Raw genomic sequence first — 72,089 nt, 5'->3', positions numbered from 1 at the left:
GTGACATGAAGTAGGGGCACTACAGTACTTCTTTTCCTTGTTAGAGGTCCACAGTGCTGCACACATTAGTAATTAGCAAGCTCAGTGGTGTCAAAAAGAAACATTAAACATAAAATAGGTTGCTCCCACAGATGTAGATATGCTAAAGATACATGTGCTGAATCTTTTGTAAGGTGCTTTCATGCACAATAACCCAGTTGAAATGCCTGATTTGTGACTTCCCTTTCTCCAGGATGAATAAACTCCCTACCCTTGATCTTTTTTGACATGCACATTTTGTTCATTTGTTAGGAAATGTAATTTCTTTGAGAGGAAAAAAAAAATAATTACCAGAGACATTGCAAATTCTAGAAACCGTTTCTTGTCTCTCAACTCATCACAGAAGAAATATTGCACATTTATACGGAATAACATTCTTCCATCTTACTTTATCATGTTTTCGCATCCCACGTCTCTTTTTTCCTTCCTTCTGCTCTTCAGTCTCAAAAACTGATAATTTTTTCACATCTTTGTCATTGTCTTTCCCATCTCCACGTTTTTCAATTTTGGGTGTCTTTTCCAATTGAGAAATAAATAATTCCTCTTTAGCACTTTTTTTCTAACTCAGTATTTACAAAATTGTTTAACTCTTCTCCTAAAAATATTTACTTTCTAGAGTGTCACTTAATTGGCATACGTATTTAGATTATTAATTTTTTACAAAGCCATCTACTTTAGTTCTTTTTCTTCTCTGACTTTAATGACACCTCTTCCTCACATGCTTGACATCTATTTTCTAATAATTCATGCTTTGAATTTAGTCCTTTTTTGTGAATGTTATTTTTCCAGGCAAACAGAGGGCACATACCCTGCCTCTTCAAAAATGTTACTATTAATTCTGTATTGATATGTCTATTAACATGTCCATTTGTTGCAAATAAACTTCTTACTACATGCAGCATTTAAGTTATCAGATGTACTAGACTTAAATAGTTTTATATTGTCTTACAGAAAAGTTCTCATATTTCTCTCACAAGGAAGAAAAACAGCTAAAATATGCAATATTTCCCCTGCTTTTATCAAACATTAATATAAAAAAGCCCTCTTACTCAAAAAACATATTAAGTCAACACAAGGTCAGGGTTTAGGAGTTTGACAATCTGAGGTTTTGACAGTGCAGTGCCTATTTAACTGTTCACCAATTTCTTTAATGGCTATGTCTTTATTTTAATTAATTAATTAATTCATTGCTTATTTATTTATTTTTGCACATCCACTGTACTAGCTCAAGGGCTCCTCCTTCATGCATGCAGCTTTCTAATTTGTTTCTCTTTTGGGATAAGGACTATATTTCACAGATGTATGTCAATACATCAAAAATTCAAAATGCAACTGGTCGACCATAATTGGTCAAACAGCTGCATATCAAAACCATCTGCTAATTATATCTACCAACTTTGTGATTGCCCTATAGTGGGAAAAGGACAGCTTCCCCAGTCCCACCTATACCATGACCTCAAATGAAAAAAAAAGTGGTACTTTTATCACCTGATTTTCGATCAGCAACTCCTGATTTTTTTCCCATTTGACAAGTTCTCTTTCAGCAAGTTGTATGTAATCCATTTCACCAAACATGGTGAGATCTGTACAGCCAGTTTGTTCCCTAATTAGAGGACCGTAAACACTCCCATTTGTTCTCCTTAGAGGGAAGATTCAGGTGTTAGGCAATGGGCCTGTCAGGTGATCTGCAAGCTGTTATAACTCCCTCCCATTCTAGAGGCTTGTACATGCTATAACTGCTGTGTTCCAGGAGACACATGGATGCTACCACACATGATGATGCTCCTACCCAGTTAGCACACTGATGAACAAGACAGACAAGTTAAGCATATGATTTGAAAGTGATGCACTTAAATCCTGTGGGTATTATCAGTGTAATAAGCTGAGCCACATCTCTCTTCCAGGATTGATGAGCCAATGTCAGCTGATCACACATGTCAAATCTTGCCAATTGCCTCTAGTGGCCATACTACTAACTGAACACAGATTAGCTGGATCATAGGTTCATAGGTTCATACTAGGCTATCTGCCCTAGGGAATTTATAAGCCTAGCCAGAGTGTGTTTGGCTTTCGCCATCCATTTTAAATTAATTTTGCTATGCCTTTTTTTGAGGTTAGTATACTGTGCCTCTGTCTAACAGTGACACAGAAGTGATAGCCGGGGTAAACCTACGATCTCCCATCCACTCATCAAGATTCCTCTTGAAGAGAGTCAATGTGGGACTCTGCCTAACCTGGACTGGGATTTTATTCCAGAGTGAAGGGAGCCTCTGGGTTATGAATCTGTCCCTCCAGCATGTCCTATTTATTTCAGTGCTGAGGTTCAAGTCTCTCGAGCGTGTAGCTCGATGGGATTTGGATTTTCTGAGGTGCAGCATGTCCATTAATTTCGGGTTGGACATGGCTTTATACGTCAGGCACAGATCGCCTCTGAGCAGGCGGTATGCCACTGAGTAGAGCTGGAGTTTCTTTAACCGGGCAGCATATGGCATCTGTTTGAGCCCTTTGATCCTCTTGGTGAGGTACTTTTGGGGTCTTTCCAGTTGCTGCAGGTGTTTGGTAAGGTACATCCCAAAAGGGGCATTGTACTCAATTATGGGCCTGATGAGGGATGAGTAAAGAGGTACGATGACCTCCCCTGATCTAGATGTGAATCCCTTCATGATTAGGTGGCTATATAAAATGTTTTTCTAAAAACTTTGGCCACGTGGTTGTCAAATGAGAGGTTGCTGTCAACTTGGGTCCCCAGGTCCCTAATGACTTCTTCTGTACTTAATGGATTACCACCTATGTGGTAATTTGTGGGCACTTAGTTTTTGCCAAAGGGGATGACTATACACTTTTTGGCGTTTAGCTTGAGGGCATGGCTCTGGCACCAGTTGTCTGTTTCTATGAGGCCCTTTTGGAGGATGCTTGTGTCGGCTGGAGAGTCGATTATGGCACCCAGTTTACAGTCATCTGCGAACTTGGTCAGCCACAGTCCTTCCGTGTTGGCCTGTACCGCCGAGAAATATATACCGAACAAGAGAGGTCCCAGGACTGAGCCTTGTGGGACTCCACTTATAACTGGTTTGGAGTCTGACATGGCTCCAGCAATTCTAACCATGTGGGTTCTGTCCTTGAGCCAGTTTGCAACCCATCTAGTGACATAGGGGTTTATATTTAAGCTGGTGAGCTTATCTATAATGCCCAAGTGGGGTATTGTATCGAAGGCTTTTGCGAGGTCCAGGTAGGTTGTGTGGACCACCTTCCCCTCGTCAATGGCCTTGGTGACTGATCCAAAGAAATCGACCAGGTTTAAGAGGCAGGATCTGCCCTTAACAAAGCCAAACTGGGTAGGATCCAGTGTCTGTAGGTCCCCAATATCTTTATTTATGAGGTCCATGATGATCCTTTTCATAGCTTTGCAGACCAAGCTAGTCAGGCTTATGGGGCGATAGTTTCCAGGATCCGTTGAGGCACCACCTTTGTGGAGAGGGACCACTGTTGCTGTACGCCACTCTTTGGGTACATATCCTGTAGTAAGGCTAAAATTGAACAGTAGTTTTATGTTTGGGTTTAGCTCTTCTTGGAGTTCATGTAGGACGCAGCCGGGACACCATCTGGTCCCATTGATGCTATGTTTTTGCTTTGGAGAGGGCGGCTCTTACCTGAGCATCTGAGATGTCAGGGGGGGCAGCACTCTGTTGGGATAGATATTTGCCCTTTTGGTGGGGAGAGGGGGGAGATGTTTGCACTGAACCTGTCAGCTAGGATGTTGGCAATGTCTGTGGGCTCGGTGTATTTTTTGTCATTTTGGACTAATTCTGAGCATATCTGGGAATTCCCACCCAGGTTCCTAACATAACTAAAGAAAGCCTTGTGATTATCCTTAGTGTCCTGTGCAATTTTTCTCTCGAAGCTGGCCTTAGACGATTTTATGAGTGCCCGTAGTTTTTTGCTAATACTGATCAGAGATGCCTTCCCTTTTTGGGATTTTGCTCTATCGTGTAGTAGCTTCCTCCTTCTATTGTAAAGTTTGTTTATGGCTGGGATCCACCAGACAGGACATCTGCCTTTGGAGGATTGGGCCTTGGTTTTATTTGGGATTGCATGATCCATGCATTCCTGAAGGTGTTCATAGAATCCGTTTATAAAGGATTCTGCGGTCTGGGCCGTATTTTCCACAGGCCCGGGGGCTTTGAATGTTTTCGCCTCGGTTTTGAGGCATGTGAAATTTGCTTTAGAGAAGTTTTTCACTGTGGTTTTCTGGGCAGGGGGTGGGGTCGGGATGTGAATATCCAGTGAGATTAGTTTATGGTCTGATCTTACCAGTGAGGGATACACTTCTGGTTAGGAGCATAGTGTCCCCATGTTGGTGATGATCAGGTCCAGTATGTTTTCCCCTCTTGTGGGAGTGGTAACAAGTTGTTCCATAGCATTTGAGTTTATAAATTCTAGGAACCTTTGGGCTAGGGTGTTGGAGCTAGAGTAATGCTCCCAGTCTATGTTTGGGTAGTTGAAGTCGCCCAATATAATGGTGTTTGGAGAGACCTTCATATTTTCCAGTATTCTCAGGAAGGCCAAGTGGGGTTCCTGTGTTTGGGAGGGTGGTCTGTATCAGGCTATAAATTGGAAGGCAGTTTTACCCACAGTTAGTTGCACATGGATAGTCTCTGATGCTTCGTGCTGTGCCACCAACCTGGAGGTGTGGGTATCTTTGACGAATATTGATACTCCCCCTCCTTTTGTAGTTCGGTCCAAGTTTTTGGGCCGAAAAGCATGGTATGAGGTATAACCTGGTAGTGCTGGGGTGCTCTCGGGAGCCTTGAACCAGGTTTCTGTTACTGCACAGATATCGATGTTCTCCATGCTAAGGAGAGTTTCGAGTGCGTGCATCTTGAGGTTTAGACTTCTGGCATTGAGTAGCATTACTCTTAGTTTCTTATCCCTTGTGATACCTATGGAGGTGGGTTTGTCTTTTGAGCCTTGCCTAAAAAAGGCACTATGGGGGTAGCAAGAGCCTTTGCCAATATCCGAAAGCCCAGCAGTGACAGGTGCAAGCCGTCCCTAGTGAAGCATTGTGGCTTGTCGAGCATGTCATCCCAGGCTGACAGGCATTGGATCCCCTTTGAATGACACCAACACTTAAGCCAATTGTTGAAATTGATCATCTTGTCTTCATATTGTGGCATCATTCTTGGTGAGGGTAAGATGCTACTCAAGGTCAGGGTCATACCGGCCTGGGCTACATGCTCAGAGAGCTCCTCTATGTCTCTTTTCATGTAGTCCAGGGAGGTACGTCTCAGGTCATTCACACCAGCATGGACAATGACTGAGTCATATTTGTACCTGCCTTGGAGTGACCTGAGTGCTTGTGTTATGTGGCGGATCCTAGCGCCTGACAGGCAGCTCACCGTGACCTTCTCCTTGTTCAGCCTGGTGAGCGGGATGTCAGTGTGCCTGATGATAGAGTCACCTATTACAAGTGTATCAGGTGTGTTGTTTAGCCTTAAGGGCTGTGACTGTTCGGCACACTGGTTTTGTGAGCTATGGGTTGCACGTGTTTTGTTTTGGGGTAGCGGTTGCTTGGGTGTCTGCTTTGGAGGTCTCTGCTGCTTAGGCAGATTTTTATTTAGAGCCTCCGAGTATGTTTTTGTGTGTTTATGTGTTTGGTTTGTTGTCATGGTAGGTCTATGTGAGACTGGAATTGTAGTGAGTGTGGTTTCCTTCTCCTCCTGATTGGTTACGCCAGTACTGAGTTGAAAGAGCTTAGCCTCCAGTTTGGCTATTTGGTTGCATCTCTCACATGTGTTGGAATTTGTTGGGAGGAGGAGAGGGTTGTCTGTGTACATGAGGCAGTTGTAACATTGCCTCAAGATTCCCAGATTCACCAGCTGGACCAGAGAGGAGATTGACAACTGACCTTTGGACATGCTAGAATAGTATTGGGAATTCCTTTATAATTGAAAAAAGGGCCAATGGGGAACAAGGTACTCAAGGGAGTTTGTGTGGGTGTAGTGCTTTTAATTTTTAGAGCTGACTTATATAATTGCTTTAGTGAGCAAGTGCCAGGTAACTTAAATGCAATGTGTTACAGGTAACTTAAATGCAAAACGACAAACAGTAACTTTCTTTCAAGTGAAACAAGGAAATAAGTACAGTAAGCAATGCAGATATCACTAGGGATCCACAGAAGTGCTAAAAGGCCGCATTTTAGGTGGAATTAGCGTTTCAGGGAAATAAACAAACAACAAGCATACAAATAAAGCTAGATTCAGCAGGCCTGGATCTAGTCTATGCTACAGCAAACAAGGTGTACCAATTTCAGTAAGAAACAGTTAGAATATGCAGGCACTATAAGCCTCTAACCAGAAATTCCCTGCTCTGAAGGGCAGAGTCCAGCCTCTCCTCCCACAAGAGTGCAGACCGCAATCCTTCTTAACGTAAAATAACTGGCCTGAAGCCAAGTGCTTAAACCAGAACTAATACACTTTTAGAATAACAGACACTGAGCTCTCAATCAGCAGTTCCCAACTTAGAAGGATGTAAGCTACCTGTCCTGCCACCACAGTGCAGGCCACAAACCATCCTAATGTAAAACAACTGGTCTGAAGCCCAAGTGCTTAATCCAAAAGACTTAGAAATGATAGCTACACTTTAATCAAGTTACTACCAGCAGTAATAAATACAACTGAATACTTTAAAGAATGCTTGGATTAGTGCTCAAATTATACAAACAAAGCTAGATTCAGCAGGCCTGGATCTAGTCTATGCTAGAGCAAACGAGGTGTACCAATTTCAGTAAGAAGCAGTTCAAATATGCAGGCACTATAGATCACCTTCTAGGCATTATCTATCTATGCCAAAAGTCTAGCTAGCCATGCCTATAGTCTTCAGCAGAATCTCTACATATTTTTGCACAAAATTTCATAAAAATCATACCAAAGATTACATAATGATTTTCTCTCCTATCTAATCCAGCACTATTCGTGTAAATGGAAGAAATGAAATGTGGCTACAAAGGATTATCTATGGCAATAACTAGAAAAGATGTATGCATTGTGGAGTCTTCACAATTACTTTTTTTTTCAAATTTAACATCTGCTAAATATTTTTTAAACTGAAGCCTGATGGCATTCACATAAGTTGTTGAACATAATGGCTTGATCATAGCACCCACTGCATTCACATCTGTGCACCCTTAGCATCAGCGCAGCAGCCCTATCATCATCACTGACCTCTGACGTATAGTGCTCTCTAAAACCTTCAGATATACCTCCCAGTTATGTTCAGACCTCTGACATATAATGCTCCCTAAAACCTTCAGCTATACCTCCCAGTTATGTTCAGACCTCTGACATATAGTGCTCCCTAAAACCTTCAGCTATACCTCGCAGTTAAGTTCAGACCTCTGACATATAGTGCTCCCTACAACATTCAGCTATACCTCCCAGTTATGTTCATACCTCTGACATATAGTGCTCCCTAAAACCTTAGCTATACCTCCCAGATATGTTCAGACCTCTGACATATAATGCTCCCTAAAACCTTCAGCTATACCTCCCAGTTATGTTTGGACCTCTGACATATAGTGCTCCCTACAACATTCAGCTATACCTCCCATTATGTTCAGACCTCTAACGTATAGTGCTCCCTATAACATTCAGCTATACCTCCCAGTTATGTTCAGACCTCTGACATATAATGCTCCCTAAAACCTTCAGCTATACCTCCCAGTTATGTTCAGACCTCTGACATATAGTGCTCCATATAACATTCAGCTATACCTCCCAGTTATGTTCAGACCTCTGCCATATAATGCTCCCTAAAACCTTCAGCTATACCTCCCAGTTATGTTCAGACCTCTGACATATAATGTTCCCTAAAACCTTCAGCTATACCTTCCAGTTATGTTCAGACCTCTGACATATAGTGCTCCCTATAACATTCAGCTATACCTCCCAGTTATGTTCAGACCTCTGACATATAATGCTCCCTAAAACCTTCAGCTATACCTCCCAGTTATGTTCAGACCTCTGACATATAGTGCTCCCTTCAACATTCAGCTATACCTCCCAGTTATGTTCAGACCTCTGACACATAGTGCTCCCTAAAACATTCAGCTATACCTCCCAGTTATGTTCAGACTTCTGCCATATAGTGCTCCCTACAACATTCAGCTATACCTCCCTTTATGTTCAGACCTCTGACATATAGTGCTCCCAATAACATTCAGCTATAACTCCCAGTTATGTTCAGACCTCTGACATATAATGCTCACTAAAACCTTCATCTATACCTCCCAATTAGGTTCAGACCTCTGACATATTGTGCTCCCTAAAACCTTCAGCTATACCTCCCAGTTATGTTCAGACCTCTGACATATAGTGCTCCCTATAACATTCAGCTATACCTCCCAGTTATGTTCAGACCTCTGACATATAATGCTCCCTAAAACCTTCAGCTATACCTCCCAGTTATGTTCAGACCTCTGACATATAGTGCTCCCTAAATCCTTCAGCTATACCTCCCAGTTATGTTCAGACCTCTGACATATAATGCTCCCTAAAACCTTCAGCTATACATCCCAGTTATGTTTAGACCTCTGACATATAGTGCTCCCTACAACATTCAGCTATACCTCCCATTTATGTTCAGACCTCTGAAGTATAGTGCTCCCTTCAACATTCAGCTATACCTCCCAGTTATGTTCAGACCTCTGACATATAGTGCTCCCTATAACATTCAGCTATACCTCCCAGTTATGTTCAGACCTCTGACATATAATGCTCCCTATAACCTTCAGCTATACCTCCCAGTTATGTTCAGACCTCTGACTTATAATGCTCCCTATAACATTCAGCTATGCCTCCCAGTTATGTTCAGACCTCTGACATATAGTGCTCCCTAAAACCTTCAGCTATACCTCCCAGTTATGTTCAGACCTCTGACATATAATGCTCCCTATAACATTCAGCTATACCTCCCAGTTATGTTCAGCTTTTCTCACCTTCTTCTCACCAGCAAGTCCAGATCCTTCCTTTTGTCTGTCTTCAGACTTGACCAGCTGTCTTGTAAAAGAGAAACTTCAGCTGATTGGCCATCTCACTGTGCTTTTAAGTCTTTATTTCCATACAAGATCATGGATGAAACACTTGGAGAACCATCAGTGATGACCATTATATGGTTGCTTGCATAACTTCTATAGCTTTGAAATTTATCTTTGAAAGCATCTCTTTCTATCGGCTGTGATAGTTTCCTTCTGCCATCAACTTTCATCAACAGCACACAGACACAGTTCTGTTCTCTGCATCTTTAACAACCCACATAGATAGAGCTGTATCCTGGATGCCTTGGCTGGATCTATCCTATCCTTTACAAATACCACCTTGAGTCTACTTGGATAATGTGTCAGATCGATAGATAGATAGTTAGATAGATAGACAGATAGACAGATAAATTCTGCCTTTCAGGGTTTCACAAATCAGCTCAGTACATATCTTTACCTGTTTCAAGAAGATAGCTATAATTACATGATGAGTCTGATACCTTGTACATAACAAATGGCTTCTGTTAGCCTGCATTTCCAGACAAAAACATTCCACTGATTTCTTGCAGGTTATAGCACTTTCATCAGTCTGATAAGGAAAGAATTTCTGAAGCTTTTACAATGACTGCATTATGAGTTTAGAAAAGATTCACGGCATAAACCTGGCAAAGGCATCTGAGAGGAAGAATCTTACAAGGTCATTGGCATTGCATGCCTCCATAGCTGGACAAGCTACTAATGATAGGTACAACTTGCCCGATTTTGTATGTTGTCTGGTAAATGTATCCTCACAGCTGACTCACAGATTAGGACCAGCTGTTTGACCGTTCATCTTTAGTTCTGACAAGACTGTGCAATTACGGAATTCCCTGTTCACTCTTGGCTAATCTTGACTAATGAATAAACAACAGGAGCTTGCTGTGAACATTTTTACAGTCTTTAAGCCTTATTTTGACTTTGTCAGAAACTGGTAGGGGTTCACAAAAGTTTTCCTAATTATGGGCTTTTTTTTTTCAAGTGAATGCCGCTGTATGTGAACTTAAATGAATGAATGAATGGAGCTAACACCAGGATCTCAGTATGTGTACCTACCAAGTGTAAGAATTTTCTATGATATATAAACAACACAGTGAGTGTATTTTGTAATGATGCCCCTCTTGCTATATTGCCTGCTGGTGTCCAGTCAATGTGACTTATGATGGGAATGAATAGTATCTAAGCATATTTAAACCTGGGTTCACTATAAGAAAGGAACGCTGAACAAACAGCTGCAAGTCAGGTTCCAAAAACTTGTGTGAGCTGTTAAGAGCGCACATGGAGTTTTACTGAGCAAGACAACTGAAATTCACATAACAGGATTTTAGAGAAGTTGTGCACTGAAAATATAAATGTAAACCAAATGCAAACTGTTTTATTTATGGCAATGTTCTTCTTTTATATATATATATATATATATATATATATATATATATATATATATATATATATATATATTTATTTATTTATAGATATATATTTGTATGGAGCTATGTCATTTAAATGAAAGTACGTTTAAATGAATCTGACTTACCCAAGATGATCGAATGCACGGACTGCTGACTTCCTTACCCTGTGAAAGGAACTACTTGGCCACCATGGTAATGAAAGGAAACAGAGCAAAAGTAAGCTCACAAAAGTGGGGAGCTATGCCCCCAGGCCCTCCATGTGGGAGGCTTCCCTCCCACCCCCTAATTAAATATACCATCTCCGAAATCTCACTAAATACAAGAGAGGGCACAATTTACCATGGTGGCCAAATGGTTCCTTTCAAGGGGAAAGGAGTTTGTCAGTCCATGCATTTGTTGTAATGTCGTTTCAGTGAAATCAGCTTGGGTAAGTTAAACATACTTTCGTTTAAACGAAGTAGATACATGTGTGTGTGAGTGTGTGTGTGTGTGTGTGTGTGTGCGTGTGTGTGTGTATATATATATATATATATATATATATATATATATATATATCTCTACTTTAGTAGATTGAATTAACACATGACTGAAATTTAAATAACTAAGACAACAACATCGAAAGTTGGAAATAACAAAAAGTTTAAAAAACGAAACCTATAACACTGAAAAATCAGTTCCATATATCATGCACCGACACTGTACATACATTTGTTAAAATAAACAGAAAAACTTCTTCCTTATATTCATCAAAGTAAATTAACAGCTGAAAACTGTTAAATTAATTGTGCAGAAATCACCATAAACCAAAACGTAATTTAAAGGGACGAATCTCTATTTTTAATACACTATCCATTTAACATCTTCAAAATTCTTGATACAGCTTAAATTAACTAAATTCAAGCATAATTAGTTTAAACATTAAATAGAAATTCTAATTTATTATTATATATCCCATTAATGATCTACCTTTAGGTTTACTTCTCTGTTTAACTTACATCCCAAATATTTATATGTTCTAAAACTTCTTTTAAATAATATATGCACCCTTCTGACACAAGTATTTTTTGCCCTTTTTCAAAATTATTAAAACTGCAAAGAGCTCTGAGAGTGCTGGGTGCATGATATGTAATATCTGGCATAATATTTTTCCTGGATTGTCGTGTAGAAGGGCAACAGAAAGTAACAAAAAGTAGAGGCAGTATTACACAGCATTCAACCTTACAAATTTTAATTTGTTAAAAAAAAAAGTTGTATCAACAATGAAAAATTAAGTTTTTGCAGGGGGCAAGTCCCCCACAACCCCTGCAACTTATATTGTATATACTAACTTCGAGATTGCACTACAGTTGGGAAAAGGGTGTTTCTCTATCCTTACTGTACCACAATCTCTGTTCAATTGGTCCTGGTTTCACAAAGCAAGTACCGCATAACATCCACCACTGTTTTTTTCAAAGTTATGCACTTTGATTTTGTTAATGTTCACACTTTTCTGCTTTCATTGTTTTCACCCCATACTTTTAAATTTCGGTCTTGTGTTCTTTCGATAATGTGATAGGGATCCATATATATTATGTATATATATATATATATATATATATATATATATATATATATATATATATTTATATATATATATATATATATATATATATATATATATATATATATACATATATATCGATATAGATAGTTGTAGCCTGGTATTGCAGGGATGCTCTCGGGAGCCTTGAACCAGGTCTCAGTTACTGTACAGATATCGATGTTCTCCATTTTTAGGAGTGCCTCGACAGAGTGCATTTTGAGGTTTAGACTTCTAGCATTGAGTAGCATTACCTTCAGATTTTGCATGCTTGTATCTGTTACGGTGGTGGTTTTGTCCTTTGAGCCTTGCCAAAAAAAGGCACTATAGGGGTGGCAAGAGCCTTAGCCAGTAACCTGAATCCCAGGGGACCAGGGAAGTAAATATTCTGGGAAGAAATAGCCAGGGAATTGTTATGGCTAGGATTGTATAGGCCCTAGGGCCGATAGCCTAGTACCAACCTATGAACCTATATAAAGATATATATATATATAAATATATGTGTGTGTGTGTGTCTGTGTGTGTGTGTGTGTGTGTGTGTGTGTATATCTATATATATATATATATATACATATATATATATATGGATATATAGATATGGATATATAGATATATAGATATGGATATATATATAAATTCATACATTGTTATTAGGCCAATGACCCAAGGGGGCCTTTCTAAGCCTAGCCAAGTTTTCCCGAAAGAATAATGATGTCCTGCATCCAAATAGGACATTGTGGGCCAGGCATTTATAAGCTACCTCTGACTATAATGGGCATGGTGCCAGGCATAATGTAAATTTCTTATCCCCATCCACTGGTCCAGGTTGCACTTTAACTGGGTAATAGATGCACTCAGCTTCACACGGGAAACCTGTTTCATAGGAAGAGCAGTCTCTGGTGCACAAAGCTATCTCTCTAGCATGTTTTGTTTAAGTGACAGACAACATTTGGTCCCTAGACCTTGTATATTTGGTACGGTTTGCAGATGCCTTGTAAGCCAGGCATAGATCACCTCTCAGCAATCTACGGAAGACTGAGCTGAGGGAAAGGGCTTTAAGGTGCTGTGCATAAGGTAAGTTTGTCACACCTTGTATTCTTTTTATAAGGGATCTCTGAGGTTGCGCTAGTTGGTGCACATGCCTGGTCAGGTACATACCAAAGGGAACACTGCACTCTATGATTGGTCAGATAAGGGCAGAGTACAGTGGGATAATGACCTTTTTGACCTAGATGCCATGCCCTTACTTATAAGTTATACAACATAAAAGGATGCCCTCACCACTGTGGCCACATGGTGGTCGAAGGGACCACTGGATCGACTCTTAAGGGTGTATTATTAACATTGCAATTAGCCAGGGTGGTTGACTTCCCAAAGGGTACAATTATGTATTTTTTAACACTGAGTTTAAATCATGACTTTGGCATCTTTTGCTTTCTCTCTCTCTCTCTCTTTATATATAAATATATATATATATATATATATATATATATATATATATATATATATATATATATATATATATATAAACACAGAAGAGCTGCAGTTAATAGAGGCTGAACATTTGCAAAGTAGATTAGATTCAAAGCAGGAATCTGCAACAAAGCATGTTACCTATTGCACAGGAATAGGGTTTATTTACTTGCTCTTTGATATCTGTGATAATCCCACTGTTCCGGTAACTTCTTTTCAGGGAATACCCAAGGTTGTATTCATACTGATTAGTGGAAATTTGGTCGAGGCACCCAAGAACTTCCCTTATTCTTTGTTCGGTAAGTGTCATAGGATCTTATACAGCCATCTAAACTACCAACAATGCAAGCAGATAGGACCTCAGTTTAATGTCCCATCTGCAGGATGACAGACTCAGGAGTGCAGCACCAACCTTATACTGCACTTCAGTGTCAGTGTTGGAAATCTAATCTAACCATCTGGTGTGGGAAGAGAACCCACAGCCTTCTGAGTTTTCAGTACTAAAGGTAAGTGTGCAACATGTTGAGCCACTGATACTATTACCACAAACTAAAGCAGTTAGAAGCATTTATCAGTGTTAAAAGACTTTAGACTGCTGTAGTAATTGGTATGTGTATGCTCTATCAGCAAAAGTTGGACATATGAGACAGAGAAGTTTGCAAGAACAAAATAAGGACTCTTGCATTCTGACTCATTCCTATGTGGTGGAATGCATGCATGTTTGGATGTAAAACATATTACTAGTCATTGTTAATTATAACATGTTTCATGAATGAACAGTTGGGAAGAACTAACTAGAATTTTTGAAAACATGATGAAACAGTGATGGGCTTGGATTTCATTTGTAATTTTTGACTGCCAATGAACGGCAGCCTGTTGTGAGGTTAAGACTTGGTACTGACAGTTCCACCACTTAAAAAAATGAGACCCTTAACATATCGGCAATGTGTGCAAATAACTATTACATATTAAAACTGCTTGTGTAGTTAGGCAAGCCTCCCTGCACCCCTGATATGGTGGGCTACACCCCTACTTCAACTGCTTATATATAGTAAGTCCATTATTGCTGTACCTCAGAGAAGAGGGGGATCTCTGAGATATGTCAGTTTCATCCTTAGTATAAACTTCATTATCGCTCTCTTACACCTGTTCATAAATGTTCACATTTACAGTTTGCATTAAAGACATGAAAGGACAAATCCATAACTAGAGTCCAACATATCTGTGTTCAGTTAATGACTTGGGCACTATATGCCACAGGCAGGGAAGATGGGCAGCATACTAATTAATTCTGTAATTGTACAGTCTTAACTAAAAATGAATATCAGATGTATCATGATGTAAAATCTCTGGCAGAGGCCTTAGACTCATGGTTGGCATCTGCAGTGTAGGGACGGCAGGAATCAGGCTAAGGAGTGTGCCAAGATATGGCCAATGAACACTGGGTAAAGGACAGGATAACAAAAAGGCATGGAAGAATTAGGTAAAAAACACTTCCTGGCAGCACTTTGATGATGCGCAAGGGTCTTTGATCTCCTCACCAGCTTAGGACATGGTTCAGCAAACAACAAAAGCATTCACATTTCCAAGGTCTGGCCGCATGTTTTTCAAACATACATTGAGCACCACATGAAGCAATGCAAGATTTGAATATTATATTTATCTGGGTTTTGTTTGTTTATCCCAGTGTTTCACACAGGCATAGAATCAGAAATTACTGGGCTAAAAGCTCTAGAGCCTTTTCAAGACAAGCCATTCATGCTCCAGTTTTCTCAACTTTCAATGCCCATGGGCTAAAACAAATTTGCTGTATGCCTGCAACTTAGGGCATCTAGAAACTGTGTTTGTCCATAAGGGTATTTAGTGCTCATTGTTCAGCTTATATGTGTTAACTGTTAGTCAAGTAATCCCACTAGGCCAAATTATCTTTTCTGTCTCTGTTTGTTTAACCAAACCTCAGGCCAGAAGCGTATTCGCACTTGCACTATTGCAGTGAATTGCTCAGGGTAATGCAGCAGATTTGTAGAAGGCAATGCATCAGCCTACTTATTGCTTTCCCTTGAATTCATTTTCAAATCAGTTTGAGCTTACATTTCTTTAGATATTGATCTTATAAAATGAGAAAATACATTGGCCACTGAGAATTCCAAAGTGTTAAGCTAAATCATAAGAAGAGATTGCTGAAAAAAAATAAAAGAGTATTTACATTGGACACCAGATCCTTCTGCCACGTTACTGACTCCCATCCTAGCACACACACACACACACACACATACACACATAAACACACACACCCACACACGTTCATGTGTACATCTAGCACATTTCAGGATGCTACCATTTTGTCCCTTGCTAAAAGTAGTTAATGGTACAAAATCCTTGTAAAACCCTATAGGCAGCACTAAAGAGAAAATCTACTGACTATTTTTCTCGAATATGAAGGCAAACCTAATACATTCTGGAGCCAGACATCACTGGAATAATTTGTTAGATTTATGAGTTTATTTGAGATTTTATATTAGCAAGTTATACTGTAGGTCTGTGACTGTGAATGACAAAGGTACACTAATTCAATGAAACCACCAACTGCTCAGGGTGTACTCTGATAGGAACCAGCTGTTGATTCTTCCTTTTAGTGTGAATTGTTCACACTCATTTACTACCTGGAAAACCTGTCAAATAGTTTGTTTTGTTTAATATAACAAAGCTTAACAAAAGAGACATTACTGGATCTGAAGATGGCAGTAAATCTGGCGTGCAGCTTTCCATCTTGACAGCCGTTTATGTTTTATTTCAGTGATTTTTTTTCTCTTTAGTGCGCAGTAGACATGAGCTGTATGAAATAGAGTTTTATTTAGTTTTATCCTCTCCTAGACTGTATTACATATTGTGTGGGGAAAGAATAAATGTGACATGCTACATAAATGAGAACTGCAATAGGAAGCTGTATATTAAATTCATTTCTATCTGCGATTTCCTCAGAATGCTGTTATAATTCTACTATAGATGGGACAATTACCTCTCCTTCTACCGTATATGATACATCAGCCACATTTTGCATCCTACTAAAAAATAGATACTAAATAAAATGATGGCTATCAGACTATAAAGACAAAATTGCACATCTGTTGTAAGTCCTTAATTCAGTAGTATTAACAGTTCAAAATGACAGGAAATACATGTTCTGTTTGATATTTTTCTCTTAAGCAGTAAAATGGTTATCTATGCTTCCAGAAGTCAGTGTACAGATTCTTAGTCCCATGTGTTTCCTGCCATTGTAAAAATCTGCTGTTACTAATGAGAAAATTGGTGTTTAACCTGGCTGTGCCTGAAATTGATCTGTTTTAGCATTGCCTTACCATAGTATATAAATAACTAACTAAATAAATAAAAATCTATAAACAGCTGTGGAATATCTCTGACTGAAACGCAAACAAGATTTGTCTGTTAAATTGTAACAGCTGAGCCATTAAAGAATATATATTTCACTTATTTGATTTAAAAACATAGTTGTACTGCATGGATCTCCATGATTACACTACAAAATCGGAAACAAACATAAACCTGTTACAAGCTACTGTACAGGCAGACCTGACTGTAACAACACTTTCAAAGGTATGTAGCAAATATTTCACCACCCCCAAATTGCTCTTACAGTGAAGTATAAGGGAAAGGTCAATCTTTCAGACACTGAATATCTGTCCTACTGTGTCCGCAGACATTTATAAGTCTGTAAGTAACTTATTTAAATTAGGCCAGCATTTAAAAACTGTCCCTGATTTTTTTCTTTACTTGGTGTTTATGTGACAGCACCCGCATTACTGGCTTTCAAAGTTGGTAAAACATCACATTTTTTTCCTTTTGCAACTGATAGTACATGGTGTAGATAGGACTCCATGTACAACGATGAGTTATGATCGTGTCTCACTGATAATAACCCGTGATTTTGAGTTTTCGACATGGATACCAACATTCACCACTCGAGCTTCGCTTGCAAGGTGAATTTCTTGCCATCATACCTGTCAACCTTCCAGAGTTTTCCAGAATGGCCAGATTTTTCTCATATTTTTGATTGGTTCCTCATAGAATTTATGGGGTCCTGAAAATTGGTGAAGAGTGAAGTCACTAAATAATGAATCAGCCTACTCGTTACTTTCATTTGAATTAAGAGGAACCAATTATTTGGAATGCAGTAGAATGAACTAGAATTATTTTGTTCATTTCAGTTTATCATTACCAGACCTTGCTGAATTAAATAAATAAAGGCTTTGTCATCTTATATTATTGATTGAGTATATAAGATTTTGTGGTCTGCCCTCCTGAGGACTACCTCTCCTGAATGTATAGGTTCATAGGTTCATAGGTTGGTACTAGGCTATCGGCCCTAAGGCCTATGCAAGCAGAGCCATAACAATTCCCTGGAAATTTTTTCCCACAATATTTACTTCTCTGGGCCCCTGTCTAGCAGGGTGACTTACATGATCCCCGGGGTGAATTTCCTATCTCCCATCCAATCATCAAGGTTCCTTTTGAAGAGGGCCAATGAGGCGCTCTGCTTGACATGCATGGGCAGTCTATTCCAAAGTATGGGGAGTCTCTGGGTCAGGAACCTATCCCTCCAGCATGTTTTGTTCAATGTGATGATAAGGTTTAGATCCCTGGAGCGTGTGGCTCTGAGGGATTGGGATTTCTTTAAGTGGAGCATGTCCAACAGCTCAGGGTTTGACATGGCCTTGCGTGTTAAGCAGAGATCGTCTCTGAGTAGACGATATGCCACAGAGTATAGCTGGAGTATTTTTAGACAGTCAGCATATGGCATCTGCTTTAGGCCTGTGATTCTTTTAGTGAGGTATTTCTGTGGCCTTTCCAGCTGTTGCAGATGTCTTGTGAGGTACATACTAAATGGGGCATTATACTCTATAATGGGTCTAATAAGGGATGAGTACAGTGGGACAATGACCTCCTTTTTTCTGGATGAAAAGCCCTTAGTGATGAGATGTGCCACATAGAAGGATTTCCTGACTGTTGTGGCGATGTGGTTTTCGAAAGTGAGGCCACTGTCCACTTGTGTCCCTAAGTCTCTCATCACACTTTCGATGTTTAGTGTCCTGTCACCTATGTGGTAGTTCATGGGTACATGTTTTTTTCCAAAGGGGATGACTATACATTTCTTGGCATTAAGCTTGAGCCCATGGCTCTGGCACCAGGCATCTCTTTCTGTAAGGCCCTTTTGTAGAATATCCACATCATTTGGAGATTCAATAATGGCTCCCAGTTTGCAGTCATCTACAAACTTTGTTAGCCAGAGTCCCTTAATGTTGGCCTGTACTTCAGAGAAGTAGATGCCAAACAAGAGTGGTCCCAGGACTGAACCCTGAGGTACTCCACTTGTCACTTGTCTGGAGCTGGATTTGGAGTCGGCTACTTTTACAGTCTGTGTTCTGTCAGTAAGCCAGTTGGCAACCCATCGAGTGACGTAGGGATTTATACCCAGCTTAGTAAGTTTATCTATGATTCCAGAGTGGGGGATGTTGTTGAAGGCCCCGGCAAGGTCCAGATAGGCTGTGTGGACCTCCTTACCCTCGTCCACAGCTCTGGAGACCGATTTGAAGAAGTCAATCAGATTCAGGAGACAAGATTGGCCCTTCACAAACCCAAACTGGGTGGGGTCCAGTGTCTGGAGGTTGCCATTGTCCTTGTCAATAAGTTCCATGATAATGCTATGTATCTATTTTATATCAAAAGTACATAACTAATATAATAATTAAGCAAATGCAAATCATCTTAACAGATATACCATTTCATAGGCATAGTAATACCCTGCAGGATAAATAGCACTGCAAAATAGAAATTTCATATTCAATTAGCCCTGCTGCTCGCAGAGACATGTTTTCAAACTCCACTACGCAGTCTACTATTGACAGTACAGCCATCCTGTTGTTTTGTTACTGCCTTTTTTTTGTTGTCACTGTTGAGCTTCCAGCATATTCTGAGTTATTCAAAAAGACTAACTTTAAGCTTTATGAAACTCTGAAAATAGCTGGACACACAAAAGTCTTCAATATAGTCCATGAAGATGACCATGAGACATCTTTATCTGCACACCAAATAACACACTCTGGAATATAGATGTGACCTAACATTTGATTTTCAATGATGTCATTTAGTTTTCTAGCTGATGCTAAGATTGTGACCGGAATGGCTCAAGGGAATCCACAAGGTTGAAGTAGCATTGTCGTTATTAAAAAGAAATATATGAGAGAACTTAATGGAGACATAAGGAAGTATTTTTTCACTAAAAGGGTGGACCATGAATGGAATAGCCTTTCTGATGAGCTAGAAGCACCAAACTTAGTAGCAGGCTTATGGAATGAATGGGACAGGAATAAGGTAGCTCTTGTGCTGGATGGAAGAAAAAAGAAAAAAAATGTTGGTTAAGAAGGACCTGCAATTTATTCAGAAGGCAGGAAAGGGGCAAGATAAGGTATTACAGCTGGTCCTTATCTGCTAGTACAATTTCCCAGAAAGTAACTAAGCAAATCATCTTTGACATATTGTCCATAAAATTTAGAAGATGACTTGATAGACTTGAATCAATATCATGGGGTCCATACTCTGAAAAATATAATTTTGAAACCTGGCTAAAACCCCATATTAAAGACACTGAATTTCTCCCTCCATGCTATCAAACAATAAGATTAGACAGGCCCCATAAAAAGAAGGCAGTCTTCCCTTCTCTTCACCAATATCTACAGTCTAGTTCTTTTTTCTAACCCCATATAGCAGTTCGCTAATGCAGAATTATTCATAACTTTCTTAACAATGAATAACAGCAAAAAGCTTTGTATTATACCTCTTTATGTACCCCTGGAAACAACATACCCATATTGGAAGACATTCTGGCCTGGATCTCTTCCAATATTAAAAATGAGACTATCATACTATGTGACTTAAACATCAACTGGCTAGAACTCAACTCCAACCTCACATCTGCAAATAGTAATCATTTCAACTTCACCCATATCATTGACTGCCCCACCAGACCTAACAAAGGTGATGACAATGGATCCATCTTAGACTGGATGCTGGTTACAAACTCCAACAATAGTTCTTCAACAGGAACACTCTCAAACACCCTCAGCGAACATCCCCCAGTCTTTAATAACCATGCTTCCCCCTCCCGCCAAAGCAAACATATATAAAAAACAAGACATTTGACCTCATTCAACCCTGTAACATTCAACTATATCCTAAAAACAACTGATTGGAATTTACTAAACACCATCCCTCTTGACAAAGCTGTTGATCACTTCAACACCACCTTCATGAATATACTGAACAGCCTTGCACCTGTCCAACTGCAGAGAATCAAAAACAACCATGCCCCTTGGCTTTTCAAGCCTACTCATCTTCTGATGCATACCAGAGAGAAAACATGGAAGTCATAGCAAGCACATCAAAACACCTCAGTCCTACTAAAATTCAAACAACTATACAACCAAGTAAAAAAGCTAGTTAGCAAAGATAAAAAAGAACACTACCTAAACTTCAGTCTAACCACAAGCAGAACCTGAAGAAATTCTGCAACTCCATTAACTCACTACTTAACCCAGAAAATAAACCTGCTGCCCTCACCCTGACCAATCTCTCAAAGAAATAGCCTACCTTTCCAATACCTTCTTTATCAACTCTATAGCAGACATTGCATCAAAATTTTCCAACTCAAACTCCACCACATGCCACACACACACCTCTGGTACACGTACTCACTCCCCCACTCCTACTCACACCCAACACCCACAAAGTACCCGCTTGTTTTCCACTTTGTCTCTAAAACCTATCCCATTCACAACCATAAAAAAACTACCACTAAAGCTAAAACCATGCTCAGATGCCCCTGATGTGATACCTTCAGACTACATCAAGATTCCTGCTGAAAGTATCACTTACCCCCATAAGCATACTGATCAATAGTTCCAAAATCTGGAAAAAGGCCTTCATTCTCCCTCTCCATACAGGCGGCAATAATACTGACATCACTAACTTCTGACCCATTGCTATTCTTTCTCCAATCTATAAAGTACTCAAAAAATGCATCAGTATTCCACTGCTCCATCATCTTCCTGACAACCAAATACGTTTACCCTCACAACACGGTTTTAGACCCAGTCATAGTACTACATCTGCATCTCCCTCCTTTATGGACACAGTCAACAGAGCCTGCAAAGCTGGCAAAATCATTTTCACCCTCTTCCTTGATCTTTCCAAAGCATTCAAGACTGATTCTCACCCTTTACCTATCACCCAACTATCTAAGGTCAGACTTTCCCCTCCACACTAAACTGGTTCTCTACTTCCGTAAAAGAAAGACAACAGGCTGCCAGATGGCATAACTCCATCTCTTCTTTCCTCAACACCCCAGTGGAGTTCCCCAAGGCTCCATACTTGGACTACTCCTGTTTAGCATATTCATAAACAATATCCAGTCATCTCTAACTCAAGGTTCTGTCATTCAATACGCAGATGACTCTTAAATTGCTCTGCCAACTCTATTTCTGATTTAATCCAAATAACCCAAAATGCCTTCTCCTCCACCAAATCCTGGATGCACAAAAACCACCCAGCTCCGAACCCAAAGAAACCAAAATCATGGTAGTCACCCCTAAAAAACACTTCCCTTAAATAAATCTGACTTCACCATCTATTCTCACAATAAGTCTATAATCAAAGTCACCACCCACACAAAACTCCTTGGAATCACTATTGATGAACACATGAAATGTGATCTGCATATACAACACAACATTCACAAAACACATCTTAAACTTGGAATCCTTTATAGACATAAGCACACCCTAAGCCCAACTGCAAAAATAACCCTCGCCATAACCTACCTATTACCATCTCTCATTTATGGTGCCTCTCTACTTACCAATATTCAAAGCACTACTAAATCCAAACGAGACATGCTACAATAAAATCACCAAATTCACAACAAACTCGCAATACCCCACCCATCACTGCTGTGCTCTTAAATGTTTGTAATGGGTAAAACTTTCCAAACTATCTCTCCTACTTGCAATTATGCACTGCTCACAAAAGGCTCTTTAGACCCTTAGACTGTCCTGTCCTGAGCTCCACTTTCAGCTACTACCACTCAAACAGACCCCTAAGATCAGGGGGAACAGAAGCTCTTGCATGTTCACAAACCTAACTTCCCACCTGGTCAGCTTTTTATTCCTGCTAAATAGCTAAAAACTGGAACGTTCTGCCCCTATCCATTAGAATAACTCAAAATCCCACCTCTTTCAAGACATCCCTTCACAACCACCTATCCTCAAACTGGAAGTGTGCCTGCTCCAAGACCCCCTAGTAAGTGTACACCGATTTCTTATCAACCATAACTGTTTCTTTCTTCTTCTCTTCTTTGTGTGTGGGAATCCTTCAGTAGAAAGATAACACTTCTGTAAATAGAGTTTATAAGGACAGTGCATTATGTGAATCTTTAATCTACACCATTGTTCAGATTATACTATGATGTTTGCAGACGATATTGTGATCTGTAGTGAGAGTAGGGAACAGGTGGAAGAGACCCTGGAGAGAGGAAGATATGCTCAGGAGAGAAGAGGAATGAAGGTCAGCAGGACTAAGACAGAATATATGTGTGTGAATGAGTGGGAGGACAGAGAAATAGTGAGGATGCAAGGAGTAGAGGTGGCGAAGGTGGATGAGTTTAAATACTTGGGATCAATAGTTCAGAGTAATGGTGAGTGTGGAAGAGAGGTGAAGAAGAGAGTACAGGCAGGATGGAGTGGGTGGAGAAGAGTGTCAGGAGTGATTTGTGACAGACGAGAGTACCAGTAAGAGTGAAAGGGAAGGTCTACAAGAGGGTAGTGAGACCAGCTATGTTATATGGGTTGGAGACAGTGGCATTGGCAAAAAGGCAGGAGTCAGAGCTTGACGTGGCAGCGTTGAAGATATTAAGATTTGCACTGGGTGTGACAAGGATGGACAGGATTAGGAATAAGTATATTAGAGGGTCAGCCCAGGTTGGAAGGTTTGGAGACAAAGCCAGAGAGGTGAGATTGCATTGGTTTGGACATGTGCTGAGGAGGGATGCTGAGTATATTGGGAAAAAGATGCTAAGGATGGAGCTACCAGGTAACAGGAAAAGAGGAAGGCCTAAGATGAGGTTTATGGATGTGGTGAGAGAGGACATGCAGGTGGTTGGTGTGACAGAGCAAGATGCAGAGGACAGGAAGAAATGGAAACAGATGATCCGCTGTGGCGACCCCTGATGGGAACATCCGAAGGAAGATGATGATTGTTCAGATTATACCACTGTAAATGTCTGTCATGGTTTGCACAAGCTTATTCTTTGTATTCTTTGCATTTTTTTTATTTTTTGTATTGCAAATTGTCTTTCTTTGACATATAATAAATAAATAAATAACTACAGTCAACAAAATGGCATTGGTGGGGCCAGCTGAGATTTTGTGCTGCTCTGCTCTGAAGAATTTCTGGAAGCTGTTTTAGAAATTTATGTAGAAACTGATAAAAATTCCATGCAATACATTGGAACCATCCACAAAGGCAGCAATTAATTCAAACTAACATCACCCGCCCTAGAAAATGAACAATCAAACCCCCAAAGTACAAACCATTGCCCACATGAAATGTAGATGGCAAGATTATCAACTGTGATATGAAAACAGAAATAAAGAAAGGTATCATTTCTGTTCATTAAAATTGAACTCCTTTTACTACCAAGAAATTAGGCTGTGAAAACTGGTCAGCAGGGTGGTGCTCCACGTTCCAGAAACTTCGAAAACATTAATGTGCGTGTAATAATGCAGCAATTGCCATTATAATCCAATACTGTGCTGAATTGTGTGCGACGTATCCATGGGCTGGTATAGCTAAATAACCAAAACTGAGTATATAGACAATGTGGTCATCCTCAGTGTTTGCTTTCAGGTAAGAACTTGGCTGGAATCACTGGTTTCATGCATATTTACAATACCATCACATATGGAAAATAGCTGCAGGTACTTCATAAAATAATTTCAATAATGTAATCTATAGGTAAATCTTTGGCCACATACCTAACATGTGGCCTTCTGTGGTTGAAGGAAGTCACGCTCCATGTGCATTTATTTTCTGTTTAATACACGAATTACATAATTATGAGGCAGTAGTGTTCTAAGTATGATTTACTGCAATGGCTTTAGCAGTGAAACCCCGGTTTAAATTATCTCCCTGCTTGGACAAAATCTGTACTCACATTCATAGCAATTTAGTGAAATTTGTAGTGTTTCATTGCATGTACCACAATTCACGGGTTTATCAGGAAGCAAGTCCATACAATTAGTATTTGATATACAGATACGTGGATGCTTGGTGGGTCAAGGTAGATACTCAAATCTGTTTTGTTTGTTTTCCTTCAATGAAAGCTAAATGTTTTAACAATTCAAATGCATTTACTGCTTCATTGTTAATATTTGTGTAATGACAGAAATGTATGCTTTTGTGGTGTCATGCATTTATTTTCATGTGGTAGCCCATTTTGTAGTTTTGTCCACCTTTGTTACCTAAAAAATATTAAGATACTAATGTCTCAATATGTTAGGTGAGGACCCTGGCAGTTGGTATGCTACACGTGATACTAGTAGCCTAAATGTGAAATCCAAATACAGAAAAACTTTAATTGTTGTGGTTTGAATTAGTTGGAGAATTCTATTTAAAGCTTATGTGTTTCCAGCTAACCATATTAGGAGTTTGTAGGATTAGGTCCTGGGGGAGTTAGACATGCCTTGTTGAACTTTAATATTTTTGTTATGCAGAATCATCTGGTTTTACAATATTGCTCTTCAGATAGTACAGGAGTCATTGTGCTATGTTGTTATTTAGTATTATTTATTTTCCACCAAGGTAGGTGTATGTCATTTTGTCTTAAAAAGGCTGTATGCAAAATAACTGAGCAAACTGTTCACACCTGGAATCTGCATGCACACAGGTAGTAACTAAGAAAACTCTTTTAGCATTTATTGTTATGCTATATAGAAAAAGTTCTGTTTTATGTAAGTTTTTTAATCGTGCTATTGTATGGCAGTTTTAGGGAAGTTGATCAATATGTGCCGTCCCTTGCACCAGTAGCAGTGTGTGTGTGTGTGTGTGTGTGTGTGTGTGTGTGTGTGTGTGTGTGTGTGTGTGTGTGTGTGTGTGTGTGTATGTGTGTGTGTGTGTGTGTGTTGTGCATAGCCAGTAACACAGCAGAAATATGACTGTCATTCTTGTTTTGACAAACCGAAATGCTGCCAGCCCAGCTAGCTGGAATTTTGTAAATAATTATATATCACTTGAAAATATTAATATGATTTATATAGAAATGTGACACTGCCAGCCCAGCTATCTGGAATTTTGTAAATAATCATATGTCATTTGTGAATATTAATGTGATTTATATGCTTGTCTTATAATTGTAAGATGACTACATGCTATGTGTATATTAAACTACTGGTGTGGAAGTGTGTGTTGAACTGTATGTTCTGTACTGAGCTTCAAGAATGTAATCACAGTGTACCCTACTGGAAAATAACAGAGTTAACTTGCAAACTCTAAGAAAATAAGTGAATTGTTTATGATGGTGTTTATCTCAGCTAGGAGACAGAATGTCTGCAGCTAGAAATTCTTTCTATTGTCTTGAAACAGAAATAATTACTAGGTTTGGAATGTAAGGTGCTTTTAGTGCTCTGTGACTTCCTAGTAGCTGCACATCTGAGAGATAAGTATTTTTCACAGAGAAATGTTAAATTATGTTGGTATCTGTTAGCCTGGGAACTGAAGGCAGGTGATAGATAGTGATGTCATCCAGCTGACCCAGTAGTAATGTTTTGATATTAATTTGGGAACTCTCTCAAAGTCTGTGCATTATGTATTTGTCTTTGGACCTGGAAACATCTTCTCATAACCACTTGCCTTGCTAATATTAAGTAACCAGGCTACAGTAATCTCAAGTTAGATATAGACAGGAATATAGTAAAGATTAGTCTAAAAGTTTTCTGTATTTATTTGAGACTGTCCTGCAATATTGTTTTAAAATATTTCCTGTGATTCTGAACTCTGTAGTCACTGTGTTGTTATTGAATATTGTCCTGTTCTTTTATTATTTATTATTAAATATATTTAAACCTTTTAATTGTGGCTGGTTTGTTTAGAGATATTTAAGCTCTTTGAGTACTTTCATATGTATTTGGTGACATTGTATAGGCCACTTCAGTAGCCTTGCTGTTGGTCATACTTACCATTTGGATAATAGTAACATTACACAATAAGATTGGGCACCCTTTGGTAAGGGCCTTAAAAGTAGTGATAAGAGCTGGCCGGTGGCAGTGATAACTACCTTATAGTCTTGCTGAAGGGGAAATAGCTAGTACACCTGTGCCAGCCTTCCCCAGGAGTGCCTGTGGATTTGTATATAAGTCAAATATCAAAGTGTGTGTGTGTCAACTACTTGGGCAGGGACACGAAGCACTGGTTGGACAGAGAGGGTGCTGGAGGTCTTAGCTTGGCCACTCAACCGAGATCTTAACCATATAGCTGTACCAGTGGGGAGTTTTACTGGGGATCTGGAGAAAGAGGGAGAAACCAGCCCCAGAATGACTGTGATCTCTGTGTGCTCTTAAGGGAAATTGTGCTTTACTGTTTGTGTACTTGCCATCCTCCCAATGTGCACGTCCCTCACTGGTGCTAGTGGTAAGGATTGAAGCTCCTTGATTACTGGGCCAGTGCAAGGGCATCACACCTGTATCCTGAGTGGATGCAGCCCAGCAAAAGAATTGCAATCTGTCATGACCATTCCTAGATGTTCAAGTTTGTCAGTTTGAGCACCCCCTTATGGCCAGCACAGTATGTCTACACACACACACACACACACACACACACACACACACACACACACACACACACACACACACACACACATGCACTGCAGCTCTCTGTTACAGTGTTGACGTTTGCCTTGCCCCATTTAGCAGTGACTACAATACTGAGGTCCATTTTGCTACTTATCCTATCAACTGCCAGTTTCCCAATATGGCAGCTTTTCTGATATCTACCTTCATCATATTCTTTGTTTCTCACTGTAACATGGTGTCCAGTGGACTGCTATTTTATCTCAGTAAAATGTGGTTCATAGCACAACTATTATTCTAATGATGTGATTTAGTGTGGATTGTTTCTGAATTGTGTCAATAATGCAATTTCTTTCAACCCCTATTATGGACTTTAGGGCCTGGTCGATGTGATGCATAGGCTTTCAGGTAAAGTAATATGTACATACCTAAATGGTCAGTCCTTGTTACTAAAGATTTACAGCATACTTATGATCATGGTCATTATACGACATACCTACCCATCATGCCTGTGAATGGCAATTGAGGTCACACTGGATGCATTTGCTTGTGGATCCTGGCTTCACTAATGCCATTATTCCCTGGACTACTGACCATAATAGTCGTGCCCACCATAGATGTGCATCATGCTTCTGTAGTACCTGTTGATATATGTCACATGATCTCTGCAACATGCAGTTATGCACCCTCCCCAGCTACCATTTTCACTCCTGAGCCTGATCAGGAGATGGTGATAAGGCATATCCCAGATGACTGGGGAATAAACAATCTAATACCAGTGTAGAAGAATGAAGGGCACATTCATAACTGTGGGCACTATGGAGGTATCAAACTATTTTTAAATGGCATGAAAGTTCTGAAAAGGGTGACTGATAAACAAATACTCAGAACAGTAAAATGTCTTGCTGTGAGACAGATAGTTGAGAAGAAGCTAGAGAAGAGGAAGGAGTCCAAATGGGCATTTTTAGACTTGGAGAAACATATAACAAGGTCCCAAGAAAGCTGATTTGGATAACGCTGTGATTCTTCAAAGTCCGAGAAATATTGTTAGACTTAGTACAGGCTATGTACAAGAACACAATGCCACAGATACTCTTTGAGAGGTTCCCAGGGTTCAGCTCTGAGCCCACTGCTGTTAATTCTGGTGATCGACTACATTAGCAAACAGGTCAAATGGGACAGATCAAGAAAATTTCTGTATGTAGATGATGTGGCATTACAGGCATACTCTAAACAAGAAATTTAGGAGATGATAAGAGAATGGAATGCAAAACTGAAGGCAAATGGGACAAAAGTAAGTACAGATAGGACAGTTGTAATAGAAGCAAATGGGAAAATCATAAGAAACTGAAAACCGAGATAGAAGGAAAAACAGTGGAATAGATTCATAGATATAAACTAGGGTAATAACCACCTAGCAGTCGAACCCAACCCAATTTGTCCCTATTGATCATGGGTGTTTATTAGGTATTGGATAACTTAGGAAGTTTTTAGAATTTATGTGGGGGGTGGGTATGTTTTCTTGGGCATACTTACTGTCTGCCTCTGTCTATCAGAGACATGGGGGCCAGACCCGGGGTGAATTTCCAGTTTCGTACCCATTGGTCGAGATTATCCTTAAATAGTGTTAGGGATATGCTCTGCTTCACATGGATGGGGAGCCTGTTCCAGCACCTGATGGTCCTCTGAGATACATATTTATCTCATCAACATGTCCTATTTATGTTGCAAACAAAATTTAAAGGCTTGGATCCATTGGTTCTGATGTTGTTTATTTTTCAGATGTGCAAAAAGTCCATCAGAGGTGAATTCAAAGAGGCTTTATATGCCAGGCATAGATTGCTTCTCAGTAACCTGCAAGAGACAGAATATAGAGATAGGGCTTGAAGGTAATCCATATAGGACAATGTGTTTATACCCTGGATACACCTGGTAAGGAAACTTTGTGGGCATTCTATCTTTTACATATGTCTGGGCAGGTACATGCCAAAGGGGGTATTATACTTAATGATATGTCTGATAAGGGCCAAATAAAATGGCACAATGACTGCCTTGGACCTGGGTGCCATACTCTTACTTATACGTTGGGTGGCATAGAATGATGTTTTCTTTATTAGCTTCACCCTCGGGACCAAACCATGCCAACTGTGGGTAAATCCCGCATTACCCACACCCAGGCGTGGTTTATTGCTATATTAAGGTCCTACAAAGTGCAATGCAAAAATGGCACCACTGTATATATCACTAGCAACAAAGCCAGAAGGGTCCCAGTGTAAAAGACAACTATTATAGAGCCATACACAGGTACTTCAGCCGAAGGTGATGAGGTCTGTAGCCAGTCACAACATCCATTTTATTTTAAGACTGTATTGCAACCTACTGACATTAGCGGTGGTGCAGCAGTAGCATTGTTGCCTTACAGCAAGAGGTTCTCCCATTCGATTCTCGGCTGGAGTGCGGGGAGTGCCTTCTGTGTGGAGTCTGCATGTCCTCCCCGTGGTTGGGTGGGCATGTGTAAATGGGCGTGCCTTCGTTGAAGGTTGAACATCGAGCTGGCACCTCGGTGTTCATCAAAATCTACTGGCAATCATTAGCGGACCGGAGTTCCGCTGTGGCGACCCCTAACCAGAAAAAGCCGAAAGTCAACAACAACAACAACATTGCAACCTACTGTCTGAGAAGAATAGAAGTCACACATCTGAAATGTGTTTTGAAGACACATAGATCATTCCAAATCGAAGGGTTGAACCCAAATGTTACTCTTTCAGATGCTGCAAAGACTGTTTATTGAAAAGCAACAGACAAAATGCAAACTACTTTAATCATTTGATTAGCACAGTTTTTACATATGTTCCCAGGTTCCCGTCCAGTCAGTTATTTAAAGTGGTCATGAGGTCCAACTACCTGAACACTTCCATGAGTGTAATCATATCCGAAGGGCAAGTACATAATTCATTTACTTTTTTGGAATATAAATACAGCTGATCATTCTTACTGGGAATTGCTAAGCTACTTCAGATGCTGATATTAAAAAGTAATTGCCTGTCAAAAAGTGTGTAAAACTGTAAAATTTGTTGTACAGTATTGTACTGCAATCTACAATAGTAAATATGTGTACCAAACACTGAAATGCAATATGGCAGGATTTTTAAATAGACTTCTCTCTCACCTGTGAAGAAGATGTTATGATAACAATAGTGTGCAACTTTTAACATGTATATTTGTATCCGTGGCCATACTTCTCATGTGTACCTCATTATGAGGAAAGTTCCTCATTTTGATCTTAAAAAGTGCATGCTCCTCAAACTTCTACACTGAAAGGGTCTGTCACACATTCAGTATTAGGAATTTTTGTAACTAATATCCATGGTAAATAGTACTGAATCATATTAATTCATCATATGAATGTTTTATACATATTAAGTAGCACATTTAGCCATCCTGTGCCCTTCCTTGTTGAAGTCATTTGGAAGCTGTTACAAGGTGTTCCACATTTTGCCCATTTGTTCCACATTGTGAGAGGCATTATTCCTCATTTAGGAGATGGAAGGTTGAGAGATATGTCTGTGGCTATGTGATACAGATCTTTCCCTGGGACTCATTTACATGTGTGTACATGTTGCCCTAAGCTAATATTCTTCATTTGTGTTATCGCAATGAGCAGGAGTGCTTATTATGTATGTAAGCCTGTAAGCAAACCTACAGATTCAGCAACACCTGCTCACGTGCAGAACACATGCTAGTGTCCATGAGCAAGGCCACAGAGACTTGAACACAATATAAACAGCGGGGGTGGGAGGTTGGTATAATGGTTAAGGTGTTTACCTCACAGACAGAAAGTATAGGGCTGGATTATCCCCTTTGGAAGGGAAATTGGATAAACTTAAAATGGCCCACAAGGGCAGCTAGCCAAGTGCTTACCTATGAAACTATGACACATAACCCAATATGCCAGCACAGGCAGACCAGAGAATGCAAACAATAAAAAACTTGAATAACATAAATAACTGTAAAAAAATTTTTACAAGGGAAGTGCAGTTAGATCGAAGTACATTAGTGTAGAAACAACAGTAATTAAATTAATTTGTATCTGTTTAAGTAATCCTGTCCACTTGGGGACATGTACATAATATAAAGGAAATACAGACAAAGGATGTGAGAGGGACACAGCTACCGTGCAACAAAGAGAAGTAAATGTGATACATGTAAAATGCAGACAAAGGATGTGAGAGGGACACAGCTACAGTATAACAAAGAGAAGTAAACGTGATACATGTAAATGCAGACAAAGGATGTGACAGGGACACAGCTACAGTGTAACAAAGAGAAGTAAATGTGATACATGTAAATGCAGACAAAGGATGTGGGAGGGACACAGCCACAGTGTAACAAAGAGAAGTAAATGTGATACATGTAAAATGCAGACAAAGGATGTGAGAGGGACACAGATACAGAGTAACAAAGAAAAGTATTTGTGATACATGTAATATGCAGACAAAGGATATGAGAGGGACACAGCTACAGTGTAAAAAAGAGAAGTAAATGTGATACATGTAAAATGCAGACAAAGGATGTGAGAGGGACACAACTACAGTGTAACAAAGAGAAGTAAATGTGATACATGTAAAATGCAAACAAAGAATGTGAGAGGGACACAGCTACAGTGTAAGAAAGAGAAATATATGTGATACATGTAAAATGCAGACAAAGCATGTGAGAGGGACACAGCTACAGTGTAACAAGAGAAGCAAATGTGATACATGTAAAATGTAGACAAAGGATGTGAGAGGGGCACAGCTACAGTGTAACAAAGAGAAGTAAATGTGATACATGTAAAATGCTGACTAAGAATGTGAGAGGGACACAGCTACAGTTTAATAAAGAGAAGTAAATGTGATACATGTAAAATGCATATAAAGGATGTGAGAGGGACACATCTACAGTGTAACAAAGAGAAGTACATGTGATACATGTAAAATGCAGACAAAGGATGTGAGAGGGACAAAGCTACAATGTAACAAAGCGAAGTAAATCTGATATGTGTAAAATGCAGACAAAGGACATGAGAGGCAGACAGCTACAGTGTAACAAAGAGAAGTACATGTGATACATGTAAATGCAGACAAAGGATGTGAGAGGGACACAGCTACAGTGTAACAAGAGAAGTAAATGTGATGCATGTAAATGCAGACAAAGGATGTGAGAGGGACACAGCTTTAGTGTAACAAGAGAAGTAAATGTGATACATGTAAAATGCAGACAAAGGATGTGAGATGGACACAGCTACAGTGTAAGAAAGAGAAGTATATGTGATACATGTAAAATGCAGACAAAGGATGTGAGAGGGACACAGATACAGAGTAAGAAAGAAAAGTACATGTGATACATGTAATATGCAGACAAAGGATGTGAGAGGGACACAGCTACAGTGTAACAAAGAGAAATATATGTGATACATGTAAAATGCAGACAAAGGATGTGAGAAGGACACAGCTACAGGGTAACAAGAGAAGTAAATGTGATGCATGTAAACTGCAGACAAAGGATGTGAGAGGGACACAGCTACAGTGTAACAAAGAGAAGTAAATCTGATACATGTAAAATGCAGACAAAGGACATGAGAGGCAGACAGCTACAGTTTAACAAAGAGAAGTATATGAGATACATGTAAAATGCACACAACGGATGTGAGAGGGACACAGCTACAGTGTAACAAAGAGAAGTAAATGTTATAAATGTAAAATGTAGACAAAGGATGTGAGAGGGACACAGCTACAGTATGAGAAAGAAAAGTACATGTGATACATGTACAATGCACTCAAAGGATGTAAGAGGGACATAGGTACAGTGTAACCAGAGAAGTAAATGAGATACATGTAAAAATGCAGCCAAAGGATGTGAGAGGCACACAGCTACAGTTTAACAAAGATAAGTAACTGTGATACATGTAAAATGCAGATAAAGTATGTGAGAGGGACACAGCTACAGTGTAACAAAGAGAAATATATGTGATACATGTAAATGCAGACAAAGGATATGAGTGGGACACAGCTACAGTGTAACAAGAGAAGTAAATGTGACACATGTAAATGCAGACAAAGGATGTGAGAGGGACACAGCTTCAGTGTAACAAGAGAAGTAAATTTGATACATGTAAAATGCAGACAAAGGATGTGAGATGGATACATCTACAGTGTAAGAAAGAGGAGTATATGTGATACATGTAAAATGCAGACAAAGGATGTGAGAGGGACACAGCTACAATGTAGCAAAGAGAAGTAAATGTGATACATGTAAAATGCAGACAACGGTTGTGAGAGGGACACAGCTACAGTGTAACAAAGAGAAGTAAATGTGATACATGTAAAATGCAAACAAAGGATGTGAGAGGGACACAGCTACAGTATAACAAAGAGAAGTACATGTGATACATGTAAAATGCACATAAAGGATGTGAGAGGGACACAGCTACAGTGTAACAAAGAGAAGTACATGTGATACATGGAAATGCAGACAAAGGATGTGAGAGGGACACAGCTACAGTGTAACAAGTATATGTGATGCATGTAAAATGCAGACAAAGGATGTGAGATGGACACAGCTACAGTGTAAGAAAGAGAAGTATATGTGATACATGTAAAATGCAGACAAAGGATGTGAGAGGGACACAGCTACAATGTAACAACAAGAAGTAAATGTGATACATGTAAAATACAGACAAAGTTTGTGAGAGGGACACAGGTACAGTGTAACAAAAGAAGTAAATGTGATACATGTAAAGGCAGACAAAGGATGTGAGAGGGACACAGCTACAGTGTATCAAAGAGAAGTAAATGTGATACATGTAAAATGCAGACAAAGGATGTGAGGGGGACACAGCTACAGTGTAACAAAGAGAAGTAAATGTGATACATATAAAATGCAGACAAAGGATGTGAGAGGCAGAGATCTACAGTGTAATAGGTTTATAGATTAGTACTAGGCTATCTGCCTGTGTGGGCCATTTTAAGCCTAGGCACGTATCTCTTGTGAGTATCAAACCCTGCACCTTGCGTCTGTAAAGCCAACACTTTGACCATTAGGCCAACCTCACACAGTAAGTGTGATACATGTAAATGCAGACAAGGGATGTGAGAGGGACACAGCTATAGTGTAACAAAGAGAAGTAAATGTTATAAATGTAAAATGCAGACAAAGGATGTGAGAAGGACACAGCTACATTATAACAAAATAAGTAAATGTGATACATGTAAAATGCATTTAAAGGATGTGAGAGGGACACAGCTACAGTGTAACAAAGAGAAGTACATATGACACGTAAAATGCAGACAAAGGATGTGAGATGGACACAGCTACAGTGTTACAAGTGTAATAAATGTGCTACATGTAAATGCAGAGAAAGGATGTTAGAGGGACACAACTACAGTGTAACAAAGAGAAGTAAATGTGATATATGTAAAATGCAAACAAAGGATGTGAAAGGAACACAGCTACAGTATAACAATGAGATGTAAATGTGATACATGTAAATGCAGACAAAGGATGTGAGAGGGACACAGCTACAGTGTAACAAAGAGAAGTAGTTGTGATACATGTAAAATGTAGACAAAGGATGTGAGAGGGACACAGCTACAGTGTAACAAAGAGAGGTACATGTGATACATGTAAAATGCACTCAAAGGATGCAAGAGGGACGCAGATACAGTGTAACCAGAGAAGTAAATGAGATACATGTAAAATGCAGCCAAAGGATGTGAGAGGCACACAGCTACAGTGTAACAAAGAGAAGTACATGTGATACATGGAAATGCAGACAAAGGATGTGAGAGGGACACAGCTACAGTGTAACAAGAGAAGTAAATGTGATACATGTTAATGCAGACAAAGGATGTCCGAGGGACACGGCTTCAGTGTAACAAAGAGAAGTACATGTGATGCATGGAAATGCAGACAAAGGATGTGAGAGGCACACAGCTACAGTGTAACAAAGAGAAGTAACTGTGATACATGTAAAATGCAGACAAAGGATGTGAGATGGACACAGCTACAATGTAAGAAAGAGAAGTATATGTGATACATGTAAAATGCAGACAAAGGATGTGAGAGGGACACAGCTACAATGTAACAAAAAGAAGTAAATGTGATACATGTAAAATGCAGACAAAGGATGTGAGATGGACACAGCTACAGTGTAAGAAAGAGAAGTATATGTGATACATGTAAAATGCAGACAAAGGATGTGAGAGGGACACAGCTACAATGTAACAAAGAGAAGTAAATGTGATACATGTAAAATGCAGACAAAGGTTGTGAGAGGGACACAGGTACAGTGTAACAAAAGAAGTAAATGTGATACATGTAAAGGCAGACAAAGGATGTGAGAGGGACACAGCTACAGTGTAACAAAGAGAAGTAAATGTGATACATGTAAAATGCAGACAAAGCATGTGAGAGGGACAGAGCTACAGTGTAACAAAGAGAAGTATATGTGATACATGTAAAATGCAGACAAAGGATGTGAGAAGGACACAACTGCATTGTAACAAGAGAAGTAAATGTGATACATGTAAGTGCAGTCAAAGGATGTGAGAGAGACACAGCTACAGTGTAACAATGAGAAGTAATTGTGATACATGTAAAATGCAGACAAAGGATGTCAGAGGAAGACAGCTACAGTTTAATAGGTTTATAGATTAGTACTAGGCTCTCTGCCTATGTGGGCCATTTTAAGCCTAGCCAAGTATCTCTTGTGAGTATCAAACCCTGCACCTTGTGTCTGTAAAGCAAACACTTTGACTATTAGGCCAACCTCCCACAGTAAATGTGATACATGTAAATGCAGACAAAGGATGTGAGAGGGACACAGCTACAGTAAAATAAAGAGAAGTAAATGTGATACATGTAAAATTCAGACAAAGGATTTGAGAGGGACACAGCTACAGTGTAACAAAGAGAAGTACATGTGATACATGTAAAATGCAGACACAGGATGTGAGAGGGACACAGCTACAGTGTAGCAAAGACAAGTAAATGTGATACATGTTAAATGCACTCAAAGGATGTGAGAGGGACACAGCTACAGTATAACAAAGAGAAGTAAATGTGATACATGTAAAATGCAGACAAAGGATGTGAGAGGGACACAGCTACAGTATAACAAACAGAAGTACATGTGATACATGTAAAATGCAGACAAAGGATGTGAAAGGGCAGGGGCAGCTTGTGCTATAGGACTGCGGGACTGCAGCCCTCCCACCTGTAAAATGGGTCCCTCACCTGTTGAATGCATAAAATAAAGTCCCCATTCCCGCCACCGTAGAACATATAAAAATAAAAAATACCTCGGACTCCGTGCATCTGTGCTTAGTTCTTGACTGCTGTGTTAGGCAGACCAGAACTCCAAGCATGCATTCTTAGGCATTCCAGAGCTACAGACTGCTCAGTTAGGCATTCCAGATAGGGAAGGCAGGAAACTCTGCACTTCCAGCCCAGGAATCTGTGCATTGACAACCGCACAAACTGGAAGGTCACCGGACTGCATCGCTTACCGGCTGGACCAATAGCAAGAGGCTCCAGCCTCCTAACATCTCATGGGAGACCACAGCATGCATGGGCCAGAATGGAGAACTGATCGGGCTGCTGCAGAGTACAAGATTGCATTTCTGGAAACAGATGATTGCTGCAGATGAGTGTTGCAGAGTAACAGGATCGCATGGACAGCCGGAGTGGTTCTGAAGACAGGTGATCACTGCAATGGCAGGGTGTGTGTGTGCCATTCTGGAGACAGGTCATCACTGCAATGGCAGGGTGTGTGTGTGCCATTCTGGAGACAGGTGATTGCTGCAATGGCAGGGTTTTGTGTGTGTGTGTGTGTGTGTGTGTGTGTGTGTGTGTGTGTGTGTGTGTGTGTGTGTGTGTGTGTGTATGTGTGTATGTGTGTGTGTGTGTGTGTGTGTAATGCCCCAGTTGCTTCATGGTGGTGGGTACAGAATAAAGCTTGAACCCTGTACCTTGGGCCCAAGTGACAAGAGCCTGAATTCCCTACCCACCACCATTTCTAAAACATTTGCAGATTTTTGCCTCGTATTTGTTCTGTTCCTCATAAAATCTGTGGTTTCTGCATTTTTGTTACTTATCACAGAGAGTAGTGCAGTGGTAGCAGAGTTGCCTGACAGCTATGGGTTGTCTGGTTTGATTCTTGGCTGGGATGCCTTCTGTGTGGAGTCTGCATGTTCTCCCTTTGTTTCTGTGGGTTTGCTCTGATGTCTTCAGTGGATATTTGTCCCAAATATTTGGACGGTATTCCCCCATTGTTGGCTTCGTCCAGGTTTTTTGTACCAAAGTTGTGAGCTATGGTGATAACTGAACTCACTGAATATATTTGGGGGCTGTATCCCCCCATTATTGGCTTTATTCAGGTGTTTTGTGCTAAATGGTGGTGGGTAGGGAATTCAGGCTCTTGCACCCCAAAAAGGCAAACCCCCATTTCTCGGTCACTCACGTCCCCCGGAATCTCTTTTAAAGTTTTTTGTCTAGTCCTTCTAGCATGTCGAGGGATCAGTTGCTAGTGTCCTCTCCTGCTCAGCTGGTGAACCTGGGAATATTGAGGCAATGTTACAATTGCCTCATGTACACAGACAACCCTCTCCTCCTCCCACAAAACACAAATACATGCGAGAGATGCAACTATACGGCCAAACTGCAGGCTGAGCTCTCTCAACATAGGACTGGCAAGACCAGTCAGGAGGAGAAGGTTACCACACACACTATAGACCCAGTCTCACATAGTACCATCACAACCTCAAATCATACACATAAACACACAGACATACTCGGCGGCTCTGATCAAAAATCTACCAAAACAGCAGAGGCCACCAAAGCAGACACCCAAACAACCACCACCTCAGAACACAACACCTGCAACACATAGACCTCACAGTCAGAGTGTCAAACAGTCACAGCCCTTAAGGCCAAACACAATGCCAGACACACTAGTCATTGGTGACTCCATAGTCAGACACACTGACGTCCCGCTCACCAGACTGAGTAAGGAGAAGGTCACAGTAAGCTGCCTGTCGGGCGCTAGAATCCGCCACATAACGCAAGCACTCAGGTCTCTCAACAGCAGGTACAAATATGACTCAGTCATTGTCCACGCTGGTGTAAACGACCTGAGACGTACCTCCTTGGACTACATGAAAAGAGACATTGAGGAGCTCTCTGATTATGTAGCCCAGGCAGGTATGACCCTGACCTTGAGCAGTATCCTACCTTCACCAAGAATGATGCCACAATACAGAGATAAGATGATCAGCTTTAACAATTGGCTTAAACTCTGGTGTCATTCAAAGGGGATCCAATGTCTGTCTGCCTGGGATGACATGCTGGACAAGCCACGCTGCTTCAAGGGACGGCTTGCACCTGTCACCCTGGGATTCGGATATTGGCAAAGGTTCTTGCCACCCCATAGTGCCTTTTTAGGCAAGGCTCAAATTCTAAACCTACCACCCTAGAACACAAAAAGGAAAAAACTAAGGGTAATGCTGCTCAATGCCAGAAGTCTAAATCTCAAAATGCACGCACTCGAGGCCCTTCTCAGTATGGAGAACATCGATGTCTGTGCAGTGACAGAAACCTGGTTCAAGGCTCCTGAGAGCACCCCAGCACTATCAGGTTTTACCTCTTATCATGCGTTCCGCCCCAAAATCCGGACAATACCAAGAAAGGAGGGGGGGGTATCCATATTCATCAAAGACACCCACACCTCAAGACTGGTGGCAACGCACGATGCATCGGAGACCATCCAGGTGCAATTAACCATAGGCAAGACTGCTCTGCAAATTGTAGCATGTTACAGGCCACCCTCACAAACTCAGGAGCCTCACATGGCCTTCCTGAAAACACTAGAGGGGATAAATGTATCACCAAACACCATCATACTAGGTGACTTCAATTACCCTAATATAGACTGGGAACACTACTCAAGCCCAAACACCCTAGCCCAAAAGTTCCTGGAATTCATAAACTCAAATGCCATGGAACAACTAGTCACCATCCCCACAAGAGGAGAAAACATACTTGATCTCATCATCACGAACATGGGAGCACAATGTTCAACACCGGAAGTATACCCCTCACTGGTGAGATCAGATCACAAACTAATCTCGCTGGAGGTCCTCATCCCCCCCCCCCCCGCAAAAAAAAAAACCACAACAAAGAACTTCTCGAAAGCCGACTTCACACTTCTAAAAACTAGTGTGGTCTCCCTTTAGGCCCCGAGCCGACGGAAAACAGTACTCAAGCCGCTGAATCACTTACAAATGCCTTCTACCAGCACCTGCAGGACTGCATGGATAAGGCAATCCCAAGCAAAACAAAGACTCTTTGTACCAAAGGCAAGCGTCCAGTCTGGTGGACCCCAGCCATAAACAAACTCTACAACAAAAGGAGGAAGCTACTACAAGATAGAGCAAAATCCTTAAAAGGTAAGACACCCTTGATCACTATAAGTAAAAAACTAAGAGCTCTCATAAAATCATCCAAAGCAAATTTTGAGAGAAAAATAGCTAAAGACTCAAAAGACAATCATAAGGCCTTCTTTAGCTATGTTAGAAACCTGGGAGGAAACTCCCAGATATGCTCAGAACTAGTTCAAAATGATGTGAAGATTACTGATCCTACAGACATTGCCAACATACTGGCTGACAGGTTCAGTGCAAACTTCTCCCCCCCCCAAAAGGAGAAATATCTATACCAAGCGATTGCAGCCCTCCAAACATCTCCAACGCCCAAGTGAGAACTGCTCTCTCCAAAGCAAAAAACACAGCATCCATGGGACCTGATGGTGTCCCCGGCTGTGTGCTCCACGAACTCAACGAGGAATTAAACCCACAGCTAGGACAGCTGTTTAATCATAGTCTTACCTCTGGATACGCACCAGGAGTGGCGCACTGCAACTGTGGTCCCACTTCACAAAGGCGGTGCCTCCACCGACCCTGGAAATTACCGCCCATTAGCTTGACAAGCCTTATCTGCAAAGCCATGGAGAGGATCATAATGGACCTCATAAATAAAGACATAGGGAATTTGCAGACTTTGGATCCATCCCAGTTTGGCTTTGTCAAAGGCAGATCATGCCTTCTAAACTTGGTTGACTTTTGAAACAGTCACCAAAGCCATTGATGAGGGAAAGGCAGTCCATACAGCCTACCTCGATCTGGCGAAGGCCTTTGATACAATACCCCACTCGGGTATCATTGAAAAACTCATCAGCTTAAATGTTAACCCATACATCACAAGATGGGTTGCAAACTGGCTGAGTGACAGAACCCACAGGGTCAGAGTTGCTGGCGCCATGTCAGACTCAAAGCCTGTCACAAGTGGTGTACCACAGGGCTCAGTCCTGGGCCCACTCTTGTTTGGCATCTACTTTTCCGAAGTACAAGCAAACACAGGAGGGTTATGGCTGACAAAGTTTGCAGATGACTGCAAACTGGGCGCCATAGTAGAAAACACATCTGACACAGATATCCTTCAGAAGGGTCTCACAGAAACGGATAACTGGTGCCAGAGCCATGGCCTAAAGTTAAATGCCAAAAAATGCATAGTCATACCCTTCGGGAGAAACAAGGTTACCCCTAGCTACCAAATAGGTGGCAATCCACTGAGTACAGAAGAAGTTATCAGGGACCTGGGGACCCAGGTTGATAGTAGTCTGTCATTCGACACCCACGTAGCTAAAGTAGTTAGGAAGACCTTCTACATTGCCCACTGTATCATGAAGGGATTCTCATCTAGATCAAGGGAGGTCATAGTCTCCCTATACGCATCACTCATCAGACCAATGATTGAGTACAATGCCCCATTCGGAATGTATCTGACCCGACACTTGCAGCAGCTGGAGAGGCCACAAAAGTTCCTCACCAAAAGGATAAAGGGTCTCAAACATCTGTCCTATGCTGCCCGACTGAAAGAACTCCAGCTCTATTCAGTCACTTACCGCTTGCTCAGAGGTGACCTTTGCCTAACATACAAGGCCATGTCAAACCCAGATTTGATGAATATGCTTCACCTCAAAAAATCTAGATCCGTCAGAGCCACAAGGGCGGGAGACTTAAACCTCGACACGGCTATTAATAGGACGTGCTGGAGGGATAGATTCATCACCCAAAGACTCCCTATGCTGTGGAATAAAATCCCGGTATATGTGAGGCAGAGCACCTCGCTGGCCTTGTTCAAGAGAAATCTTGACCAATGGATGGGAGATCGCAGATATACCCCAGGGATTACCTCAGTGTCACTGCTCAACAGAGGCACAGCAAAATAATGGGTATAGTTCCCCATACTAAAGGGGTGGCGTAAGCCACAAAACTATGGGCTAGGCTTGTAAATGCCCTCGGGCAGATAGCCTAGTATGAACCTATGAACCTATGAACCTATGAAGATGTTGACAGCTATGGTGAGAACTGAATTCACTAAATGGTAGCCATTTAAGTTTCAGTCTTCCTTTCTTTCATAAAAATCAATGATTTGGCATAGTGGTATGTTACACTGGCTGTTTTGCACAGGGACCTGGGTTCAATACTTGGCAGTGAAATGTATGGTGGTAACACAGCATTTTATTCTAGCAACTTTCCAACATTACACAAGCAATGTTTAAAATGTGTCCCTGGTTTTTGGGCTTTTGCCCCCCCCCCCCCCCAAAATAAATTTTGGCTTTGTCCAGATTTCTTGTGCTGCAAAGTCCAGAGATACAGCTGAGTGTCGAGTAGATTTTACAAGGAATTGAGAGCTGCAGGGGGACAAAAGTTTAGTGCTGCTTATGCCAAGTCTTCTTGCATTGTAAATACCACAACAGGAAGTGTACTTGCTTTTGATGCAGAAGGCTGTGGGTTCTACTCCCACAGTATGTAGATCCATTGCTGATACTGTACTCTGTTGTAAAGGGGATGGATGCTGCAATCTTCTTTGGTGAAGATAGCTAGTAACTATGAACCTGTTATCAGTTTGCCATCTATTCCCTATATTACTAGCATTATATTTTTTTTAATACAACATAAGCAATTTATTCCTCAAGGGCAACAGGCATTTTATTTGTAGATGAAACAATGACATATAAAGTTGTTTGCTAGCAGTAACCTCTTCATTAGTTAACAGATTTCTTTAATGTAGAATTATTTAGATGACTTTTACTTCTTCAGAGATCATGCATATTTACTGATACTGGTGGACTGTTGAAGTTTGAGTAGACTTGTATGATGGAAATGTTCCGAATTGGGCAGTTTTGTCATTATTGGTGCATGGATTTTGTTTCATTGTTTACTGGAAAAATGTTCAAAACAATAAATTTAGAATACCCTCTAACAACTGTACTGTATTGTACAAGGAATATAATTTAATACAGTCAAGAAGGTGTATCAAAGAGCATGTGTATGTTCCGTGTTCAAGGGGCCTATGATTTGAAAACAGCCCAAAATTAATCTTTATCTGCCACTGGCAAAATGTATTTTCTTTGAATGTTGGTTTCAATGCTGTCTCAATGAATGTGAGTTTCAAGGGCACAGAAGTTTTAATGCTAAGTCTATTTTCATTGAGAGGCTGCATTGCTTTGTTTAGCAGATATCTATTAGGGTTTATGCTGTAAAATATAAAATAAAACTTTCAAATGAAATCCATATCATCGCAGAAGTAAATCAGTATGCACATTACAGTGTTTATGGCAAATGGGGCGAAATAACCAAGGAATGAACATTGGAATGGCTGCAGGGGGGGGGGCACTCCATTCGACCATGATTTTGTGAGGGGGGAAGTGCAGCAAACTCAGACAGCCCCGGCTGAACTATACCTCTCAACTGTCCATAATTTTGCAGAATGAATAGATTTTTGCTTCTCATTTTTGGTTTGTTCCTCATAAAATTTGTGGTTTTCTGACAAATCATTTAGGAATGAAGTCACTAAATAATGACAGACATTGAGTTTCAGACATCATAACCTTCAGAAAAATTTATGCTAAAGCAAGACCTGTTATTCTATCAACTGTCAAGTTTATACAAGAGCAATTTTTAGTACTGTTTGCATGTTCTGCCAATGTATTTGGCCTTGTCCAGATTTCCTGCATTAAGAGGTTGAGACGTACGTGCAAATAAATCACTTTAATGAATTAGGAATATCCAAACCTCTCAACTGTCCCCAATTTTGGTTCAAAATGTTGCTCTCCCCCTAATAATCCCTCTGCAAAATGACAATTTTAGAAGAAAATGTGGAGGGTTTACAATTATAAATAACTGTAATAATCAGTTATAGATTACTTTTATTTCAGAAATGCATGTAGAAGATCTTATTTTGTCAGCTGCTCAAGTTAACAGTACTAATTTTAAAAATGTGTCCCTCCTTTGACAGGTTCCCAGCTGTATTGTGTGGCAATTTTATATTTTTGCATAACATATTTGGTCTGTTTTTCATAAAATTGTGGTTTTCGGGCAAAGTAGAAGCAAATCATTAAAGACTGGAGTTAGAAAATAATGGCAGACATTTGGGTTTCAGATTTCATACCTTCACAAATTCATACTAATGCAAGACCTACTACTATTCTATTATCTTTCTAAGTTTACACGAGCAATATTTAAACATTGTCTTTATTTTTGGGCCTGTGTCCCACTTCTGTGTATGGCTTTGTCCAGATTTCTTGCTCTGAGGTTGAGAGGTATGAGTGTCAGAGCCATCACCGTCAGCCAGAGACATTACAAACTGTGACCTACTTGTTGCACCCCACTCCCCACTGTAGTGGCTCTGGATGTGTCCAAGCAAGGCAAGGAGCAGTTATGCAGCGTAAGTGTGCAGAGTATTCCCCCATCCAAGGTAGACCACGAGTATGACCATGGCTTTTCATCTGTCCTTGATTTTGCAGAATGTTCTGGTTTTCTGTCATATTTTTATACTGTTGATTTATGCTTCTTATTATTCAGAAAATGCATGCTGTTGCATTGCCCTGTTGCTCTGTATTAAAGTAGCAATGCTTTATTGACCATCAGGTAAGCTAGTTGGAGATTGTAAGATGCAAGTAAGCTTTAGTAAGCATACTGTTAAAGAATTACCAACATTGAAAGCCTTTTCATTGTTGCCATGCAGAGAATATTTACGTAACTAGATAATGTATAAGCCTTAAATATTGAAATGCATATGACAGTATTTGAAATAAAAGACAGGATTACAGTATTTTCAGAAGCTCATTACATTTGTTGGAGACATGCAGTTATCTTTGCAGGCAATTTATCTTGAGCTTGTTTCTTGTTTGCTGTTCATTTTTTACTTGGATCACGTGTTCCCCATGAAACAAGTAGATAGTTGTTCTCAGGCAGCAGGTCTTTTTTGGATAAGAAACATTTTTACAAATGGGGGTATCACAGAGATTGGTACGTTTAGCATGTTACTTGGTACTTTAATAAAGCTGAATATAAATTATAACTAGAACTGCAGTGAAAGAAGAAGTGTTTTGAGTTGAGTGCTGCTTGTCTTTCTATACTTGATTTTGACTGGAATTCCAATAATGTATTTAAAAAGCAATTTATTTTTTCATGCCTCACAACCTTTGTGTTTCCATTTAGATATTAAGTAAGTTGTCATGTAGCCAATGCATTGAAATATTTTTTTCTTTTACACTTCATTTTGTCTTGATTGGACTCTTGTAATGACAGTTTGGCACCCAGAACAGCGTTTTAAATTAAAGTTCCAGTTGTTGTGGTTTTGAACATAGCTCCACCCCTTTCTAGTTGGCTACATGCCTTACCATTGGCCCCACCCATTCAGCTGTCTCCTGCAGCCCCCCTTTAATTTGAAGTCACCAGGCGCCACTGTGAAAGGGACACAGCTACAGTGTAACAAAGAAAAGTAAATGTGATACATGAAAAATGCAGACAAAGGATGTGAGAGGGACACAGCTACAGTGTAACAAAGAGAAGTAAATGTGATACATATAAAATGCAGACAAAGGATGTGAGAGGGACACAGCTACAGTGTAACAAGAGAAGTAAATGTGATACATGTAAAATGCAGACAAAGGATGTGAGAGGGACACAGCTACAGTGAAACAAAGAGAAGTACATGTGATACATGTAAAATGCAGACAAAGGATGTGAGAGGGACACAGCTACAGTGTAACAAGAGAAGTAAATGTGATACATATAAAATGCAGACAAAGGATGTGAGAAGGACACAGCTACAGTGTAACAAAGAGAAGTAAATGTGATACATGAAAAATGCAGACAAAGGATGTGAGAGGGACACAGCTACAGTGTAACAAAGAGAAGTACATGTGATACATGTAAAATGCAGACAAAGGATGTGAGAGGCAGACAGCTACAGTGTAACAAAGAGAAGTAAATGTGATACATGTAAATGCAAACAAAGGATGTGAGATGGACACCGCTACAGTGTAACAAAGAGAAGCACATGTGATGCATGTAAAATGCTGACAAAGGATGTGAGAGGGGCACAGATACAGTGTAACAAAAGAAGCAAATGTGATACATGTAAAATGCAGACAAAGGATGTGAGAAGGACACAGCTACAGTGTAGCAATGTGAAGTAAATGTGATACATATAAAATGCAGACAAAGGATGTGAGAAGGACACAGCAACAGTGTAACAAAGATAAGTAAATGTGATACATGTAAAATGCAGACAAAGGATGTGAGAGGCAGACAACTACAGTGTAACAAAAAAAAGTAAATGTGATACATGTAAAATGCAGAGCTGGGATAAAAGTTAGCAAGGACAGTAGATTCATTAGGGGATATTTGCATATACTGCAGTTATGGCACACCAGGTGTTTATCCAGAAAGGCATATGTTGTGACCACCATTATGATCCAGCCTCCACCTGAACTCTATAAAACTGTTTAAATGATCTCTAAATCTATTCCCAGTGTACTTCAGAAAAGGCCTTTTATTGTCATTTGCTGTCACTTGCAACTGCATAAAGGCAATTGTAAAATTAAAATCATGCTAGCAAAAGCATATTTTGTATATTAATGTAAATTACAGAATAGTCTGTACAGTTATAAAATTTATCTGTATGCTGTCCACGTTACATTTCCTGAGGTATGCTCAGTAAATGGCGGTACTCACATGATGATATTGAGAATGCCTAACTACACCCATGTTGCAGGTATATTTATCTCCCATGTTTATTTCACTGACATCTCATTACACCTCTTTAAATCCCTTCCACCCCTTTCATGACTCCTGCAATACACCTTACCACACCAGTTTTACAACAGATACTCACACCACACACAAAAAAAAAATGTTTGTTTTCCTTTGCAATACAGAATTTATGTGTACTTGTAGTGTTTGCCAATTAATGATTGGTTTTAAATTGTATACTAAACTGTTATGTATGTTTTCAATTGTACACTAAACTGTTATGTATACTTAATCTGTCTGTAATTGGAGCTTTTCTCCTTGGGTCTCCACTGAAAATGGGCTCCTGGCCTAGCTGGACTAACCTGGTTAACAAATGTCAATAAATAAATAAAATTAAAAATATGGAAGTACTCTGCCACTGTAATGTGTTCTGTGAGAGTAGTGAAAGGTAATAAACTACATCCACATGATGGCTGTTAGAACATACGTACAGGTTGAAGAACTGTAAAGTCTGCAATGCCAAATTTGTATGAAGGAAACAATACTGGCATTATGTTAGTGTCTACACCTGGCAGTGTGCCACACCTGTGATAATGTGGAAATTCTGAGAAGAATCTCCCTCAACTCATGTACAACTCATATGTACTCAGTCACCTGATAAATGAGTTGTGTGTAGGTATGATATGAATGTTATTATATATGTATATATGTATATGTGTGTATACATATATGTTATTTATATATATATATGGAACCCGGACAGTCTACCGAAAGCCTATTTCACCGAAAGTGAAACAGGCTGTCACAGTTTCGCGAAAGCACTTTTTAATCGAAAAAAGTGCTTTTGCAAAACTTTCGTAAAAGTACAGGGAATTGGTGGGAAGTGGTAGAGGACGAGATCAGACTACAGTGGGGATAAGGGAATATTCCCTTTTCCCCACTGTAGTGTGATCTCAGAGTGAATATAAAAGTAGGGGGGTGGTGCAGGGAGGCAAAGCCCCCCTGCGTAAACATGGTGTGTGTGTTTTTTTTGTTTTTGTGTGTGTGTGTGTGTGTGTGTGTGTGTGTGTGTGTGTGTGTGTGTGTGTGTGTGTGTGTGTGTGTGTGTGTGTGTTTTACCTTTTTCAGTAAAAGCAGTTTCGGAAAATGGTGTTCGGTAGGGTTGGATTCGGACAGTTGGTCTTTCGATCAACTGTCCTAGATCTTCATATATATATATATATATATATATATATATATATATATATATATATATATATATATATATATATATATATATATATATATAGATATATATATATATAGATATAGATACACACACACACACACACACACACACACACACACACACACACACACACACACACACACATATATATATATATATATATATATATATATATATATATATATCTGTATATATATCTATACTGGTCTACTTTGTTTCGGTTCATTTCACCTTGTCCACTTCACTGAAAACACAAATTACTGAAAACTCATTTCACTGAATCTCATTTCACTGAACTGAACTTAGTATAATGGCACTGTGTAGAGTACTGTAAGGCAAATAAAAGGGATATGCCCATTTCCCCACTGTAGTGCAATCCTGGAGTTAGTGTATATAGTTAGGGGGCACAGCCCCCCACATTTGGGGGTGTAGCCCCCCAACTTGTTTGTATATATTGTATTTTACCAAAAACTTCAAAACAATACAATTTAAACAATAGACATGTATAGTTACAACACCAATGACTAACTCTCTCCAGAAGACAATATGTACTCAAACTAAGTGGGGGGCTACCCCCCAACAACCCCCAATGTGGGGGGCTGTGTCCCTGACACCCCCAACTATATATATTAACTCCAGGATTGCACTGCAGTGGGCAAAAAGGCATATACCTTTTAGTTGCCTTACAGTAGTCTACATAGTGCATATATGTTAACTGCAGTTCAGTGAAATGAGATTCAGTGAAATGAGTTTTCAGTTATTTGTGTATTCAGTGAAGTGGTTGGGGTGAAATGAAATTCAGTGAAATGAGATTCAACGAAACAAAGTAGACCCATATATACATACATATATATATATATATATATATATATATATATATATATATATGTATATATATATATATATATATATATATATATATATATATATTCTACCGAACCGCCGACAGTAGAACCATATATATATATATATATATATATATATATACCACTACACATAGGGTGTATTATCCATATAACACAAATGGATAGGTAGTCCAGACAAGACTTAGGCAAAACAAAACTACATGCCAGTATTATGTTATTACATCAGCTACTGTGGAGATGTAACAAATGCCAGGCTACAATTACTTGTGTGCGATGCATTCATGGTACTGTAAGCAATGATATGACGTGTGTCCTCCTTAATGCAAGTGACACACCATACAGGCTGATATAAAAAAGTGCATCGAAGAACACATATTTGAATGCAGTACAACATGACATTATAGCTGATATTTTGCCCTGAGGTAAGTCATGTTAAATGCATTAGTCATACCTGTTTTATACTATGGTTACATTCAACACACCCAGGTGTATTACTGGGTGTCCTGTTGTCAGCTTACATTCCCGATGCACCAACTATACACTGACTTATGACAAGTGTTGTCATCTTATATGGGTAGGTCAACACATCCAGTCAGGAACGGCCTTAGGTCAACTGGTACCCTAGGCAAAAGGGATCCATGGCGCCCCACCACACCACAAGGTGCCCCATCCTGGTCTACCTACACCAAATAAATACTGGAAAATCGCCCCTACTTGAGTGGGGCCCATTGAACAGACACTGGTATAGCTAACCTCCAAAGGCTAATTCTATTTCTTTTTCACAAAAAGCAAGTGACAACAGCTATCTCAGGACATTGAATACTTAACGTGCTTTGTGCTAAATGGCACACATCAACTACATCATTATACTGACATGCTCATAAGGAAGTACAGCAAAGTTTACAGTAACAGCGACTATCCAACACAAAGCCACAAGAAAGTATCACAACACAGGTTCCCTCACACTTTTTGATGATTCTGCAGTATGGCACACATTAAGAAAGGATGAATAAGGCCGCATCTTCTTTACAGCCTTGCAGTCTGAACAAAATAATAAAATGTATATATAACTGTTTTGTATGAAGTCATGCAATACAGATCATTATTTTTGTTGAAATTCACGGACATATTCGGCAATTATGTCTTGTCAGTCTCGAACATGTGCTGAGGTCAGATCTCACAGAGAGGTGTAGCAACCAATGACAACCAAAAGAAGCATATCTAATGCATCAAGAGGAATACACTTTAAGGGATGACATCACTATCCTATTGTTATGGTTATGGCTACCCTAGCATGGAGTATGATACCTGAAAAAAGGGTCCCTCTTACTATGTCATAACTCCAGTGTTTGAGTAAGCTATTCCTGTCAGTCACAGTTTTCTGATAGACAGACACACAGACAAACATATCTTATCAGATGCAAAGCCTTGCCAAGTATGCTACATACTCTATAGAGCTGTGTATTAACTGCATCATCCACGGGAAATAGCAATACAAGATTTTACAAAGAATCCACTTCAATGAAGTAAGAAAAGATTTTACAAAGAATCCACTTCAATGAAGTAAGAAAAGATTTTACAAAGAATACACTTCAATGAAGTAAGAAAAGATTTTACAAATAATCCACTTCAATGAAGTAAGAAAAGATTTTACACAGAATACACTTCAATGAAGTAAGAAAAGATTTTACAAAGAATACACTTCAATGAAGTAAGAAAAGATTTTACAAAGAATCCACTTCAATGAAGTAAGAAAAGATTTTACAAAGAATCCACTTCAATGAAGTAAGAAAAGATTTTACAAAGAATACACTTCAATGAAGTAAGAAAAGATTTTACAAAGAATCCACTTCAATGAAGTAAGAAAAGATTTTACAAAGAATCCACTTCAATGAAGTAAGAAAAGATTTTACAAAGAATACACTTCAATGAAGTAAGAAAAGATTTTACAAAGAATACACTTCAATGAAGTAAGAAAAGATTTTACAAAGAATACACTTCAATGAAGTAAGAAAAGATTTTACAAAGAATACACTTCAATGAAGTAAGAAAAGATTTTACAAAGAATACACTTCAATGAAGTAAGAACAGATTTTACAAAGAATACACTTCAATGAAGTAAGAAAAGATTTTACAAAGAATACACTTCAATGAAGTAAGAAAAGATTTTACAAAGAATACACTTCAATGAAGTAAGAAAAGATTTTACAAAGAATACACTTCAATGAAGTAAGAAAAGATTTTACAAAGAATACACTTCAATGAAGTAAGAAAAGATTTTACAAAGAATACACTTCAATGAAGTAAGAAAAGATTTTACAAAGAATACACTTCAATGAAGTAAGAAAAGATTTTACAAAGAATACACTTCAATGAAGTAAGAAAAGATTTTACAAAGAATACACTTCAATGAAGTAAGAAAAGATTTTACAAAGAATACACTTCAATGAAGTAAGAAAAGATTTTACAAAGAATACACTTCAATGTGTGAAGTAAGAAAAGATTTTGACATTTATCCAATACAAATTATTCTGATGGATCAAAAGGATGTAGCAATATTACAGTCCACACAAATGTGATTTACCAATACCACTGTTGATTGGCTGAGCAACTCTTGTCCTCCATATTGTTTTGCACATGTACATTCCGAGATTTGGATCACTGCTTATCTGGGTACACATGATATACAAGTCAGTATTTACTGCATGCGCCACAGGAGAACTCTCACCACAAGCATCACCGACCACATATTTGACTGTTATGAAATCCCCAAAGTGTTGAAAGGGCTTTGTTAGAAAGAAATATGAAATGTGGATGGCGCAGTAGTCCAGCTGTTGACATTCTCACCTCACAGCAAGAGGTTTTCTGATTTGATTCTCGGCTGGGGTGCCTTCTTTGTGGAGTCTGCATATCCTCCCTGCAGTCGTGTGGGTTTTCTCCAGGTGCTCCAGTTTCCTTCCATGTTACAGAGACATGCATCTGGAGCATTTCTCCCCAGGGCTCTGATGAAAATTGGCTCATTCCAAGTCAGACTTTCCCATTAAATAAATAAATAAAAATATGAAGTATGTTCTAGGTGAGAGATAGACACTTATATTAAATAGGCTGCACATTTCACATCTGTTTTTTTTTTTATCAGTTAAATTGTTTTTTGAGTGGCCTTTTCTGATAAGACTCCAAACCTGTATAAACTCCAAGCACTTCTGGTGATTCTCTGCTAGTTATTATTCCCATCCACCCTCCCCTTTGATGATCTATTTTTTAAGCCTAGTGATTTTAAGTTGCCCACCCCTACTGTCAATTGAGTTTTGTAAGCTCCTCCCTTTTGACAACACTGTTGATATCCTGAATTATTTATTTGCCTTTCCTTGTGCTTATTTTGAAAAAAGTGCATTTTGACTCTCATTGTCTGTTCTAATGATTTACTTGCACTGAATTTATCTACATGGCTGTTGGCTAAAATACAGTATTTTTACACTCCAGCAAGCACTTTTCTGTGTTTTACATCAAGGGGTCAGTGGGTTTTCAATTTAGTGCACTGGGTGGTAGTCTGGTCTATTTAGGTTGGGGAAACACTTGATATTTTTGCATATAGTTTTATTGGCTGGAGGGCTTATTAATTAGCTTATCTTGTTTTTAATGCCTTTATAAATTCTGTACAATTGTGTGGCTCTTGGCTCATTTCTACAAAGTGAAGTACTTTTATTGAATAATCACAGTTTTATAAGCTGTTTAAAGTATGCTGCTGTATCTGTATGTTTAAGTTTGTTTGCAATAGAATTTTGTATCTTTGTTTGTTAGTATTTCACTCTGGGCACTGCTTTACAGTGCTTTTACATTAGGAGGACTGGTATTATTCATCTAGTGCCAGTGGATGCTTACCTGGTCTATCTGAGCTGGGAAGCACACAAAAAGGTGCTAAGTGTAGTCATTGCATTGGCCAGAGGGCTCAGTTAGTTTTCTGTATTTCTAGTGCTGGTATAAATTCTGCTCATTTCCATGGAGCTGCTCACTATACCAATGCCTTGTACAGATGCAAACATCTGGAAACTTTGCTTATTTTCATAGGTTCATAGGTTCATAGGTTCATACTAGGCTATCTGCCCGAGGGCATTTACAAGCCTAGCCCATAGTTTTGTGGCTTACGCCACCCCTTTAGTATGGGGAACTATACCCATTATTTTGCTGTGCCTCTGTTGAGCAGTGACACTGAGGTAATCCCTGGGGTATATCTGCGATAATACTTCATAATACTGTGAAGGTTTACTCTGCTAGTTACCTTATTGTAGCACCCAGGGCTATTGCTGGTGAGAGAGCATTTGATTTGGTGGTGAGTAGCATCACTGGTTAAGTTAGCTACAGATCCCATCATGTAATCACACTTCCCTCATCTGGTTATAAACACCCTCTACTCCTATTCCTTTCAAGTGCACATTAGGACCTGCAACCATGAATGGGCATTTTTCTGCTATCTCTGCATACAACTTTTTGGACATGGGTATCCTGAGGCAAGGTAACAATTGCATTTTGTACACTGACAACTATTGAATTCTTGAACACACAAATACAGTATTTGAGAGATGTAGTTAGACATTGACATTGTAGGCTAGATTCTCACATGCAGACACAAAAAGCAACAAACAGGTTGTCACTAACTCATATACATCACTCACCACACCCAGAAAGGACCAAACACATAGACCAGCATATGCAGATGTGCTCACTTTTAACTTACCCAAACCTCAAAGGCCACTCAGGCACAGTCTTCAGAAACTTCACCTGTACACAAACAAGACAATTCCCATCACAACAAAGCCACATCTCACTGTGCCTTAACTACCAAGCCCATAAGGTGAAACACTCCATGAACAAATATTCTGGTCACAGGAGACTCCATTATGAGACATAGTTATGTCCATCTTACCAGGCTGCTGCATAAGGGGAAGGTTAAAGTTATTTGCCTGTCAGGGGCCAGGATTGGCCAGATCACACAAGCACTCAGGTCATTTAAACCTAAGCACTAGTATGAGTCAGTCATAGTCCATGTGGACATTAACATCCTGAGACATACCTCCTTGGACTATATGAAGAAACACTTGACTGAGCTCTCAGAATGAGTTACAGGCAGGTATGCATCTAGCATTCGGCAGCATTCTACCATCTACAAGGATGGTGCCACAATACCAGCAGAAAATGATCAACTTTAAGAATTGGCTTAGCTACTGGTATTATTCCAAAAGGATCCAATACTTGTCAGCCTGGGAGGACATGGTTGATAGGCCACACTGCTTTGCCAGGGACAGTCTTCACCTGTCACCTCTAAGCTTTGAGATGCTGGCCAAAATATTATCCATCCCTATAGTGCCTTTATTAGGCATTGGCAAACAGACAAACCTTCCAACATAATAAAAGTTAGTCCAAACAAACTAAAAGTGTTAATGTTCAATGTTAGGAACCTGAACAATACACTGCACTCCCTGGAAGCTCTCCTCTTCCTGGAGAATGCTGATGACAAAGCCATAGAAAGCACTCCAGCAGTGGATGGCTATAATGCCTTTCATAATTCCAGCTACCCACTGAGCATGAAAAATCTAAAGGTGGAGGTGGTGTATCTATCTTCGTAAAAGATAAGCACACCTCAAGGCTGGTAAAAAAATATGACATGCTTGAGCTACTCATTGTCCAACTAACCATGGGAAAATCCATTACCATATTCTTGTTAGCTTCAGGTTCCTCATTATGAACTAGGAAACCCATACATCATACCTGAAGTCACTAGAATCACTCACCATCCAGCCCTATACCATACTCATGGGTGATTTTAACTACCCCTGCTATTAATTGGGAGGCATACTTGATCATGCCACAGTGATACGGCGGTACCATTGTTACCTCACAGCAAGAGGTTCTCCCATTCGATTCTCGGCTTGGCTTGGGAGTGCCTTCTGTGTGGAGTCTCCATGTCCTCCCCACGGTTGGGTAGCGTTTGAAAGACATATGTGCGTAAATGGGCGTGCCTTCATTGAAAGTTGGGCGTCAAGCTGGCACCTCGGCATTTCATAAAAATCTACTGCCAATCATTAGCGGACCGGAGTTCTGCTGTGGAAACCCCTTACTGGGAAAAAGCAGAAAGACAAACAACTTGACCACTATCATACAGGCCCAAAGAGTTCTTGACTTTGTAAATTCAAATGCCCTGGAGCAGTTGGTCTGCACTCCCACTAGGGGAACAAATATCCTAGATCTGGTACTCACAAATATGGGAGAGTGCTGCACCCCCCCCCCCCAAGTGTTACGTCCTTGCTAGTAAGATCAGATCACAAAGCAGTATCCCTTGAAATAAAAGTAAAACTAGTCCCTCCACCTAACCCCAAAAACATTAAGAATGTCTCTAAGGTAAATCACCCCCTATTAAGTGATTGCATAGCTAGTTTCTAAGCTTCCCCAAATCCAGAAAACACAGAAACCTATGCAGAGGCATACACAGAAGCCCTGCATGACCATATAAACAACTGCATAAAAATGTCAGTACCAGAATGAAATAAACCCAGGTCAAACTGCAAAAACAAGCCACCATGATGAACCTGTAGTATTAATAGGTTGTACAACAAACCAAAGAAAATCCTGTCAAGAAGTAAGAGGTGAATGTGCACAACAGATAAATATGTCTCTCATTAGTTGAAACAAATGAATCAGAGTACTAGTCAAATCTCTGAAAGCAGGCTTTGATGCAAAAATAGCCTCCAAAACTAAGGATAACCATAAAACATTTTTCAGTTATGTCTGCAATCTTAAGGGCAACATCCAACAATATGCAGAATTAGTTGTAGATGGAATCACCTATATTCAGCTGAATGATATAGCACATCTGCTTGTTGACAAATTCAACTCACATTTCACCTCCACATCCCACTGCCGTTTTCCCCTCAAAAATCCCCTTCACCACTCCACCACCAATTATCAGCAATGAACAGGTTGCCAGTGTGCACTCTAAAGCTAAAAACATGGCTACAATGGGGCCTGACAATATACTAGGTTGCCTCTTAAACACCTTAAATCAGGATTTATCAGGCCCATTAGGATCTCTATTTAACTACAGCCACAGGAATTACTTTTTCTCGATAAAATAGAGGGCAGCAACAGTCATCCCTCTGTGTAAAGGGGGACCATCTACTGACCTGGGAAATTACAGACTCAGAAGCTTGACTGATCTTATATGTAAGGCCATAAAAAGAATAATCCTGGACCTGATAAATAATGACATAGGAGACCTCCGATAAATAATGACATAGGAGACCTCCAAACACTGAACCTGACACAATTCTGCTTTGTCAAGGGCAGGTCATGCCTACACAGTCTGGTGGATTTCTTTGAGAAAGTCACTAAGGCCATGGATGAGGGTAAAACAGTGCATACCACCTACCTCGACATGGCCAAGGCATTTGACACAATTCCCCACTCAGTTATTATAAACAATCTCACAAACCTGGGCATAAATCCCTATGTCAGTAGATAGATAGCCAATTGGTTCATGACCAGGGCACATGTGGTTAAAGTGGGTGAATTCAGATCCAGTAAGAGGCCAGTAACTACTGGTGTGCCACAGGGCTCGGTACTGGGACCACTCTTGTTTGAAATATACTTCTCTGAAGTCAAGGCAAATGTGGAAGGCCTCTGGATGACAAAGTTTGTCGATGACTGCAAGCTGAAGGCAGTCATAGAATCCCCCAATGATGTAGATATCCTTCAGGAGGGTCTAAATCAAACAAATGATTGGTACCAGATCCATGGCCTAAACTTTAATGCAACAAAATGCATTATCATACCCTTTGGGATATGATATACCCCTGCAAATTGCAACATCAATAGGACAGTCCTTAGAAGTGGATTCAGAGGTGAAAGCTCTAGGTACACAGATAGATAGTAGCCTGAACTTTGGCCATCATGTGTCCACAGTGGTGAGGAAATCCTTTTATGTGGCACAAATCCTAAGTAAAGGCATGGCATCCAGACCCAAGGAAATTATAGTGCTACTGTACTCAGCCCTCATTAGAACAATTATCAAATACAGTGTACCATTTGGCATGCACTTGACTAGGCACTTACAGCAGATGGAGCTACTTCAGAGGTCCCTCATAAAGAAAATACAACGTGTATGCGGCATGAACTATGTGGATAGACTAAAAGCCCTATCCTATTACTGTGTCTCCTACCAACTATTAAGTGGTGACCTATGCCTGATCTAAAACACTCACAAATCCAACGCTGATGGTGTTGCTACACATCTGTAAGTAAAAAACATGAGCGGTCACCCTATCTAGGAATTTAAGTTAGTCAGTGACTCAAACAAAACATGCCAGAGAGACATATATGTGTCTCAGAAATTACCCCTTCTTTGTAACAGGCTTCCTATTCACATAAAGCAGAACTCTTCCCTGACCTTCCTCAAATGCAGTTTGGATCAATGGATGGGGATTTACAGACTCACACCTGGGATAGTGCCCTTGTCCTTCATGGACAGGGGCAATCTGTAAGACACTCCATGCACAGGTACAAATCCATGCCATCATCTTGTCCCTAGGGGCCATATATTGGGTAAAATTGGGTTGTATTAGTTAGGCTTGTAAGGACCCTTAAGCTGTTAGTGTATTAATCTCCTATGAACCTATAAAAATAAATTCATGCAATCTTGTATGTGTCATGTCAGTACACTCACATTATGTTGTCGTTTGCGGAGTCAAACTGCATACATTAAAACTGGTACATGTAATTCATGCATAGGGATATACTGGTACACACACACACACACACACACACACACACACACACACACACACACACACACACACACACACACACATACAGATACTGTTCAGTCACTGTTAGCTTTGAGCACCTGTCTATCACCTACAAAATGTTGTCTCAACTGCATGCACCATGGGAGAAGTCACACTACAAATATGAGATAGGGTGTATTGTTGCAAGACATGAGTGCATCTTTAAAGTGATTGAAACAGTGGTGTGATCTATCTGATTGTCACAAAAGACTGCATGACTTTAGGCATACTGAACCATGTGCTGCATAATGCAGTCATCCCTGTTACTGTATGAGCACAATCATGTACAATGCTCAGATTATCCCAGATTCAATCTCATGGTTTACTAAACCAACAAGCAAAACAACATTGTATCCTTTCCTCTCCCCATATGAGAAATGATACTTGCAAGTGGAGATAAAACACTTTTCAACAAATAGGCTCATCAGTGTTTAGCAAAGCAGTTGCCTGTGCTAAAATGGACAGAAAGTAGGGAAAGAGTCCTGTCTGGCTATACATCTAAACATCTGATCTGTGAGGAGCGCTATTCTTACCTACATTTTCTCTCTGAACTTCCACTGAAAAAGGGATGTTATCCCAGTGACACTTTCCCAGTAATCAAATGTCAAACAAACAAACAAATGTGCATTCACATGTACACTGATATAACAGTCTATGAAATAATGTCTGTGTTTGAACCGGTTACCTAAGATTACAAGCTAAATGATGCTGTATGAATTGCAATCACCACATGAGACATTTGTTTACAGCTGTGACAGCACACATTTGAAAGGATGACATCACCATTAGTCTCATAGGGTGATGTGCCAAAAGGAATTGATAGTGGGGGGAGAGTGTAGTACCTCTGTAAAGTTATGCATCATATTTATAGGTGAAGCCACCCATACTTGGCAAGAGAGAGAGAGACACACATTCACAATAGTTGCTCACTGCTGAATTCAAAGCACCTACCTATCTGGTTACACAGTCTAGAGTATGCAGCATAAACTACAAGTCCCACAAAAGAAGTCTTAATGTAAGTGTGAGATAGACCACATTTGAAAGGATGACCTTGTGTAGCAGAACAAATGCTAGTGTTACTGTGAGAAACTGATGTGGGAGCCCTCTCCCACTGTAACTGTTTCTCCTGAGTGGAAGTGCACACATCAGATCTGCTGTTAAAGCCATATCTACTGGATAAAAATCACACACACACACACACACACACACACACACACACACACACACACACACACACACACACACACACACACACACTCACTACTACTGTTTTTGAACATCTGCCTCTCTAATTTTACAATCTATAGTACATTGTATCAACCACAATGCCACAGGAGAAGTATAACTTTAAATGTGGGATAATGGACATTTTAAGGATTGCCACATCAGTGTGTTGCAGCCAAGCTACTGTGTATTACAGATTTGGGTAAAATGGCATGTTTATTGAGAAGCAGAAGTAACAACAATGTATTGCTCACAAGTAACTACATACTTCTCAGATAACTATTCTATCCTGTCACTCATGCACACTGTGGTAGTGTGAAAGACATGTAACTCTTTCTCAGTATGGTGTATTGATGACAATCAACATTGTGAAATACTTGACTGACAACCAAGCATTCCTGAGTGTTCATCTCAAGCCGATTGTACACACCGATGTCTGCTGACAAGCCTGCATACAAGCTCATTTGTAGATTGATGGCAAAGTATTAGTACATGTGTATTTATCTTTGGAGGTTTTGCACTTAGAATGGGAATTAACAGTACTCTATGGTTCTCCATACAAGCCTTCTCACAAATCAGGAGTACAGACATAGAATCAGTTCTGAAACCATGCTATGTTAATGTTTTGTGTGTCATGATTTATGTGTTTATCCTGATAATTGCAGTAAAGTGGCACTTATATCAATAATACAGGTACATACTTAGACAGCACTCACATGTTGTGACAGGCCATTTACTTGCGACATGTTGTACTGCCTCTTATGCAATTGTATGTGTTTGTATGACACCACTGAATAATACAGCCTCTACATGATAACATACATATATGTGTCAGAATTAAAAGACTTTTGAAGATGCATGCAGAATGAATTGTGCAGTGGTGCAGTGGTAGTGTTGTTGCCTCACAGCAAGAGGTTCTTTGGTTCCATTCTCGGCTGGAGTGCCTTCTGTGAGGAGTCTGCATATCCTCCATGCATTTGTGTGGGTTTACTCCAGGTGCTCTAGTTTCCTCCCATGTTACAAAGACATGCGTCTGGAGCATTTCTTCTCAGGCCTCCACTGAAAACTGGCTTTGTTCCAAGTCAGACTTTCCCAGTTAACAAATGTAAAATAAGTAAATAAATTACCTTGTGTGTGTATAACAGAAATCTTTTTAAGATGTTTCTTCATAGATTCATAGATTCATAGATTAGTACTAAGCTAACTGCCCTTGTGGGCCATTGTAAGCCTAGCCAATTATCCCTTGTGAGACTCAAACCCTGCACCTTGTGTTTGTAAGGCAAACACCTTACCCATTAGGCTACCCTCTTAGGCCACCCTCTATACTTGTTACTATACTTGTTAACATATAAAGCCTTGATTGTACCAAATATCCTGCACTTATTTTTGGGAAGGTTTGAAGTTTTTGGCCCTGATTATGAGACATGTAAGGGACCAACCATGTTACTGTTGGTAGAATCCAGGACTATGGAAAATACTATGAAGCGAGGATGTTTGTGTGTAGCACACTTCATTGCAGTAGTTAAAATTGCAACATCCCATAAAGTGTGCATTCAACTCAGCAGCCTGTTCAAAATATGATAATAACTGTCCTGTCTCCCCATAATGCAATCAGCATAATTTCACATTGTGCAGCGAGGCTAAGTACAGTAGTGCAAAGGGCAACACAACCAAAGCTCACCAGTTTTTGCTGTAAGATGTGAAATGTCACTCACTGTCAGTTACCACCTACTGCTCAGTACCAGGCAAAGAATGATGACAGAGAAAGAGGAAAAGAGAGAGGGGAGGGACAGAGATAGAGACGCAGAAATAGTTTTTATTATGGACCATTTCTGGCCAACTTTTGTCATGATAATTCTGTCATGCTGTGTACAACAAAGTTTCCAAATAAGAGCAAGCAGAGGTAGGAGAGCAGAAACATGATTAAGACATAAACAGGATAATGATGGCTTAATATCATATGTAGTCAACAATAACACACACCAGAGTAATACATAAAAATAAATTGTTTGGCATACTGCTGGATTTGAACCCTTGACATTATGCAAAAATCAGTCTACAGACCTTAGCATCTCAGCACACCAGATAGGAACTCATAACTGCTTTATGATGTTGGTGATAATCATTGTCGTTTAGAGTTAACATGTTATGAACTGGTACATAATGGGTGGGTGTTACATACAAAATACAAACTAAGTAATACTACCTGGGAATTGAATCCATTACTAAAAGTAGGCTAAAACTTGCTTATTAACTGCCAGTGCCTCAAGGGAGCTAACATTTTTAGTTTCTAAGTTTTGGGTGTAATAATTTCAGTATGAGTGGAGATGTAATTAAGACATGCCTATATGTGTATACTTTCCTTTGTCATGTTAGTGGAGTTATATGCAAAAGACAGCAATTTAATGTAAATACATTTCATATGCATGCACTTGTTTTACCTGAGTGAAACATGTTAGCTATGTGTCATACATACTTTACATGGCATATTTTCTTACATGCAGGTTTAACTACATTGCAGAGGTACCATGATCTTGCTTGCATTCATACCTCATCCATACTTACCCCATGCTTCTCTGCGGTAAGTCAATATTTGATGACTCATACCTTTTTAAATAAATATTGTGCAGATTATACCTATGCAAGTCTAGTTTAAATTAACTATCACCACTGTTATGCATGACATACTTTATGCAGATTAGAGTTGACTTATATGGCAATCATTCTATATTGTTGTACTGAAAATATAATATGGTAATAGTCAGTTTTACTTTGTGTTCAATTTCTAATAGCACTTGTGTGACACTACATATTCTGACCTCCTCAGCATGGATGTGAACCCTGCATCACCTCCATTGTTTCTTTAAACTTACTGCATTAACACCTTGAGCCACATAGAAAGATAACCTGCAGATGTATATTCTTCACTCAGTACTGTCCAGAGTGCTGATAGAAGCACAACAACACCAGTCTCAGTTGTGCTACTGTTTGCAACTCAAATTAAAATTTTGAATTTGTGCCTTCAGATGTGAACTGTCATTGTGCACTGCCAAATGGTGCACAAATACAGAAGCCAAAAAATTAAAAGTAAATAAAATTAAACAACAAAGTAATCCATGTAAAGGATATATCTAGCAATGAAGATAGCACTTGTGGCATTATAAACAACACATTTCTCCTTTTCAGAGTGTTTGCAACATGATAGGTTGCATTGCTGTTACACAGTAAGTAAAGACAATTCTTGAGAAAGGAGCCACACAGAAGATTACATAAGACTCATTTTGACGCACCATATACAATAGTTGTAGTTATGACATAGTTTTAAAGAAATGCATTATTGTCATGATTACTAGTTGGGACATATGGACTAGACTATATTATATTTCCAGACTCATCATGTTAATGACTTTCTGTTCTCACACTTTAGTAAGTGTAATTTTTTTTGCATTATGCATATCAAAATCTGGTATTACAACTAACAGTAGCTCATCTAACAAAAAAGCGTCACTGTGAATAGTACCTTGAAGTCATCAAAAGGTGAAATCAAGTCCTGTATTATTGCTGCTGTCATACATATGCTACTGCTAATGACTCTGTATTTGAAAATTCACTACTTAATTGTTTTAACAGTATGCATATGAAAGTGTTATTTCAATTAAATATGATCAGTGTTATGCTTAATAGTAATTCACCTGACTATTGGTCAAGCATTTAGCATTCATTAGATACAGTTGGGTTTTCAATTCATAATAAAATTTCTGTGACACTACTTATTCTGACCCCATTAATAAAAGTGCAAGTAGTCTGGAATCATCTCAATATTTCCTCTGCTCTTTCTCCAAACTTAATGCCGTAACACTAGGGGCCACTATGTAAGACAGATGGCAGGTGCATTTTCTTCACCCAGTACTGTTTAGAGTACTGACAGAAGTGAACCAGTACCAGTGTTATTTGTCCTAGTGTTGGCATCTTGATTACATTTTCAGTGTTTGCCTAGGGAAGTGAACCACCGTTCACTACTAGTGACTGCTCATGGTCATCAAGGAGCAATGGCAACCATGCATAGTGCAAATGATGAATCCAAAAATAAAATAATGAAATGGAGAATTGATTCCTCAAATCTCTGGTCTTATATCATGAAAATGTAGACATTAACCATCCCTCATTTCGCACAGACATCACTCTCTCCTGATTTGAACATTGAATCCATGGCATTAAAATATAACTTTGGGAAGAGTAACAGTATTTGCCACAGACAGAGAGTGGTTTATGAGACAGAGAAAATGGAGCATAAATAATCAAGTTTGACATTCTAACACTTTATATTCATGGAGCAATACATCCATTTTATCAAAGTTGTCTTTTGTCATTTCACATTCCATGGCTAGTGATTGTGCTACTTGTAACAGTTAATCTAAGAAATCTCATGTCATATAAGAACTGCCTTTTGATACATTGTTAAACTGATGTCATTATGCTTACCTTGTATTTACACATATCTGCTTTGTGTGTTGCTTTTTCATCTACTTCACCTTACTTACACTTTGTATTCACAAGCATGTGTTCTAAAGTTTATATCCCGAGTAAGTCAATGTAATCTCAAACTTCTTTTTTTATGTTTATTCTCCCTGACGCACCCTCTGTAAGTCTATGTTAAAATGGCAGGAGTGTTAGACAGTCGATTAGTCATGTAGTACTGCTAATGAGTCACACATGCAAACACTTTGCCAACCCCATTTCACAATATTTGCTTTTATTCTACTAGAGCATGTGCAAGGTGATGTGTAGATCCCCACACCATGTTTACTCTCCTGGCACATCAAGCAGATTGTGTGATTCATGAATGATAATGAGTTGGTACCTGATTAACATATTCACAGTGTTCAGACAGGTTATTCTGAACTAAATAAGCACAAGCTGGGGTTAAGTCACTTGCATTGTAATAGCGACCCAACTTCAGATATTGGTTATTGACTCCTGTAATTGCATACATTTTTGGGCTTTCATAGTAATCCTGCGAAGGTATGTGCCTTTTTTACCTTTAATAGTTTAAACATATCTTTCAGATAACATTGCCTAATGTTTGCAGTTTTTTCATTTGTGTTGGTATAGAAGGTATAGATGTTGTTATTTCAAATATTCTTATCTAACGTTACATGGCATTTCTCTGAGGATGTGAACACATATGAGTACAGTTTATATTTGAGTACAGGTTATATGAGCAGCAACAATACAAAGGCTATATTTTAGACCAAAATCTGTGTTAAGCTTTATGCCTGATGTCAACAAAGCTTATCCCAAATAGTTACATTTTTTTCATTTCATATACTTGATTATTGTTAATCTTGCTAACTATTCTGAAGTTATAGATTTTTAGCATTACCATTGTTTGTTATTGTGTTGTTTTTTTGGGAGGGTTATTGTTATGTATTACACATTTGTAGTGAAATGGATTATTTATTTAATTTCCGTTAACACTGCCTTCAGAAATGCATGTATTTTTAGCATTTACTTTGCTTCTTGTTCTAATGTATAACTATTTTTGTGTATTATTAAATGATATACATGGGCCATATAAAACTGCATTTTCATATGCTAAGAATGAGGTAATAGTGCTGGCACTCCATCAGCATGGGTCATACCTCTTACTGAAGGTCATTGCTGACAAGCCCTTCTGTGACTGTATCTGGTGGTTGATGTCAATGTTGTGGGTGGCCATGGCCATGTGGATCCCACCACCAGACACTGGGCCAGTCACATGAGCAGCAAGGCCAAAAAAAAACAGCAAGTGCTATAGCACAAGAATGGAGGGCTATTGGTTGTGGTTCTGGTAGTGAATCCCCATTCATTAAGACAGAGTAGTTCCTGCCCACTGTAAAAGATATGGGCAGCTCATAGGGGATTCCCATTGCAGTGCTTGACAGAGCTGAAGAGGTGTAGGATGATCAAAGAGTGTCTACTTGTAAAGTTCCAGGTATGGCATCAGTTATCTCTTATTTATAAATATACAGAGAGAGAGAGAGAGTGAGAAAGAAAGGGAGAGAGAGAGAGTGATAGAGAAAGGGGGAAGAGAGAGAGACAGAAAGGGGAGAGAAAGACCATGAGAGAGTGAGAGAGAAAGGACCATGAGAGAGTGAGAGAGAAAGGGGGAGAGAGTGAGAGAGTGAGAGAAAAAGGGCAGAGACAGAGAGTGAGAGAGAAAGTGGGGAGAACAGAGAAAGAGAGGGATAAGAAGGAGAGGGAAAGAGATATGATTGTGTAATATCTTTATTTATACACAAAGTAGGTGATATTTGTCTTTAATGTATCATCTTCATTGTAATGCTTACTCCTTCTATTCCATTTTGTTTGTCTAGGCACATCTGGTACTGAGGTTCCATGACCACCTCACCTGCAAGTAGTATATGTTTTCATAAGTTTACATTATTTTTTTTTTAATTGCACTTGCATCTATTATTGCTTAACTCAGTTTTACATAGCATGGGTCTGATTATTTTTTCTTGTATGTCTCTATTTGTTGTGTTTCATTACTATTATCACATGTGTACTTGCCACTGGCATTGTAGAACTCCTAGCACCTCATGTCAGAATATTGGCAGCGTCTGATGATGGTGATGGTGATAAAGATGCATGATCTGGCAATGTAGAGGGTCGGTCTGACACTGAAGCTATGGGTTCCACATCTCCTGCACAGAGTTTAGACACAGTCAGTATGCCTATGCCTATCCATGTCACACAGCCATCAAACACATGGCAGGTTGAGGTTGATACAGTTGTTCATTAAGTGTGGTTACTCCAATTTCAGTGCTGGCAGAGTCTCCACTAGCCATTGTGAGGGAGAAGTACTTCAAAGGGGTGTCAATGGAGGTGCTCAAGAACATCTGGTGTCCTCCCTTGCCCTGATTATCAGGGGTCAGTAGGTGCTATGCAATGTATTTGCAGGGTCATCATGGAGGCACAGGCATGTTGCACCAGACCCTCAGAACAGATAGTCAGATTACTGAATGTTATGCATTCTGATGTGAGAAAGTGCCCGAACCATGTGGGTGACTCCTTGGACTAGAACAGTGATACACTGGATCATGCAGTGTCTGTTCTAGAATATCTGTGGGGGAGAGTCAGCATCCACATGGTTGGAGAGCCATTGTATTGTCAGGTATTGTCCAATGTGTTTTCATGATCAATTTCAAAATGATTTTTCATACCCTATCCTACCCACTTCTTCTTTTTCTCTCATCAGTGCATACAAGCAACTTCCTCTCCCACTCCACCTAAATCCTAATCTGACTTACTAATACTCCTAACTGCATGTCTGGCAAATGGGTCTATGGAATGTATTCCTTTCTTGAGCCTAACATTTAGAAATCATATATTAATTGTACTTCATATAAATGTACTGCTATTATTAATAGTCAGTTTATCTATTGATCCACTGAAGCATATAACTTATGATGCTATTTTCAAACCTATGTATAATCATGAAAAATATTTTGCTCTTTATTGTTTTCCTTTTATATTCTATAGGTAACTATGCATATGCAACTTATTATGCTTATCTAAGGTTTATAGTGTCAGAATCTATTACATTTTTCTTTTTCTCTTTTTGCTTTTGGAGCTTTTCTCCCTGGACCACCATGAAAATGGGCTATTAGCCTAGTCGGACCTTCCCGGTAAACAAATGTAAAATAAATAAATAAATAAAATGGCATTAGGTGTTTCTTGATCCACATTGTATTTGTAATGCATTCTTAGTAATGACTTAGTAGTTATTCTTTGCTCAGAAAGTTGTGCAAATTATGTCAAAATTGTCCAGGTCACTATCGTGGTATAAACTTTAACGCATGATGCACAGTATTGGGCAGATTAATATTTATGTTGCATAAATCACTCATGAGTTACTTCTGACATCCATGTACAGTTGAACTATGTTTTATCTTACTCATGCAGAATACCTGCATCTGATAGTAATCGTTTATAGCTGCTCTTTACAGGTTCAACTTTTACCCGAGTTACTGCTGCAGGTCCAAGTTGAGTTATCTGGAATCAACTCTGTCTGATTCTCACTGAATGCAACCATTACATGGTTAAGGAATGATTGCTGATTTTGCATGCATTACTCTTAGTGTTTTTATATGTTTAGCTTCTTATGATTTCACTTATGCAGTGGGCACGGGCATTATCCTCTGCCTCTTAGTCAGGGCCATGGCATACTGTGCACTTCATCTGCCAGGATTATCCACATCTGCTAATTCTTCCTCAGACTCCTCATCTGTGTCTGCTTGCACTGCTGGCGCTGCCTGTGGTGCTCGAAACTGAGCAGTTCCTTGGGCTTGTTGTCCTAGTTGCAGCTGTTTCCTGGCAATTATACTCTACAACATGGCACAGATTGTGAGCATGTTGGTTGAGGTTGCTGGGTTGTACTGCAAGGCACCATTAGAACCATCATCAGAGAAAGCCAAACACATGCTCAACAATATTTCTGGTGTGAAGGCTGCCAGCCCAGCTAGCTAGAATATTGCAAATAATCCTCTGTCATTTGTAAATATTAAAATGATCTATATGCTTGTCTTACAAATCTAAGTAAACTGTTTGTTATGTGCTGAGCTTCAAAAATGTAACCACAGTGCAGCCTACTTGAAAAGAGCAAAACTCTAAGAAAATAAGTTGAATTGTTTAGGATAGTGGTTATCTTAGCTTGGAGACAGAATGTCTGCAGCTAGAAACTCTTTCTATTGTCTGTAAACAGAAATAATTACAGGTTTCCAAGGTAAAAGTGTTTTAACAGTTCTGCAATTTCTAGTTCTAGGCAAAACTTCAGAGAGATAAGTATTTTTAATACAGCGGTGTTATATTTTAAGTTCCTGTTAACCTAGGAACTAAATGCAGAGTTGACAAGAATGATGTAATCTGAGATAACCCAGCAGATAGTAATTTAAGAACTATCTCTCAGAGAAAGTCTGTGCATTGTGTATCTTGTCTTGGATGGATGTAGTAACATCCTCTCACCAGCACTTCTGCCTTGCAAATAGTAATTACTAGATTACAGTGATTTTTAGATGTTTTCTGTATTTATGTGAGACTGTCCTGCAATGTTGTTTTGAAATATTTCCTGTGATTCTGAACTCTGTTGTCACTATGTTGAGTTATTGAGTATTGTCTTGTGTTTTTTTATTATTTATTATTAAATATATTTAAAATGTTTAATTGTGGCTGGTTTGTTTAGAGATAGTTAAGCTTTTAGAGTACTTGGATATGCATTTGTTGACACCGTATAGGCTACTCCTAAATAGCCTTAGTTTTGGATACACTTACCATTTGGATAATAGTAACATTACACGGTAGAATTGGTCACCCTTTGGGAAGGGCCTTATAGTAGCTGATAAGTAGTGGTTGGTGGCAGCTGATACTGCCTTATAGTCTGGCAGAAGGGGGCATAACTAGTGAACCTTTGCCAGCCTCTCCCAGGAGTGTGTGTGTGTTTGTATATACATCAAATCTCAAAGTGTGTGTGTGTGTGTGTGTGTGTGTGTGTGTGTGTGTGTGTGTGTGTGTGTGTGTGTGTGTGTGTGTGTGTGTGTGTGTGTCAGCTACTTGTCAGGGGCACAAAGCAATGGTTGGACAGAGAGGGTGCTGGAGGTTTTGGCTTGGCCATTAAGCTGAGATAATAACCCTATAGCTGTGTCAGTGGGGGAGTCTTATTTTGGATCTGGAGAGAGAGGGAGAAACCATCCCCAGAGTGACTGTGATCTCTGTGTGCTCTTAAGGGAAATTGTACTTTACTGTGTACTTGTCATCCTCTCAATGTGCATGTCCCTCACTGGTGTTAGTGGTGAAGACTGAGTCTCCTTGATTACTGGGCTAGTGCAGGGGCATCACATCTGGTTTGAGTGTGGGCATCATTGTATCCTTGCTCAGAGGGGTTGTGCAGAATGCTCATGGGTGATATGAGCTAAGGTTCCAGTACATAACTTGCATCCCCCACTAGAAGTTCCTGTGGACAATCACCCCTAGAAAACTGTACATATAGGTCACAGGTGTGCCATATGTGTGAGTCATAAAAATTGCCAGGGTTACCTGCACACACTGTAAAGGATCCCTTGGGCATTACATTCTCCCTGACAATACAGTGGTGTTCTTTCCTGTTGATCTACCTCCTTGCCTGTTCCCCAGATGGGACTTTTATTTTTATATATGTGTGCAGCATATAGTTCCAAAAAACTCATGGGAGTGTGGTATGGCTTAGAAATTCTGCATGGCTGTAGCTCTCACCTCTGGGATATGTAGAAACCAGATATCCCCTACTTGTTGTGGCATTGCATTTAGAAACTGATGCAATATTCTGGAGGCTGAGGCCTGTGACATCCCTAAAATATCCCCTGTTAGTCTCTGAAAAGTGCCTGTAGCTAGTATATATAAAGGTAATCATACCTTATTTTCCACTGGGATGGGTTCTCCATGATTTCTCAGAGGTGTCAGGGCGGTAAGGCTGCATATTTCCTCTAAGCTATTTTTCTCCATCCTGTAGCACTCTACAATTCCTATGTCATGAATTCCATGATAAGTCAAACGGGGTCTGAACACTTTCCTCCTTCCAGACCGAGGTTTGGCAGCGGTAGCACCTTGCATTGAAGCCTATTGCACATGCAAGCTATTGATAGCAGCAGCAATCCCTAACATTTTCTTCTAAGTGTGTTCATGGTTGTATTCCAAAGAGCATTGAAACTAAACCCAAAATGCAGTGAGGCTTGGACAAGCACCTTTTATACATTCCTAATATGCTCTGCCCCATGTGTTCAGTTGCTTAATTTTCATGTATTTCATCTACTTATGCCTTCATTAGTATATTATGTCACTTAATCTTGTTTTAGAGGTGGCCAAGGTGTGGAAGCTGTTTAATGAATACTAATTAAGGCACTCACCATTACTTGATGAGCACATGCACTTAGCACCAAGTGTAGGTGTTCATAAATCCGGTCCTTTATCTTTTATCACTGCATATTTCCGTAACACACTGCACCTGGCATGCCAGTTGTACAAGGCAGGATGTGAGATGAAGTTATTCATCAACTTGATTCTATGCTGCCATTTTCTGAGTTACTAAAATTGCAGATTTATATCAAATGTTGGTGTCTACTATCATTATTATCAAACAGAGACATGGCAAGGTAACCCTCAGTCTGCATCATGACAAATATATAACCATATGTGCCCAGTGGCAACATTGTTACTGTAATTACTTTTAGGAAAAACATTGTTATCATATGAAGGTACTAGAGAGCCCAGCCAAGATGGCTTCTTAAGCCCAAAGCTCTTAACAGGGCCTTCTGATATTTTAATAAAATTAATGTTCCTGGTAAGGAAAAAAACAATCAGAAAGATGAGTGAGTAAAAGGAGGAAGTGATTGCTGCTTTTAAAACTACAAATAAGGAGGAAAAACTTAACCCTCCTTTAGCTTGAACACATTTTTGAAGCAATGCCCTTACTTAAATAAAACTTTTACTGAGTATTAGATATTTCTCAGTACTCCGGCTATTTCATCTGGTGCCCTGTGCAAATCTGCTGCGTCCCCCCAAAAAAGTAAACTTTCAGTAAAGGAACAAATGAGGTCTTCACAAAGTTGAAGAGCAAAAATAAATAAATTAATTAATAAATAGATAAATAAATAAATAAATGAATACATAAACTCTTTTGCTTGAAACTGTAGCAAGCTGCTTGTTACATGCATCCAGCAGCTTACTACAGTTAAATCACCACACACAGAGCACTTCAGCAATACAACCATCACTACAAATGCAGTATCAACATTGATTTCTGAAGCACTGATGTTCTTATGGATTCAGAAATCAATGCCTGTACTTCAGTTTGGCACCTTCAACACCTGCTCATTGTGCCCCCAGCAGCTTGCACCGAGGACAGACGTCTTTGCCCCAAACCGAGATATGGTACTGATATTGCTAACTCATGTGTAACATAATGGCTCTCAGAAAATGAAACGAACTATAAATGGCTTCCACTTCTTTGCAAATGCCATAAAATGTTTACCTAGATTGTTTACTTTTCTTGCAGAGTATTGGCTACAATTTGAAATTGTGTGAATACCTCCCTCCACATTAGCTCGATAAATAATTTTGCAAAGCTGAACATGTCTGGTGAGTTAAGCTTTCACATTTGTTAAGTTTTTGATTACTTTAAGCTGCAAGGCTAATAACTGGTGAAACAAATGTATTTAGATGTAAAATGGCTTTTTTGGTAAAAGTTTCTTACTGTTAGTTATATGGCATTTATCTGGCTGTTTGGTATGATTTTTTTGGCCTGAATGGCATTTTTGGATGTTTTATATAAAACAATCCTGATTTTGGTGCCACATCTGTACATAGAATAATCCACAATCTGCTTATGTGTTGTTAATAATGGCACATTCCAGCAATGTGTGTATATTATCAGCCTTTACAGTAAAACTGCATCTTTAATAACTCACAAAATGACAACATAGCAGAAAGACATCTCACATCTTCTACCATACAAGAGGCACACCATACGCAATGCTATAATCCATAGCTGTCCAGATTTTCACAGAATGCCCAGATTTTTGCTTCATATTTTTTATCTCTTCCTCCTAAAATGTTCAGTTTTCTGGCAAATATCTGAAGATTGAAGTAAGTAAATAATGACAGACATTTGAGTTTCAAACTTCAGATCCTGCAGAAAATACATACTAACACAAAAACTGTTATTCTAGCAAATTCCTAAGTTTATAACAGCAATATTTAAAATCTGTCCCTATTTTTGGGCCTTTGCCCCCATTACTTTTGACTCTTTCCAGATTTATTGAACTAAGAGGTTGAGAGGTATGCTCAATGCATTATGGGAATATACCTTTAACAGCAATCTTAACCTCTGCAGCCTCTATCAACTTATTTGTACATCACCTACTTATAATAAACACAGCAGCAGCAGACAAAGTACTCCCGACTGGATGATTGCTATCTCCGCAACTAAAATTACTCCTGGCTCACTCCCTGGTAAATTAAGTGATTATTTACCCAATTTTTCTGTTAGGAACCATATATTCACACAAAAATACATCACTACAAACAAGCATGTAATTTAACTAACTTTTATGAAGACACCTTAATCTTTATCCTGAGAACAGTCAACTGGGAACAACTAAAAACATTGCAACTTGGCAAAGCTGTATCAAGTTTTGATATTACATTTCTCAGTATACTTAACTATCTAGCCCCAATAAGAAATAAATGAATTAAATCTTACCCAACACCAAACAAAGCAGCTCATGGACCATGGAGACAT

The sequence above is a fragment of the Protopterus annectens genome, chromosome 1.part1 (genome assembly GCF_019279795.1).
Source record: "Protopterus annectens isolate FY-2018-M chromosome 1.part1, PAN1.0, whole genome shotgun sequence".
Lineage (NCBI taxonomy): Eukaryota > Metazoa > Chordata > Ceratodontiformes > Protopteridae > Protopterus > Protopterus annectens.
The sequence above is the reverse complement of the archived record's forward strand: the minus strand, read 5'-3'. Positions refer to the sequence as shown.